Source organism: Oncorhynchus tshawytscha, linkage group LG03 (assembly GCF_018296145.1).
Source record: "Oncorhynchus tshawytscha isolate Ot180627B linkage group LG03, Otsh_v2.0, whole genome shotgun sequence".
Taxonomy (NCBI): Eukaryota; Metazoa; Chordata; class Actinopteri; order Salmoniformes; family Salmonidae; genus Oncorhynchus; species Oncorhynchus tshawytscha.
The window spans coordinates 370,436-433,424 of record NC_056431.1 but is presented as its reverse complement, the minus strand read 5'-3'; the positions used below and the strand labels follow the sequence as shown (position 1 = coordinate 433,424).

General features: G+C 49.8%; 1 protein-coding gene across 11 annotated transcripts; it reads left to right on the top strand.

Moving 5' to 3' along the window:
* Nucleotides 1-2,309: 2,309 nt before the first annotated feature.
* LOC112236413 (tyrosine-protein phosphatase non-receptor type 3) lies at nucleotides 2,310-56,587 on the top strand. 11 transcript variants are annotated; one of them, XM_042306869.1, is made up of 48 exons: nucleotides 2,313-2,538; nucleotides 3,604-3,906; nucleotides 4,081-4,173; nucleotides 4,406-4,531; nucleotides 4,672-4,714; nucleotides 26,125-26,206; nucleotides 26,466-26,510; nucleotides 26,615-26,667; nucleotides 26,992-27,109; nucleotides 27,223-27,310; nucleotides 27,396-27,484; nucleotides 27,567-27,630; nucleotides 27,753-27,955; nucleotides 28,058-28,183; nucleotides 28,285-28,446; nucleotides 28,567-28,648; nucleotides 28,745-28,822; nucleotides 28,906-28,962; nucleotides 29,060-29,216; nucleotides 29,303-29,478; nucleotides 29,633-29,723; nucleotides 29,926-29,987; nucleotides 30,120-30,266; nucleotides 30,702-30,830; nucleotides 31,379-31,524; nucleotides 31,608-31,743; nucleotides 36,136-36,240; nucleotides 37,638-37,680; nucleotides 38,138-38,216; nucleotides 38,531-38,575; nucleotides 40,557-40,609; nucleotides 40,803-40,923; nucleotides 41,955-42,042; nucleotides 42,122-42,210; nucleotides 42,317-42,386; nucleotides 43,163-43,332; nucleotides 44,173-44,285; nucleotides 44,417-44,447; nucleotides 46,153-46,186; nucleotides 46,325-46,446; nucleotides 48,276-48,424; nucleotides 52,424-52,539; nucleotides 52,623-52,733; nucleotides 54,942-54,994; nucleotides 55,074-55,232; nucleotides 55,417-55,552; nucleotides 55,686-55,813; nucleotides 55,924-56,587. In XM_042306869.1, the coding sequence occupies exons 3-48, from the start codon at nucleotides 4,105-4,107 to the stop codon at nucleotides 55,985-55,987; spliced, it is 4,608 nt and encodes a 1,535-aa protein (XP_042162803.1). In that variant the 5' UTR covers nucleotides 2,313-2,538; nucleotides 3,604-3,906; nucleotides 4,081-4,104; the 3' UTR covers nucleotides 55,988-56,587. The 11 variants fall into 11 exon arrangements, with proteins under 11 accessions (XP_042162815.1, XP_042162803.1, XP_042162797.1 ...); XM_042306863.1 differs by having other exon boundaries at nucleotides 2,315-2,538; nucleotides 3,604-3,796; nucleotides 28,549-28,648; XM_042306857.1 differs by having other exon boundaries at nucleotides 2,315-2,538; nucleotides 28,549-28,648.
* Nucleotides 56,588-62,989: the final 6,402 nt, after the last annotated feature.

Here is a 62,989-nt window from a genome sequence, read left to right as displayed (position 1 = left end):
CTTTAACTCTGGTGGCTGCGGTTTGAAGAGTTCAGCACCACTGACAGCGCGCGCTCGGCAGGCAGGCTATTTACAACAATCCCACACGCGCTCCTGTCAAAAGACCTCTCTGACGTAGGCCTAATTGAGTCCAAGGCACCTCTGTAGGCAACATTATTGTGTGGGCATTGGGCTCAAGTCACTCATCCACATAATCCTGACAGGGGCTCCCGCGCTCCCCGGGTGTACTGTCGAATCAACGCTCCTATCAATGGAAAACCTTCTAAAACGCTGTAAGAGCTATGCATGGACAGACAATGCTACTGCTTTGGGGAATGTGTGTGTGTGTGTGTGTGTGTGTGTGAGAGACCAGTCACATGCTCCCCACGGTAAGCACGGGGAGTTGGCTCAGGTCTAAACCCTACCTCCGCCAATCTCCCCGTGTGCCCCCTCCAAAAAGAAATTGCGGGGGCTGCCTCTCGTGCTTCCGTCGTTGAGCTAACTCTTCGTATAGTCGACGTTCCGATCTCGCTGCCTCCATCTGCTCCCTTGAACGGCGATACTCCCCGGCCCGTGTCCAGGGTCCTTCCCCCTCCAGTATTTCCTCCCATGTCCAGCCCTCCTGGCCACGCTGCTTGGTCCTTCTTTGGTGGGGTGTTCTGTAACGCTCGTCGTCGGTGGAAGGAAGAGTGGACCAAAGCGCAGCGTGGAAAGTGTTCATGATATTTATTTACAAGAAACACTCAAACAAAAAAATAACAAATCCGAAAACGAACAGTTCCGTCAGGCACAGACACTAAACAGAAAATAACACCCCACAAAAACTAAACGGAAAATCACAATTTATATATGATCCCCAATCAGAGACAACGATAGACAGCTGCCTCTGATTGGGAACCACACTAGGCAAAACAATTTTAAAAAAAATAGAAAACATAGATTTTCCCACCCGAGTCACACCCTGCCCTAACCAAACATAGAGAATAAATGTGGATCTCTAAGGTCAGGACGTGATAGTCAGACCATGCTGTTTTCCAAACTACCCCAGGAAGATACAAAGGTCAAGGTCAGACTTCATCTGCTTTGGCCCAGATACAGGTACACTCTGTTCAGAGTCACTACAGACTGTAGGCTACATAGACCTGTCTGAGGAGGAATGACTACAGGTCAATGTTGAGTATGGTAAATCGACAGATCTATGACCTCTGACATTCAACCTTCCTCTCATTGGCCATTTAGAAAACACATGCTTGCATTATAATGGACCTACACTATATATTTATATAAATTATAATGGATCAACAATATATATTTATATAAATTATAATGGACCTACACTATATATTTATATAAATTATAATGGATCAACAATATATATTTATATAAATTATAATGGACCTACACTATAACGAACCAAAACGTTTGCCCACCCTTGTCCTAGGTGGGCCAGAGTGTCAGTGGATTTTTTTCTCCTCCCTTGTACTTGATTGATCAATTAACGCCATTGATTAGTTAGGATCTCCCCTCACCTGGTTGTCTACACAAATTAATTCGCCACGAATTGCAAAAAAATAACGAACACCCACTTCAGCAGTACCTCGTTTTCCCTGTAGATGGCAGCAGGACCCCAGAGAGGTTCCATGGGAGTAAATTAAATCAAATCAAATCAAATAGTATTTGTCACATACACATGGTTAGCAGATGTTAATGCGAGTGTAGCGAAATGCTTGTGCAGGCTGTTTGACATTGGATTACAACATATTCTGTTTGGACACAGACCGGTACATTGATAGTAATGTGATTGTCTCGATCGGATAAGAAAATCACATTTTATTTGGGGATGTAATTAGACAGGTTTCATTCTTTTCATCTGCCCTGGAATGGAACAACTGGAGATATCTGACTTTAAGGATGAGTACAGATGAACGAGGAGAAGAGACAATGAGATGGAGTCATTTGACGATTGAGATATAGCAGAGGAGACTAGGAGATGACGCTGCGAGCCCCTGACTGGACCATGGATGAGCCTCCTCACGATAGGACATGTGGAAGCTATGCTGAGAAACCATTCATTTTCTCATATGAATAAGTAACATAGGCTACTTCAAGGAAGGAAGGAAAGAATGTTTCGTTCCCAAAGTAGTCCCAATGAACAAAACCGTAGGGACTCCACTCTTTTGCGGACCAGCCAAGAACCTAGACAGAGTTTCACTTTCACATCTCTGGAAGTTGAGATTTTTTTCAAAGTATATTCTACCCCTTGTTCTGGTGAATCAGAGTGTCACTCTACAGTTCTGTAGGGCTGCGTGAACAGATGCCATGATATCTTCTTCCTCTGATGAAAGAATATGATATGCTGTAGGCTACAGCGGGGGTGGTTGAGGACCAGAACACGCATCCATCAAGGCGGGAGCGCGCATTGTGAAGAGGCGGGGCAGCGGGAATATCTCTTTCCGGATATTTACCTCCACCTGCCCGCGCGACGCGCCCAGTTCCAAGGTTTTTAACAGCGGTAGTATCAACGGACATGACAAAGTTCCCAAATCCAGGACTACTGAGGTATTTTAACTGATCTTCTCGAGCTAGATTGTCTGTGTTCTCATAACAATCCTCCAGGATCAACTTGATATCTGAAGTGAAGTAACGTTAAAGTTGCTGAATGGCATGTTGAGCGTAGCAGCAGAAGAACCTACAACATTTACGTTTTTCGTTCATAGAGCCTACTTAGTTTAAAGTTCACGTCGAGGCTGTATGTTTCAAATTACGTCCAATATACTATATGGTAGGTTATCTTATTCTCCGTGTTAATCATTGCGATACACTAGTTTAATCGATAACCGAGATGACGTTGCTCATCTGAAAACAAGTTCGCCAATGCAACCAGGAGCAAATCTCAGGCCTAGTTGACACACTTTAAATAGGCAATGTTGTATACCAATACTGCCCACTCAACAGTCTAGACTTGGCAAAAAACTCTGTCCTAAAATAGTTTAGGCAGCTCAGTTCTAACTGGTGTGAATGTCATTATCATCATGGAAAATCAGGCGTGAGAGAGTGCTCTACTCACTGTAATGTATTCAGAGTGAGTCCAAACATTAACGTGTGTGTGTGAGAGAGAGGCCTACAAAAAGACCTGTCCCACTCCCCTCAGCCTACATTAACAAGCACACACAGGGCTGTTATTAAAAGCATGGGTTAGTGGGTTGATGCCCAGTAGAACTGGTGTGTAAAAAAAAAAAACTGCAGCTTGTGTGTGTGCATGTAGATCTGAGATCAGTTCCTAGGCCTGTGGATGGACCAGCTTGTCTCTGACAATGTTTAACATTCTTATCATTCAGCAGTCTGCACAGGGCGGAGGAGAGAACAGGGAAAAAAGGACATGTTCAGACTCTGGACAGATAATAATGTATTATCAACATACACACTGCATTACTCATTGTAGCATGATACTATTCCAGACACACAAATTACTCACTGGGCCTGTGTGTGTGAAGTACAAAAGGGGCTGTTCACTGCAGATGATGTCATCCTTAGGGAGGGGCTAAACTACATGAGCAGATATCATCACAGTTTCCAGAGTCTGGAGGTGTTTCATTAAGATGTGTGTGTGTTATCTCTCCCCAGGTTGTGGAGAGATGGACTGAGGGTTGTGTCAGTGTGTGTGAGTGAGTGAGTGAGTGAGTGAGTGAGTGAGTGAGTGAGTGACGCGTAATTCAGAGTGCAAAGACACAGAGACGTGACAGTCCCGCGTTCCATTGTGACATAGCTACGCTGCTCTGAGACCACTGTCTGCAGGGGGAACACACAGCCATAACGGGTACCTCCCCAACATTCCCAACCAACATGGCTCCACATACTCGTCCCTCTCTTGATTTGAATGTGTTGACAGTTGGGGAAATAGCTTGAGCCGCATTGAGAATTAGAAAAGTATGAAAGCCAATGGTCCAATATTCTAGAATACTGCTGTGCGTGCACATTGTGGACACTGATAGACGTGTGTGTGTGTGTGTGTGTGTGTGTGTGTGTGTGTGTGTGTGTGTGTGTGTGTGTGTGTGTGTGTGTGTGTGTGTGTGTGTGTGTGTGTGTGTGTGTGTGTGTAAGGTTGAGTAACCCGCGGTAACAGACATGCCCAAACCTGATCTACTGTGTTTGGTTCAACTACTGGACAACACTATCCAGACCTTTACAGTCAACGTGAGTACACACAGTCCTGAGTAGAGTGGGAATGATAGACTGGGAGACTCAGATCTCAGCTTCCTAATGATAGACCGGGAGACTCAGATCTCAGCTTCCCATTGCTCTCAATACACAACCTTGACCTGGAGAACACACTCACTAGAAAGGCTTTACCAAAACACACTGTACTGCAATATCACACATACACACTGACTGACTCCCGGTATAAGGTGTGTTTTGCGTCTCTCAGAAGCAGGATGCAGGTGAGGTTTTGCTGGAGCAGGTGTGTAACCAGCTGGGTCTGCAGGAGAGACACTTCTTCAGTCTGCAGCTACGAGACTCCAACACCACCATCGTCACTCAAACACACTCTCCTGTGAGTAGCTACACTAACACAGCTCAAAACACACTCTCCTGTGAGTAGCTACACACACACACTTAGTGAACACTCTAAAACGCACACAACAGATGGTGAATGTAGCATTATGTCTTTGATTAACATAGTTTGTCTTGCAGAGGTGGCTGGAGGCCAACAAACCACTGAAGAAGCAGCTGAAAGGTAAGAAACACTAAATGAGACCTTGGCCTGAACCCAGTGACGCCCTACTGTTTAGCCTGAGCCCAGTGACGCCCTACTGTTTAGCCTGAGCCCAGTGACGCCCTAATGTTTAGCCTGAGCCCAGTGACGCCCTACTGTTTAGCCTGAGCCCAGTGACGCCCTACTGTTTAGCCTGAGCCCAGTGACGCCCTACTGTTTAGCCTGAGCCCAGTGACGCCCTACTGTTTAGCCTGAGCCCAGTTACGTCCTACTGTTTAGCCTGAGCCCAGTGACGCCCAACTGTTTAGCCTGAGCCCAGTGACGCCCAACTGTTTAGCCTGAGCCCAGTGACCGCCCTACTGTTTAGCCTAGTGACGCCCAACTGTTTAGCCTGAGCCCAGTGACGCCCTACTGTTTAGCCTGAGCCCAGTTACGTCCTACTGTTTAGCCTGAGCCCAGTGACGCCCAACTGTTTAGCCTGAGCCCAGTGACGCCCAACTGTTTAGCCTGAGCCCAGTGACCGCCCTACTGTTTAGCCTAGTGACGCCCAACTGTTTAGCCTGAGCCCAGTGACGCCCTACTGTTCAGCCCGAGCCCAGTGACGCCCAACTGTTTAGCCTGAGCCCAGTGACGCCCTACTGTTCAGCCCGAGCCCAGTGACGCCCTACTGTTTAGCCTGAGCCCAGTGACGCCCTACTGTTCAGCCCGAGCCCAGTGACGCCCTACTGTTTAGCCCGAGCCCAGTGACGCCCTACTGTTTAGCCCGAGCCCAGTGACGCCCTACTGTTTAGCCCAGTGACGCCCTACTGTTTAGCCCAGTGACGCCCTACTGTTTAGCCCAGTGACGCCCTACTGTTTAGCCTGAGCCCAGTGACACCCAACTGTTTAGCCTGAGCCCAGTGACGCCCAACTGTTTAGCCCAGTGACGCCCTACTGTTTAGCCCAGTGACGCCCAACTGTTTAGCCTGAGCCCAGTGACGCCCTACTGTTTAGCCTGATCCCAGTGACGCCCTACTGTTTAGCCTGATCCCAGTGACGCCCTACTGTTTAGCCTGAGCCCAGTGACGCCCAACTGTTTAGCCTGAGCCCAGTGACGCCCAACTGTTTAGCCTGAGCCCAGTGACCGCCCTACTGTTTAGCCTAGTGACGCCCAACTGTTTAGCCTGAGCCCAGTGACCGCCCTACTGTTTAGCCCAGTGACGCCCAACTGTTTAGCCCGAGCCCAGTGACGCCATACTGTTTAGCCCGAGCCCAGTGACGCCCTACTGTTTAGCCCGAGCCCAGTGACGCCCTACTGTTTAGCCCGAGCCCAGTGACGCCCTACTGTTTAGCCCGAGCCCAGTGACGCCCAACTGTTTAGCCTGAGCCCAGTGACGCCCAACTGTTTATCCCAGTGACGCCCAACTGTTTAGCCTGAGCCCAGTGACGCCCAACTGTTTAGCCTGAGCCCAGTGACCGCCCTACTGTTTAGCCTAGTGACGCCCAACTGTTTAGCCTGAGCCCAGTGACCGCCCTACTGTTTAGCCCAGTGACGCCCTACTGTTTAGCCCGAGCCCAGTGACGCCCTACTGTTTAGCCCAGTGACGCCCTACTGTTTAGCCCAGTGACGCCCTACTGTTTAGCCTGAGCCCAGTGACACCCAACTGTTTAGCCTGAGCCCAGTGACGCCCAACTGTTTAGCCCAGTGACGCCCAACTGTTTAGCCTGAGCCCAGTGACACCCTACTGTTTAGCCCAGTGACGCCCAACTGTTTAGCCTGAGCCCAGTGCCACCCTACTGTTTAGCCTAGTGACGGCCAACTGTTTAGCCTGAGCCCAGTGACCGCCCTACTGTTTAGCCTAGTGACGCCCAACTGTTTAGCCTGAGCCCAGTGACGCCCTACTGTTTAGCCCGAGCCCAGTGACGCCCTACTGTTTAGCCCAGTGACACCCTACTGTTTAGCCCAGTGACACCCTACTGTTTAGCCCAGTGACGCCCTACTATTTAGCCCAGTGACGCCCTACTGTTTAGCCCAGTGACGCCCTACTGTTTAGCCCAGTGACGCCCTACTGTTTAGCCCAGTGACGCCCTACTGTTTAGCCCAGTGACACCCAACTGTTTAGTCTGAGCCCAGTGACCGCCCTACTGTTTAGCCTGAGCCCAGTGACCGCCCTACTGTTTAGCCTAGTGACGCCCAACTGTTTAGCCTGAGCCCAGTGACTGCCCTACTGTTTAGCCTAGTGACGCCCAACTGTTTAGCCTGAGCCCAGTGACGCCCTACTGTTTAGCCCGAGCCCAGTGACGCCCTACTGTTTAGCCCGAGCCCAGTGACGCCCTACTGTTTAGCCCAGTGACGCCCTACTGTTTAGCCCAGTGACGCCCAACTGTTTAGCCCAGTGACGCCGTACTGTTTAGCCCAGTGACGCCCAACTGTTTAGCCTGAGCCCAGTGACACCCTACTGTTTAGCCCAGTGACGCCCAACTGTTTATCCTGAGCCCAGTGACGCCCTACTGTTTAGCCTGATCCCAGTGACGCCCTACTGTTTAGCCTGATCCCAGTGACGCCCTACTGTTTAGCCTGAGCCCAGTGACGCCCAACTGTTTAGCCTGAGCCCAGTGACGCCCAACTGTTTAGCCTGAGCCCAGTGAACGCCCTACTGTTTAGCCTAGTGACGCCCAACTGTTTAGCCTGAGCCCAGTGACCGCCCTACTGTTTAGCCCAGTGACGCCCAACTGTTTAGCCCGAGCCCAGTGACGCCATACTGTTTAGCCCGAGCCCAGTGACGCCCTACTGTTTAGCCCGAGCCCAGTGACGCCCTACTGTTTAGCCCGAGCCCAGTGACGCCCTACTGTTTAGCCCGAGCCCAGTGACGCCCTACTGTTTAGCCTGAGCCCAGTGACACCCAACTGTTTAGCCTGAGCCCAGTGACGCCCAACTGTTTATCCCAGTGACGCCCAACTGTTTATCCCAGTGACGCCCAACTGTTTAGCCTAGTGACGCCCAACCGTTTAGCCCAGTGATGCCCTACTGTTTAGCCCAGTGACGCCCAACTGTTTAGCCTGAGCCCAGTGACGCCCTACTGTTTAGCCCAGTGACGCCCAACTGTTTAGCCTGAGCCCAGTGACGCCCTACTGTTTAGCCCAGTGACGCCCTACTGTTTAGCCCAGTGACGCCCTACTGTTTAGCCCAGTGACGCCCTACTGTTTAGCCCAGTGACGCCCTACTGTTTAGCCCAGTGACGCCCTACTGTTTAGCCCAGTGACGCCCTACTGTTTAGCCCAGTGACGCCCTACTGTTTAGCCTGAGCCCAGTGACGCCCAACTGTTTAGCCTGAGCCCAGTGATGCCCAACTGTTTAGCCCAGTGACGCCCAACTGTTTAGCCCAGTGACGTCCAACTGTTTAGCCTGAGCCCAGTGACACCCTACTGTTTAGCCCAGTGACGCCCAACTGTTTAGCCTGAGTCCAGTGCCACCCTACTGTTTAGCCTGAGCCCAGTGACGCCCTACTGTTTAGCCCAGTGACGCCCTACTGTTTAGCCCAGTGACGCCCTACTGTTTAGCCCAGTGACGCCCTACTGTTTAGCCCAGTGGCGCCCTACTGTTTAGCCCAGTGACGCCCTACTGTTTAGCCCAGTGACGCCCTACTGTTTAGCCCAGTGACGCCCTACTGTTTAGCCCAGTGACAACCAACTGTTTAGCCTGAGCCCAGTGACACCCTACTGTTTATCCCAGTGACGCCCAACTGTTTAGCCTGAGCCCAGTGACCGCCCTACTGTTTAGCCTAGTGACGCCCAACTGTTTAGCCTGAGCCCAGTGACCGCCCTACTGTTTAGCCCAGTGACGCCCAACTGTTTAGCCTGAGCCCAGTGACGCCCTACTGTTTAGCCCGAGCCCAGTGACGCCCTACTGTTTAGCCCAGTGACGCCCTACTGTTTAGCCTGAGCCCAGTGACACCCAACTGTTTAGCCTGAGCCCAGTGACGCCCAACTGTTTAGCCCAGTGACACCCTACTGTTTAGCCCAGTGACGCCCAACTGTTTAGCCCAGTGACGCCCAACTGTTTAGCCTGAGCCCAGTGACACCCTACTGTTTAGCCCAGTGACGCCCAACTGTTTAGCCTGAGCCCAGTGCCACCCTACTGTTTAGCCTAGTGACGGCCAACTGTTTAGCCTGAGCCCAGTGACCGCCCTACTGTTTAGCCTAGTGACGCCCAACTATTTAGCCTGAGCCCAGTGACCGCCCTACTGTTTAGCCCGAGCCCAGTGACGCCCTACTGTTTAGCCCAGTGACACCCTACTGTTTAGCCCAGTGACACCCTACTGTTTAGCCCAGTGACACCCTACTGTTTAGCCCAGTGACGCCCTACTGTTTAGCCCAGTGACGCCCTACTGTTTAGCCCAGTGACGCCCTACTGTTTAGCCCAGTGACGCCCTACTGTTTAGCCCAGTGACGCCCTACTGTTTAGCCCAGTGACGCCCTACTGTTTAGCCCAGTGATGCCCCACTGTTTAGCCCAGTGATGCCCTACTGTTTAGCCCAGTGACAACCAACTGTTTAGCCTGAGCCCAGTGACACCCTACTGTTTATCCCAGTGACGCCCAACTGTTTAGCCTGAGCCCAGTGACACCCTACTGTTTAGCCTAGTGACGCCCAACTGTTTAGCCTGAGCCCAGTGACCGCCCTACTGTTTAGCCCGAGCCCAGTGACGCCCTACTGTTTAGCCCAGTGACGCCCTACTGTTTAGCCCAGTGACGCCCTACTGTTTAGCCCAGTGACGCCCTACTGTTTAGCCCAGTGACGCCCTACTGTTTAGCCCAGTGACGCCCTACTGTTTAGCCCAGTGACGCCCTACTGTTTAGCCCAGTGACGCCCTACTGTTTAGCCCAGTGACGCCCTACTGTTTAGCCCAGTGACGCCCTACTGTTTAGCCCAGTGACGCCCTACTGTTTAGCCTGAGCCCAGTGACGCCCTACTGTTTAGCCCAGTGACGCCCTACTGTTTAGCCCAGTGACGTCCAACTGTTTAGCCTGAGCCCAGTGACACCCTACTGTTTAGCCCAGTGACGCCCAACTGTTTAGCCTGAGTCCAGTGCCACCCTACTGTTTAGCCTGAGCCCAGTGACGCCCTACTGTTTAGCCCAGTGACGCCCTACTGTTTAGCCCAGTGACGCCCTACTGTTTAGCCCAGTGACAACCAACTGTTTAGCCTGAGCCCAGTGACACCCTACTGTTTATCCCAGTGACACCCAACTGTTTAGCCTGAGCCCAGTGACCGCCCTACTGTTTAGCCTAGTGACGCCCAACTGTTTAGCCTGAGCCCAGTGACCGCCCTACTGTTTAGCCCAGTGACGCCCAACTGTTTAGCCTGAGCCCAGTGACGCCCTACTGTTTAGCCCGAGCCCAGTGACGCCCCTACTGTTTAGCCCAGTGACGCCCTACTGTTTAGCCCAGTGACGCCCTACTGTTTAGCCTGAGCCCAGTGACACCCAACTGTTTAGCCTGAGCCCAGTGACGCCCAACTGTTTAGCCCAGTGACACCCTACTGTTTAGCCCAGTGACGCCCAACTGTTTAGCCCAGTGACGCCCAACTGTTTAGCCTGAGCCCAGTGCCACCCTACTGTTTAGCCTAGTGACGGCCAACTGTTTAGCCTGAGCCCAGTGACCGCCCTACTGTTTAGCCTAGTGACGCCCAACTGTTTAGCCTGAGCCCAGTGACCGCCCTACTGTTTAGCCCGAGCCCAGTGACGCCCTACTGTTTAGCCCAGTGACACCCTACTGTTTAGCCCAGTGACACCCTACTGTTTAGCCCAGTGACGCCCTACTGTTTAGCCCAGTGACGCCCTACTGTTTAGCCCAGTGACGCCCTACTGTTTAGCCCAGTGACGCCCTACTGTTTAGCCCAGTGACGCCCTACTGTTTAGCCCAGTGACGCCCTACTGTTTAGCCCAGTGACGCCCTACTGTTTAGCCCAGTGACGCCCACTGTTTAGCCCAGTGATGCCCTACTGTTTAGCCCAGTGACAACCAACTGTTTAGCCTGAGCCCAGTGACCCCTACTGTTTATCCCAGTGACGCCCAACTGTTTAGCCTGAGCCCAGTGACACCCTACTGTTTAGCCTAGTGACGCCCAACTGTTTAGCCTGAGCCCAGTGACCGCCCTACTGTTTAGCCCGAGCCCAGTGACGCCCTACTGTTTAGCCCAGTGACGCCCTACTGTTTAGCCCAGCGACGCCCCACTGTTTAGCCCAGTGATGCCCTACTGTTTATCCCAGTGACGCCCAACTGTTTAGCCTGAGCCCAGTGACACCCTACTGTTTAGCCCAGTGACACCCTACTGTTTAGCCCAGTGACGCCCTACTGTTTAGCCCAGTGATGCCCTACTGTTTAGCCCAGTGATGCCCTACTGTTTAGCCCAGTGACACCCAACTGTTTAGCCTAGTGACGCCCAACTGTTTAGCCTGAGCCCAGTGACCGCCCTACTGTTTAGCCCAGTGACGCCCAACTGTTTAGCCTGAGCCCAGTGACGCCCTACTGTTTAGCCCGAGCCCAGTGACGCCCTACTGTTTAGCCCAGTGACGCCCTACTGTTTAGCCCAGTGACGCCCTACTGTTTAGCCTGAGCCCAGTGACACCCAACTGTTTAGCCTGAGCCCAGTGACGACCAACTGTTTAGCCCAGTGACACCCTACTGTTTAGCCCAGTGACGCCCAACTGTTTAGCCCAGTGACGCCCAACTGTTTAGCCTGAGCCCAGTGACACCCTACTGTTTAGCCCAGTGACGCCCAACTGTTTAGCCTGAGCCCAGTGCCACCCTACTGTTTAGCCTAGTGACGGCCAACTGTTTAGCCTGAGCCCAGTGACCGCCCTACTGTTTAGCCTAGTGACGGCCAACTGTTTAGCCTGAGCCCAGTGACCGCCCTACTGTTTAGCCCGAGCCCAGTGACGCCCTACTGTTTAGCCCAGTGACACCCTACTGTTTAGCCCAGTGACACCCTACTGTTTAGCCCAGTGACGCCCTACTGTTTAGCCCAGTGACGCCCTACTGTTTAGCCCAGTGACGCCCTACTGTTTAGCCCAGTGACGCCCTACTGTTTAGCCCAGTGACGCCCTACTGTTTAGCCCAGTGACGCCCTACTGTTTAGCCCAGTGACGCCCTACTGTTTAGCACAGTGACGCCCTACTGTTTAGCCCAGTGACGCCCTACTGTTTAGCCCAGTGACGCCCTACTGTTTAGCCCAGTGATGCCCTACTGTTTAGCCCAGTGACGCCCCACTGTTTAGCCCAGTGATGCCCTACTGTTTAGCCCAGTGACAACCAACTGTTTAGCCTGAGCCCAGTGACACCCTACTGTTTATCCCAGTGACGCCCAACTGTTTAGCCTGAGCCCAGTGACACCCTACTGTTTAGCCCAGTGACGCCCAACTGTTTAGCCCAGTGACGCCCAACTGTTTAGCCTGAGCCCAGTGACACCCTACTGTTTAGCCCAGTGACGCCCAACTGTTTAGCCTGAGCCCAGTGCCACCCTACTGTTTAGCCTAGTGACGGCCAACTGTTTAGCCTGAGCCCAGTGACCGCCCTACTGTTTAGCCTAGTGACGGCCAACTGTTTAGCCTGAGCCCAGTGACCGCCCTACTGTTTAGCCTAGTGACGCCCAACTGTTTAGCCTGAGCCCAGTGACCGCCCTACTGTTTAGCCTAGTGACGCCCAACTGTTTAGCCTGAGTCCAGTGCCACCCTACTATTTAGCCTGAGCCCAGTGACGCCCTACTGTTTAGCCCAGTGACGCCCTACTGTTTAGCCCAGTGACACCCTACTGTTTAGCCCAGTGACGCCCTACTGTTTGGCCCAGTGACGCCCTACTGTTTAGCCCAGTGACGTCCTACTGTTTAGCCCAGTGACGCCCTACTGTTTAGCCCAGTGACAACCAACTGTTTAGCCTGAGCCCAGTGACACCCTACTTTTTATCCCAGTGACACCCAACTGTTTAGCCTGAGCCCAGTGACCGCCCTACTGTTTAGCCTAGTGACGCCCAACTGTTTAGCCTGAGCCCAGTGACCGCCCTACTGTTTAGCCCAGTGACGCCCAACTGTTTAGCCTGAGCCCAGTGACGCCCTACTGTTTAGCCCGAGCCCAGTGACGCCCTACTGTTTAGCCCAGTGACGCCCTACTGTTTAGCCCAGTGACGCCCTACTGTTTAGCCTGAGCCCAGTGACACCCAACTGTTTAGCCTGAGCCCAGTGACGCCCAACTGTTTAGCCCAGTGACACCCTACTGTTTAGCCCAGTGACGCCCAACTGTTTAGCCCAGTGACGCCCAACTGTTTAGCCTGAGCCCAGTGACACCCTACTGTTTAGCCCAGTGACGCCCAACTGTTTAGCCTGAGCCCAGTGACCGCCCTACTGTTTAGCCTAGTGACGCCCAACTGTTTAGCCTGAGCCCAGTGACCGCCCTACTGTTTAGCCCGAGCCCAGTGACGCCCTACTGTTTAGCCCAGTGACACCCTACTGTTTAGCCCAGTGACACCCTACTGTTTAGCCCAGTGACGCCCTACTGTTTAGCCCAGTGACGCCCTACTGTTTAGCCCAGTGACGCCCTACTGTTTAGCCCAGTGACGCCCTACTGTTTAGCCCAGTGACGCCCTACTGTTTAGCCCAGTGACGCCCTACTGTTTAGCCCAGTGACGCCCTACTGTTTAGCCCAGTGACGCCCTACTGTTTAGCCCAGTGACGCCCACTGTTTAGCCCAGTGACAACCAACTGTTTAGCCCAGTGACAACCAACTGTTTAGCCTGAGCCCAGTGACACCCTACTGTTTATCCCAGTGACGCCCAACTGTTTAGCCTGAGCCCAGTGACACCCTACTGTTTAGCCTAGTGACGCCCAACTGTTTAGCCTGAGCCCAGTGACCGCCCTACTGTTTAGCCCGAGCCCAGTGACGCCCTACTGTTTAGCCCAGTGACGCCCTACTGTTTAGCCTAGTGACGGCCAACTGTTTAGCCTGAGCCCAGTGACCGCCCTACTGTTTAGCCCGAGCCCAGTGACGCCCTACTGTTTAGCCCAGTGACACCCTACTGTTTAGCCCAGTGACACCCTACTGTTTAGCCCAGTGACGCCCTACTGTTTAGCCCAGTGACGCCCTACTGTTTAGCCCAGTGACGCCCTACTGTTTAGCCCAGTGACGCCCTACTGTTTAGCCCAGTGACGCCCTACTGTTTAGCCCAGTGACGCCCTACTGTTTAGCACAGTGACGCCCTACTGTTTAGCCCAGTGACGCCCTACTGTTTAGCCCAGTGACGCCCTACTGTTTAGCCCAGTGATGCCCTACTGTTTAGCCCAGTGACGCCCCACTGTTTAGCCCAGTGATGCCCTACTGTTTAGCCCAGTGACAACCAACTGTTTAGCCTGAGCCCAGTGACACCCTACTGTTTATCCCAGTGACGCCCAACTGTTTAGCCTGAGCCCAGTGACACCCTACTGTTTAGCCCAGTGACGCCCAACTGTTTAGCCCAGTGACGCCCAACTGTTTAGCCTGAGCCCAGTGACACCCTACTGTTTAGCCCAGTGACGCCCAACTGTTTAGCCTGAGCCCAGTGCCACCCTACTGTTTAGCCTAGTGACGGCCAACTGTTTAGCCTGAGCCCAGTGACCGCCCTACTGTTTAGCCTAGTGACGGCCAACTGTTTAGCCTGAGCCCAGTGACCGCCCTACTGTTTAGCCTAGTGACGCCCAACTGTTTAGCCTGAGCCCAGTGACCGCCCTACTGTTTAGCCTAGTGACGCCCAACTGTTTAGCCTGAGTCCAGTGCCACCCTACTATTTAGCCTGAGCCCAGTGACGCCCTACTGTTTAGCCCAGTGACGCCCTACTGTTTAGCCCAGTGACACCCTACTGTTTAGCCCAGTGACGCCCTACTGTTTGGCCCAGTGACGCCCTACTGTTTAGCCCAGTGACGCCCTACTGTTTAGCCCAGTGACGCCCTACTGTTTAGCCCAGTGACAACCAACTGTTTAGCCTGAGCCCAGTGACACCCTACTTTTTATCCCAGTGACACCCAACTGTTTAGCCTGAGCCCAGTGACCGCCCTACTGTTTAGCCTAGTGACGCCCAACTGTTTAGCCTGAGCCCAGTGACCGCCCTACTGTTTAGCCCAGTGACGCCCAACTGTTTAGCCTGAGCCCAGTGACGCCCTACTGTTTAGCCCGAGCCCAGTGACGCCCTACTGTTTAGCCCAGTGACGCCCTACTGTTTAGCCCAGTGACGCCCTACTGTTTAGCCTGAGCCCAGTGACACCCAACTGTTTAGCCTGAGCCCAGTGACGCCCAACTGTTTAGCCCAGTGACACCCTACTGTTTAGCCCAGTGACGCCCAACTGTTTAGCCCAGTGACGCCCAACTGTTTAGCCTGAGCCCAGTGACACCCTACTGTTTAGCCCAGTGACGCCCAACTGTTTAGCCTGAGCCCAGTGACCGCCCTACTGTTTAGCCTAGTGACGCCCAACTGTTTAGCCTGAGCCCAGTGACCGCCCTACTGTTTAGCCCGAGCCCAGTGACGCCCTACTGTTTAGCCCAGTGACACCCTACTGTTTAGCCCAGTGACACCCTACTGTTTAGCCCAGTGACGCCCTACTGTTTAGCCCAGTGACGCCCTACTGTTTAGCCCAGTGACGCCCTACTGTTTAGCCCAGTGACGCCCTACTGTTTAGCCCAGTGACGCCCTACTGTTTAGCCCAGTGACGCCCTACTGTTTAGCCCAGTGACGCCCTACTGTTTAGCCCAGTGACGCCCCACTGTTTAGCCCAGTGATGCCCTACTGTTTAGCCCAGTGACAACCAACTGTTTAGCCTGAGCCCAGTGACACCCTACTGTTTATCCCAGTGACGCCCAACTGTTTAGCCTGAGCCCAGTGACACCCTACTGTTTAGCCTAGTGACGCCCAACTGTTTAGCCTGAGCCCAGTGACCACCCTACTGTTTAGCCCGAGCCCAGTGACGCCCTACTGTTTAGCCCAGTGACGCCCTACTGTTTAGCCCAGTGACACCCTACTGTTTAGCCCAGTGACACCCTACTGTTTAGCCCAGTGACGCCCTACTGTTTAGCCCAGTGACGCCCTACTGTTTAGCCCAGTGACGCCCTACTGTTTAGCCCAGTGACGCCCTACTGTTTAGCCCAGTGACGCCCTACTGTTTAGCCCAGTGACGCCCTACTGTTTAGCCCAGTGACGCCCACTGTTTAGCCCAGTGACGCCCTACTGTTTATCCCAGTGACGCCCAACTGTTTAGCCTGAGCCCAGTGACACCCTACTGTTTAGCCCAGTGACACCCTACTGTTTAGCCCAGTGACGCCCTACTGTTTAGCCCAGTGACGCCCTACTGTTTAGCCCAGTGACGCCCTACTGTTTAGCCCAGTGACACCCAACTGTTTAGCCTGAGCCCAGTGACGCCCTACTGTTTAGCCCAGTGACGCCCTACTGTTTAGCCCAGTGACGCCCTACTGTTTAGCCCAGTGACGCCCTACTGTTTAGCCCAGTGACGCCCTACTGTTTAGCCCAGTGACGCCCTACTGTTTAGCCCAGTGACGCCCTACTGTTTAGCCCAGTGACAACCAACTGTTTAGCCTGAGCCCAGTGACACCCTACTGTTTATCCCAGTGACGCCCAACTGTTTAGCCTGAGCCCAGTGACCGCCCTACTGTTTAGCCCAGTGACGCCCAACTGTTTAGCCTGAGCCCAGTGACGCCCTACTGTTTAGCCCGAGCCCAGTGACGCCCTACTGTTTAGCCCAGTGACGCCCTACTGTTTAGCCCAGTGACGCCCTACTGTTTAGCCTGAGCCCAGTGACACCCAACTGTTTAGCCTGAGCCCAGTGACGCCCAACTGTTTAGCCCAGTGACACCCTACTGTTTAGCCCAGTGACGCCCAACTGTTTAGCCCAGTGACGCCCAACTGTTTAGCCTGAGCCCAGTGACACCCTACTGTTTAGCCCAGTGACGCCCAACTGTTTAGCCTGAGCCCAGTGCCACCCTACTGTTTAGCCTAGTGACGGCCAACTGTTTAGCCTGAGCCCAGTGACCGCTCTACTGTTTAGCCTAGTGACGCCCAACTGTTTAGCCTGAGCCCAGTGACCGCCCTACTGTTTAGCCCGAGCCCAGTGACGCCCTACTGTTTAGCCCAGTGACACCCTACTGTTTAGCCCAGTGACACCCTACTGTTTAGCCCAGTGACGCCCTACTGTTTAGCCCAGTGACACCCTACTGTTTAGCCCAGTGACACCCTACTGTTTAGCCCAGTGACGCCCTACTGTTTAGCCCAGTGACGCCCTACTGTTTAGCCCAGTGACGCCCTACTGTTTAGCCCAGTGACGCCCTACTGTTTAGCCCAGTGACGCCCTACTGTTTAGCCCAGTGACGCCCTACTGTTTAGCCTGAGCCCAGTGACGCCCACTGTTTAGCCCAGTGACGCCCTACTGTTTAGCCCAGTGACAACCAACTGTTTAGCCTGAGCCCAGTGACACCCTACTGTTTATCCCAGTGACGCCCAACTGTTTAGCCTGAGCCCAGTGACACCCTACTGTTTAGCCCAGTGACGCCCAACTGTTTAGCCCAGTGACGCCCAACTGTTTAGCCTGAGCCCAGTGACACCCTACTGTTTAGCCCAGTGACGCCCAACTGTTTAGCCTGAGCCCAGTGCCACCCTACTGTTTAGCCTAGTGACGGCCAACTGTTTAGCCTGAGCCCAGTGACCGCCCTACTGTTTAGCCTAGTGACGGCCAACTGTTTAGCCTGAGCCCAGTGACCGCCCTACTGTTTAGCCTAGTGACGCCCAACTGTTTAGCCTGAGCCCAGTGACCGCCCTACTGTTTAGCCCGAGCCCAGTGACGCCCTACTGTTTAGCCCAGTGACACCCTACTGTTTAGCCCAGTGACACCCTACTGTTTAGCCCAGTGACACCCTACTGTTTAGCCCAGTGACACCCTACTGTTTAGCCCAGTGACACCCTACTGTTTAGCCCAGTGACGCCCTACTGTTTAGCCCAGTGACGCCCTACTGTTTAGCCCAGTGACGCCCTACTGTTTAGCCCAGTGACGCCCTACTGTTTAGCCCAGTGACGCCCTACTGTTTAGCCCAGTGACGCCCTACTGTTTAGCCCAGTGACGCCCTACTGTTTAGCCCAGTGACGCCCTACTGTTTAGCCCAGTGACGCCCTACTGTTTAGCCCAGTGACGCCCCACTGTTTAGCCCAGTGACGCCCACTGTTTAGCCCAGTGATGCCCCACTGTTTAGCCCAGTGACAACCAACTGTTTAGCCTGAGCCCAGTGACACCCTACTGTTTAGCCTGAGCCCAGTGACGCCCTACTGTTTAGCCCAGTGACGCCCTACTGTTTAGCCCAGTGACGCCCTACTGTTTAGCCCAGTGATGCCCTACTGTTTAGCCCAGTGATGCCCTACTGTTTAGCCCAGTGACACCCAACTGTTTAGCCTGAGCCCAGTGACGCCCTACTGTTTAGCCCAGTGACGCCCTACTGTTTAGCCCAGTGACGCCCTACTGTTTAGCCCAGTGACGCCCAACTGTTTAGCCTGAGCCCAGTGACACCCTACTGTTTAGCCCAGTGACACCCAACTGTTTAGCCTGAGCCCAGTGACACCCTACTGTTTAGCCCAGTGACACCCAACTGTTTAGCCTGAGCCCAGTGACGCCCAACTGTTTAGCCCAGTGACGCCCAACTGTTTAGCCCAGTGACACCCTACTGTTTAGCCCAGTGACACCCTACTGTTTAGCCCAGTGACACCCTACTGTTTAGCCCAGTGATGCCCAACTGTTTAGCCTGAGCCCAGTGACGCCCTACTGTTTAGCCCAGTGACACCCAACTGTTTAGCCTGAGCCCAGTGACGCCCTACTGTTTAGCCCAGTGACGCCCTACTGTTTAGCCCAGTGACGCCCTACTGTTTAGCCCAGTGACGCCCAACTGTTTAGCCTGAGCCCAGTGACACCCTACTGTTTAGCCCAGTGACACCCAACTGTTTAGCCTGAGCCCAGTGACACCCAACTGTTTAGCCTGAGCCCAGTGACGCCCAACTGTTTAGCCCAGTGACGCCCAACTGTTTAGCCCAGTGACACCCTACTGTTTAGCCCAGTGACACCCTACTGTTTAGCCCAGTGACACCCTACTGTTTAGCCCAGTGATGCCCAACTGTTTAGCCTGAGCCCAGTGACGCCCAACTGTTTAGCCCAGTGACGCCCAACTGTTTAGCCCAGTGACGCCCTACTGTTTAGCCCAGTGACGCGCTACTGTTTAGCCCAGTGACGCCCTACTGTTTAGCCCAGTGATGCCCTACTGTTTAGCCCAGTGACGCCCTACTGTTTAGCCCAGTGACGCCCTACTGTTTAGCCCAGTGACGCCCTACTGTTTAGCCCAGTGACGCCCTACTGTTTAGCCCAGTGACGCCCAACTGTTTAGCCCAGTGACGCCCAACTGTTTAGCCTGAGCCCAGTGACGCCCAACTGTTTAGCCTAGTGACGCCCAACTGTTTAGCCTGAGCCCAGTGACCAGCCTACTGTTTAGCCTAGTGACGCCCAACTGTTTAGCCTGAGCCCAGTGACCGCCCTACTGTTTAGCCTAGTGACGCCCAACTGTTTAGCCTGAGCCCAGTGACACCCAACTGTTTAGCCTGAGCCCAGTGACGCCCAACTGTTTAGCCCAGTGACACCCTACTGTTTAGCCCAGTGACACCCTACTGTTTAGCCCAGTGACACCCTACTGTTTAGCCCAGTGACACCCTACTGTTTAGCCCAGTGACACCCTACTGTTTAGCCCAGTGACGCCCTACTGTTTAGCCCAGTGACGCCCTACTGTTTAGCCCAGTGACGCCCTACTGTTTAGCCCAGTGACGCCCTACTGTTTAGCCCAGTGACGCCCTACTGTTTAGCCCAGTGACGCCCTACTGTTTAGCCCAGTGACGCCCTACTGTTTAGCCCAGTGACGCCCTACTGTTTAGCCCAGTGACGCCCCACTGTTTAGCCCAGTGACGCCCACTGTTTAGCCCAGTGATGCCCCACTGTTTAGCCCAGTGACAACCAACTGTTTAGCCTGAGCCCAGTGACACCCTACTGTTTAGCCTGAGCCCAGTGACACCCTACTGTTTAGCCCAGTGACGCCCTACTGTTTAGCCCAGTGACGCCCTACTGTTTAGCCCAGTGATGCCCTACTGTTTAGCCCAGTGATGCCCTACTGTTTAGCCCAGTGACACCCAACTGTTTAGCCTGAGCCCAGTGACGCCCTACTGTTTAGCCCAGTGACGCCCTACTGTTTAGCCCAGTGACGCCCTACTGTTTAGCCCAGTGACGCCCAACTGTTTAGCCTGAGCCCAGTGACACCCTACTGTTTAGCCCAGTGACACCCAACTGTTTAGCCTGAGCCCAGTGACACCCTACTGTTTAGCCCAGTGACACCCAACTGTTTAGCCTGAGCCCAGTGACGCCCAACTGTTTAGCCCAGTGACGCCCAACTGTTTAGCCCAGTGACACCCTACTGTTTAGCCCAGTGACACCCTACTGTTTAGCCCAGTGACACCCTACTGTTTAGCCCAGTGATGCCCAACTGTTTAGCCTGAGCCCAGTGACGCCCTACTGTTTAGCCCAGTGACACCCAACTGTTTAGCCTGAGCCCAGTGACGCCCTACTGTTTAGCCCAGTGACGCCCTACTGTTTAGCCCAGTGACGCCCTACTGTTTAGCCCAGTGACGCCCAACTGTTTAGCCTGAGCCCAGTGACACCCTACTGTTTAGCCCAGTGACACCCAACTGTTTAGCCTGAGCCCAGTGACACCCAACTGTTTAGCCTGAGCCCAGTGACGCCCAACTGTTTAGCCCAGTGACGCCCAACTGTTTAGCCCAGTGACACCCTACTGTTTAGCCCAGTGACACCCTACTGTTTAGCCCAGTGACACCCTACTGTTTAGCCCAGTGATGCCCAACTGTTTAGCCTGAGCCCAGTGACGCCCAACTGTTTAGCCCAGTGACGCCCAACTGTTTAGCCCAGTGACGCCCTACTGTTTAGCCCAGTGACGCGCTACTGTTTAGCCCAGTGACGCCCTACTGTTTAGCCCAGTGATGCCCTACTGTTTAGCCCAGTGACGCCCTACTGTTTAGCCCAGTGACGCCCTACTGTTTAGCCCAGTGACGCCCTACTGTTTAGCCCAGTGACGCCCTACTGTTTAGCCCAGTGACGCCCAACTGTTTAGCCCAGTGACGCCCAACTGTTTAGCCTGAGCCCAGTGACGCCCAACTGTTTAGCCTAGTGACGCCCAACTGTTTAGCCTGAGCCCAGTGACCAGCCTACTGTTTAGCCTAGTGACGCCCAACTGTTTAGCCTGAGCCCAGTGACCGCCCTACTGTTTAGCCTAGTGACGCCCAACTGTTTAGCCTGAGCCCAGTGACACCCAACTGTTTAGCCTGAGCCCAGTGACGCCCAACTGTTTAGCCCAGTGACACCCTACTGTTTAGCCCAGTGACGCCCAACTGTTTAGCCCAGTGACGCCCAACTGTTTAGCCCAGTGACGCCCAAATGTTTAGCCTGAGCCCAGTTACACCCTACTGTTTAGCCCAGTGACGCCCAACTGTTTAGCCTGAGCCCAGTGCCACCCTACTGTTTAGCCTGAGCCCAGTGACGCCCTACTGTTTAGCCCAGTGACGCCCTACTGTTTAGCCCAGTGACGCCCTACTGTTTAGCCCAGTGACGCCCTACTGTTTAGCCCAGTGACGCCCTACTGTTTAGCCCAGTGACGCCCTACTGTTTAGCCCAGTGACGCCCTACTGTTTAGCCTGAGCCCAGTGATGCCCTACTGTTTAGCCCAGTAACGCCCCACTGTTTAGCCCAGTGACGCCCTACTGTTTAGCCTGAGCCCAGTGACACCCTACTGTTTATCCCAGTGACGCCCAACTGTTTAGCCCAGTGACGCCCAACTGTTTAGTCTGAGCCCAGTGACGCCCAACTGTTTAGCCCAGTGACACCCTACTGTTTAGCCCAGTGACGCCCAACTGTTTAGCCCAGTGACGCCCAACTGTTTAGTCTGAGCCCAGTGACACCCTACTGTTTAGCCCAGTGACGCCCAACTGTTTAGCCTGAGCCCAGTGCCACCCTACTGTTTAGCCTGAGCCCAGTGACGCCCTACTGTTTAGCCCAGTGACGCCCTACTGTTTAGCCCAGTGACGCCCTACTGTTTAGCCCAGTGACGCCCTACTGTTTAGCCCAGTGACGCCCTACTGTTTAGCCCAGTGACGGCCTACTGTTTAGCCTGAGCCCAGTGACACCCAACTGTTTAGCCTGAGCCCAGTGACACCCAACGGTTTAGCCTGAGCCCAGTGACGCCCAACTGTTTAGCCCAGTGACGCCCAACTGTTTAGCCCAGTGACACCCTACTGTTTAGCCCAGTGACACCCTACTGTTTAGCCCAGTGATGCCCAACTGTTTAGCCTGAGCCCAGTGACGCCCTACTGTTTAGCCCAGTGACGCCCTACTGTTTAGCCCAGTGACGCCCTACTGTTTAGCCCAGTGACGCCCTACTGTTTAGCCCAGTGACGCCCTACTGTTTAGCCCAGTGACGCCCTACTGTTTAGCCCAGTGACGCCCTACTGTTTAGCCCAGTGACGCCCAACTGTTTAGCCCAGTGACGCCCAACTGTTTAGCCTGAGCCCAGTGACGCCCAACTGTTTAGTCTGAGCCCAGTGACCGCCCTACTGTTTAGCCTAGTGACGCCCAACTGTTTAGCCTGAGCCCAGTGACCGCCCTACTGTTTAGCCTAGTGACGCCCAACTGTTTAGCCTGAGCCCAGTGACGCCCTACTGTTTAGCCCGAGCCCAGTGACGCCCTACTGTTTAGCCCAGTGACGCCCTACTGTTTAGCCCAGTGACGCCCTACTGTTTAGCCTGAGCCCAGTGACACCCAACTGTTTAGCCTGAGCCCAGTGACGCCCAACTGTTTAGCCCAGTGACGCCCTACTGTTTAGCCCAGTGACGCCCAACTGTTTAGCCCAGTGACGCCCAACTGTTTAGCCCAGTGACGCCCAACTGTTTAGCCTGAGCCCAGTTACACCCTACTGTTTAGCCCAGTGACACCCAACTGTTTAGCCTGAGCCCAGTGACACCCAACTGTTTAGCCTGAGCCCAGTGACGCCCAACTGTTTAGCCCAGTGACGCCCAACTGTTTAGCCCAGTGACACCCTACTGTTTAGCCCAGTGACACCCTACTGTTTAGCCCAGTGACACCCTACTGTTTAGCCCAGTGATGCCCAACTGTTTAGCCTGAGCCCAGTGACGCCCTACTGTTTAGCCCAGTGACGCCCTACTGTTTAGCCCAGTGACGCGCTACTGTTTAGCCCAGTGACGCCCTACTGTTTAGCCCAGTGACGCCCTACTGTTTAGCCCAGTGACGCCCTACTGTTTAGCCCAGTGACGCCCTACTGTTTAGCCCAGTGACGCCCTACTGTTTAGCCCAGTGACGCCCTACTGTTTAGCCCAGTGACGCCCAACTGTTTAGCCCAGTGACGCCCAACTGTTTAGCCTGAGCCCAGTGACGCCCAACTGTTTAGCCTAGTGACGCCCAACTGTTTAGCCTGAGCCCAGTGACCAGCCTACTGTTTAGCCTAGTGACGCCCAACTGTTTAGCCTGAGCCCAGTGACCGCCCTACTGTTTAGCCTAGTGACGCCCAACTGTTTAGCCTGAGCCCAGTGACACCCAACTGTTTAGCCTGAGCCCAGTGACGCCCAACTGTTTAGCCCAGTGACACCCTACTGTTTAGCCCAGTGACGCCCAACTGTTTAGCCCAGTGACGCCCAACTGTTTAGCCCAGTGACGCCCAACTGTTTAGCCTGAGCCCAGTTACACCCTACTGTTTAGCCCAGTGACGCCCAACTGTTTAGCCTGAGCCCAGTGCCACCCTACTGTTTAGCCTGAGCCCAGTGACGCCCTACTGTTTAGCCCAGTGACGCCCTACTGTTTAGCCCAGTGACGCCCTACTGTTTAGCCCAGTGACGCCCTACTGTTTAGCCCAGTGACGCCCTACTGTTTAGCCCAGTGACGCCCTACTGTTTAGCCCAGTGACGCCCTACTGTTTAGCCCAGTGATGCCCTACTGTTTAGCCCAGTGACGCCCACTGTTTAGCCCAGTGACGCCCTACTGTTTAGCCTGAGCCCAGTGACACCCTACTGTTTATCCCAGTGACGCCCAACTGTTTAGTCTGAGCCCAGTGACGCCCAACTGTTTAGCCCAGTGACACCCTACTGTTTAGCCCAGTGACGCCCAACTGTTTAGCCCAGTGACGCCCAACTGTTTAGTCTGAGCCCAGTGACACCCTACTGTTTAGCCCAGTGACGCCCAACTGTTTAGCCTGAGCCCAGTGCCACCCTACTGTTTAGCCTGAGCCCAGTGACGCCCTACTGTTTAGCCCAGTGACGCCCTACTGTTTAGCCCAGTGACGCCCTACTGTTTAGCCCAGTGACGCCCTACTGTTTAGCCCAGTGACGCCCTACTGTTTAGCCTGAGCCCAGTGACACCCAACTGTTTAGCCTGAGCCCAGTGACACCCAACTGTTTAGCCTGAGCCCAGTGACGCCCAACTGTTTAGCCCAGTGACGCCCAACTGTTTAGCCCAGTGACACCCTACTGTTTAGCCCAGTGACACCCTACTGTTTAGCCCAGTGATGCCCAACTGTTTAGCCTGAGCCCAGTGACGCCCTACTGTTTAGCCCAGTGACGCCCTACTGTTTAGCCCAGTGACGCCCTACTGTTTAGCCCAGTGACGCCCTACTGTTTAGCCCAGTGACGCCCTACTGTTTAGCCCAGTGACGCCCTACTGTTTAGCCCAGTGACGCCCTACTGTTTAGCCCAGTGACGCCCTACTGTTTAGCCCAGTGACGCCCAACTGTTTAGCCCAGTGACGCCCAACTGTTTAGCCTGAGCCCAGTGACGCCCAACTGTTTAGTCTGAGCCCAGTGACCGCCCTACTGTTTAGCCTAGTGACGCCCTACTGTTTAGCCCGAGCCCAGTGACGCCCTACTGTTTAGCCCAGTGACGCCCTACTGTTTAGCCCAGTGACGCCCTACTGTTTAGCCTGAGCCCAGTGACACCCAACTGTTTAGCCTGAGCCCAGTGACGCCCAACTGTTTAGCCCAGTGACGCCCTACTGTTTAGCCCAGTGACGCCCAACTGTTTAGCCCAGTGACGCCCAACTGTTTAGCCCAGTGACGCCCAACTGTTTAGCCTGAGCCCAGTTACACCCTACTGTTTAGCCCAGTGACGCCCAACTGTTTAGCCTGAGCCCAGTGCCACCCTACTGTTTAGCCTGAGCCCAGTGACGCCCTACTGTTTAGCCCAGTGACGCCCTACTGTTTAGCCCAGTGACGCCCTACTGTTTAGCCCAGTGACGCCCTACTGTTTAGCCCAGTGACGCCCTACTGTTTAGCCCAGTGACGCCCACTGTTTAGCCCAGTGACGCCCTACTGTTTAGCCTGAGCCCAGTGACACCCTACTGTTTATCCCAGTGACGCCCAACTGTTTAGTCTGAGCCCAGTGACGCCCAACTGTTTAGCCCAGTGACACCCTACTGTTTAGCCCAGTGACGCCCAACTGTTTAGCCCAGTGACGCCCAACTGTTTAGTCTGAGCCCAGTGACACCCTACTGTTTAGCCCAGTGACGCCCAACTGTTTAGCCTGAGCCCAGTGCCACCCTACTGTTTAGCCTGAGCCCAGTGACGCCCTACTGTTTAGCCCAGTGACGCCCTACTGTTTAGCCCAGTGACGCCCTACTGTTTAGCCCAGTGACGCCCTACTGTTTAGCCCAGTGACGCCCTACTGTTTAGCCCAGTGACGCCCTACTGTTTAGCCCAGTGACGCCCTACTGTTTAGCCCAGTGACGCCCTACTGTTTAGCCCATTGACGCCCTACTGTTTAGCCCAGTGACGCCCTACTGTTTAGCCCAGTGACGCCCTACTGTTTAGCCTGAGCCCAGTGACACCCTACTGTTTATCCCAGTGACGCCCAACTGTTTAGTCTGAGCCCAGTGACGCCCTACTGTTTAGCCCAGTGACGCCCTACTGTTTAGCCCAGTGACGCCCTACTGTTTAGCCCAGTGACGCCCTACTGTTTAGCCCAGTGAGGCCCTACTGTTCAGCCCAGTGATGCCGTACTGTTTAGCATGAGCCCATTGACGCCCTACTGTTTAGCCCAGTGACGCCCAACTGTTTAGCCCAGTGACGCCCTACTGTTTAGCCCAGTGACGCCCTACTGTTTAGCCTGAGCCCAGTGACACCCTACTGTTTAGTCCAGTGTGCATTTTGATAAATTATAAATATAAGATTGTATTCTGTGGAAGGGATGAGGGGATTGTGGGGGTCATATTAAGGTCAGGGGTGATGGATTATTAAGGTCAGAGGTCATTGGGCTGTGTCTAACAGCATCTCTGTCCAACAGGAGTTGTCTCTCCATTCTACCTGACCCTCCGAGTCCGATTCTTCATCTCAGACCCCAACTCTCTACAGCATGACCAGACCAGGTATGGACATGAGAGATCATGGCCTCGTGATGAGGTAGCCCTGCCTGACACTTCAAATTCACTGGAACCTTTGGACCAATAGGGAATTTCCTCTTGGTCTAATGGTCAAGAGGTTGGGTTCTCCTATGGGAGACCTGGGTTCAGAGCCCCTGTGTGTGTGTGTACCTGTAGACTATGTTGAGAGAGTGTGTGTGTCATTAGCTTGTACTGTACATGTGTGACTCAGATCATAAGTCTCTACTGTCCTGTGTGTCTTCAGACATATGTACTTCCTCCAGATCAGGAGTGACATCAGAGAGGGCAGGTCAGACACTACGAGCTTCCACCTACACATGCATTCCCTCTTACTCCACCTAGTGGTGTAAACAATGTGACTTTACATTGAGAAAGTGTGTGTGTGTCCTGCAGGTTGAAGTGTCCTCTGAGTGCAGCTGTAGTACTGGCCTCCTATGCTGTGCAGTGTAAGTTACACTCTTCTTTGGTCTTTTTAGTGTGTTGTCTGTCTGGGGGTTTAACATAATCTGTTTCATCCCCCCTCTCTCTGATTCACCCCTTCTCTTGCTCCCTCTCTCTCACCCCCCCACTCTTGCTCTCTCTCACCCCCCACCCTCAATCTCTCACCCCTTCTCTTGCTCTCTCTCTCTCACCCCCCACTCTTGCTCTCTCTCACCCCCCACCCTCAATCTCTCACCCCTTCTCTTGCTCTCTCACCCCTTCTCTTGCTCTCTCACCCCTTCTCTTGCTCTCTCTCACCCCTTCTCTCTCTTTCTCTCTCTGTGTTGTAGCTGAGCTAGGTGACTACTCCCCAGACCTTCTCCCTGGTTACCTGTCCAAGAGCCACTTCCTCCCAGAGCAGGATGATGACTTCCTGTCTAGAGTAGAGGCTCTGTACCCAGGGCACAGGTACACACCCACACCAGGCATGTGTACAGCACCCCCCCTAGCCTACTAGAGGATGTGGTGGAGCTGTTAGCATAATGCTGATACCAACCTATCCTACTCATGGGCTGTTTCAGGGGGCTGAAGCAGAGTGAGGCAGAGCTGTGTTTTCTCAACACAGCAAGAACTCTGGAGATGTATGGAGTGGAGCTACACACTGCCATGGTAAGTACCGCCATATGTCTCCCTCTGACTCACCCTCGTCTTCCCTCTTCTCCCTCTTATGTTTCCATCTCTTTCTTTCTCTCAGGACTCCGACAGTTCCCCCCTATTGGTGGGATTGGCCTCAGGGGGCGTGGCTATCTTCTGTAACATGATTTGCTCCAGTTTCTTCCCCTGGTGAGCACCTGGACTTCTGATCAGACACACACACACACACCACACACACATACACACCCTGAGTGTGTATTGTCTCCTGCAGGGTGAACATCATCAAGATATCCTTCAAGAGGAAACGCTTCCTTATGCAGCTCAGACGCAAACATGTGAGTCCTGATTGGCTCAAAATTGCGTCCTGCTCTCCTATTGGCTGACCTTAGTGTTGTCTTCATAACCTGTGTGTGTGTGTGTGTGTGTGTGTGTGTGTGTGTGTGTGTGTGTGTTCCAGGGGGAGACGCAGGACTGTGTAGTGAGCCTGGTCCTGCCATGCCCCAGGGCCTGTAAGAACCTGTGGAGGTCATGTGTGGACCATCACTGCTTCTTCTACACCAACCTGGCAACCCGTAGCCCACACCACACCAACCTGGCAACCCAGATACACAACAAGCTGCTCCCACAACACTGGGCCTTGGGCAGCACTAAAACAGACAGGCAAGCACACACACACACACACACACACACACATCATACACACTATCTTTCTGTCTTTCTTTTACTCATCTGCACACACACACACTCTCGTCTCCTCTGCAGTGGTCCAGTGTGTAAGAAAGTGATGGGTGGGATGGAGTGGAACCCAGCTCTGAGGGGATCCACCTCGTCAGAACACCTGGAGACCAAGAGCCTACCGTCCCGATCCCCTCCGCTCACACCCAACTGGTACTACCGACACTACAGCCTCACACACTGCTACAGCAGGAGATACCATGTAAGGGGTAGCTGTGACTAGGGGTAACTTCATCGTACCTTCTCTCTGTTAGGCGGAGTCCTCGTGTACGTCATGGCGCCCGTAAACCCCGCCCCTCCTCAGTGGAGCTGAACAATGACCTGCGAGATGTGTCGGAGGGGGAGGATGTCTTTTACACCTACAGGGTCTCCCTCAGCAGCAGCAGGGGCAGCCAGGAGGGCACGCCTACACACAGGTCAGACACACACACACACACACACACTTTCATACCGTATGTGTATCAGTGTAAAGTACATTCTCATGTTGGAGTCAGTTCTGAACACAGTATCTATCTCAGTGTTTCTGGCACTCACAGCCAAGGAGGTGGATGGTCGCAGGTTGATGACATCAGCACAGGAGAGGAAGACATTAAGGCCACCTCTCACTACCGGGACAAGGTCAGTTACCCAGACAGACAAGGGAGTGATCCAGTATTTGTGATAAAGTATCTCATCTGTGTGTGCCAGACTCAGTAAACTCTGTGTGTGTTGCAGCGTGCTCTTGGTGATGGCGACCTGCTATTGGTGCGTCTCGCTCCTGATGACGATGGAAAGTTTGGTTTCAATGTCAAAGTGAGTCTCCCCTTCAATTAATCACACACCTACTCTCTTACATGCAGTACCATTCCTGTATCCCTGACTGTTCCTCTTCTCAGGGTGGCGTGGACCAGAAGATGTCCCTGGCCATATCCCAGGTCAACCCTGACTCCCCTGTAAGTGTGTTCTGGTTTGCCTGTGTAGATAATGAATTTGTTAACAGTACTTTAGATGAATCCAATGTGATTTGACTTGTTGATGAATTGATTGTAGGCGGGGCGGGTTGAGCCAAGGTTGTTGGAAGGTGACCAGGTCGTGCTGATCAACGGTCGCGACATCTCTGAACACACGCATGACCAGGTGGTCATGTTTATAAGAGCCAGCAGAGAGTCCCACTCCAGAGAACTGGCTCTGCTTATACGACGCAAAGGTAACACACACTAGAGAGAGCAAGAGAACGGGCCTGCTAATCAGACACTGATGCAGGTAACACACTGTGTGTGTGTGTGTGTTTAGGTCCAGGGCGTGTGGCCCCCCTGCTGCAGTTTCCCTCTGCCCTGTCTCTGACTGGCCAATCACACGGTGATCCACTGCTTCTGCCTGGCCAATCAGAACAAGGCCAGACACTTGAAGAGTCCATGAAACAACTGGAGAGGGGAATCCAGACAGGCACTCTCACCTTCCACTTCGAGGTGTGTTTTAGTTAGACAACGACACTATGAAAGGGACTTGCTTCTGTGTTAAATGTAACAGATGCACTTTGGGAATAACTTGTCAATAAGACCTGCTGTTGACCATCCAGACAGAAGAGCATGGTGAGTGATGGTGGTGATGTGTGTGTTGTAGAACCTGTACATGAGGAAGCCTGGCCTGTCGGTAGCCTGCGCTCGTCTCCCTGAGAACACAGACAAGAACAGATACAAGGACGTGCTGCCCTGTGAGTACACACACCATCTCACACACTGTGTGTCCTAGTAGGAGTGACTCGACATGCCAGTGTACCCATCTTCCCTAATGTCCTGAATCTGTGGAGATGGAGGACAGGACACTGGTGCTTTGTTTGTTGAGCTGGTACGGTGGTTTGGGTGGGTCTGGAGGGCCCTGGTTCTGACTCCATCTCTAATTCTTTGTTCTGTCAGATGACATCTCCAGAGTGGTACTTCAGGACCAAGAGGACTACATCAATGCAAGCCACATCACGGTCAGTACACACTGTGTTTAGTGTTGTCCTTGTTGGTTTGTGTATAGTGATGCTGTATTTGTGTAGTGTGTGTGTGTGTGTGTGTGTGTGTTGTCCTTGTTTGTGTATAGTCATGCTGTGTGTGTGTCTCAGGTGATGCCCCCAGGGTCTGGTGTGTGTCTGCGCTACATTGCAGCTCAAGGACCGCTGCCTCAGACCTGCACTCACTTCTGGCAGAGTGTGTGGGAGCAACACACACACACCATCATCATGCTCACCACACTCACCGAGAGAGGACGGGTATGCACACGGACCCCCCCTCTCTCTTTCAAAGAGTGAAACACATTTAGTGAATGAGAATGGGTACAGCACACACAGGTTTACCAAGGTCCCAGGCTCATTGTGAGTCGCTGTCTGCGTCTTTGCCTGCCTGTTGCTTGGTAACCTGAAGCTCTCACTGATTGATTGTCTTGCTGATATTCCACAAGTGCCCTGGTTTTTCTCACACACACACATTCATGCTGACAGTCAGTTTCCACTCATCTCCTGATGTAATATATGTACTGGCCCTGAGAATGTCCTGAGATGTTTGGGAGAACACAGTGAGTGAAGCACTGACTCAGAAATATGAAACACAGCTCAGTAAAATAACATTTCTCAGAGCTTAAAGATTACAGACTCTATAGTAAATCAATATTAATGAATATCAAAATCAATCATGTGTGTGTGTTTCAGACTAAGTGCCACCAGTACTGGCCACACCCTCCTGAAGTGAGGGATTATGGGTACCTGAGGGTCAGCTGCCACTCTGAGGAATGCAACCTGGCCTACGTCACACGCCAATTCACCCTCACACACACACAGGTAACACACAAACAAGACCTGCCTCACATAACAGGAGGTGTGCCATATATGTATCTGTGAGTTCTCCACAGGAAACATTGACCAAACTATCCCCATCCATCTCCATGCGTTTCTGCTTCCATTGGTATTGTGTTTATTTATCTTTACAACACAGAGGTTAATATAGAACATGTTCTCCTTTACAATTATAGCCTGCCAAAGAGTACACACACACACAACACTACACTGCTGTGCAGACCCATCTGTTCCTCTGGCTGTCAGTTAATCCCTGCATGAACCACAGGCTGGACAACACACTCCTCCATCTCTCCCTCTACTCTCCTCTATCCCTCCTCCATCTAACTCTACTCTCCTCCATCTCTCCCTCATCACAGTAACTAACGAGTTACCATACCCTACACGTTTCTCTCTCCTCCATCTCTCCCATTACAATCATCACATATCCAATTTAATTTATGAAAATATCTTTGATGAGAGACAGATAGGGAAAAAGTGTGTGTTCTCTCAACTGTTTTCCATCTGTTTTTCCTATACGTGTGTGTTTCCAGCTGAGAGAGGAGCGTTCGGTGACCCACCTGCAGTATGTAGCATGGCCAGATCATGGTGTACCTGACGACCCCTCAGACTTCCTGCTGTTTATCACCTCTGTTAGAGAGAGGAGGACAGGAGACACACCACTTATGGTGCACTGCAGGTACACACACACACACACACACACACACACACTAGGGTTACAAGATTTTTAACACCTCATGTATGTTGTTGATATAATTGCAGCGCAGGGATTGGGCGTACAGGTGTTCTCATTACCATGGAGACGGCGTTGTCGCTGTTGGAGAGCGGTCGACCTGTGGTCCCTCTGGACATCATCAGGACGCTCCGAGACCAGAGGGCCATGATGATCCAGACCACGGTACACACACGCCTATACTTCTAACCATTAGCTACTCTCCTCCCAAGATCAGCATTGAAACCCTCATGACTATGTCTGCAACTTCCTTTGGTATGTTTGTATGTGACTGGACTGTTTTTATGTTTGTGTTCAAGTGTCAGTTCCGGTTTATGTGTGAGGCCATCCTGCGTGTCTACAGAGAGAGAGAAGAGAGTATTCTGCAGCACAACCCTCAGCACTGCTAATGGACCATTAACAGGAGGATGGGGGGACAGCTAGCCACAGCACTAGGCTAACAGGAAGATGAGGGGACAGCTAGCCACAGCACTAGGCTAACAGGAGGATGGGGGGGACAGCTAGCCACAATGCTAGGCTAACAGGAGGTGGGGGGACAGCTATCCACAATGCTAGGCTAACAGAAGGATGGCTAGACACAGCACTAGGCTAACAGGTTAGGGGACAGCTATCCACAATGCTAGGCTAACAGGAGAAGAGGACTGCTAGCCCCAGCGCTAGGCTAACAGGAGAAGAGGACAGCTAGGCTGTAGCCATAGAAAGCCATAGCACTCCACTAGCCTTAAGTACTCGGCAACGGCTAGCCTTCTGTTGCTACAGCACATAACGAGCCATAGTGCCGAATGTGCTCAGCTAGTCCTATCCTTATGTTAGCCATAGAGCACCGCTAGCAGGAAGGACCATGTACTGCAAAGGTCTTTTTAAAATGTATTTAAAAAAATATATTTTAAAAATTCTCTGGGACCAAAGTGCTACTGTATGAGTGACTGAAGACTGTATCTCAGTTCCTCTTGAGTGGCGGCTATATAGCTTTCCTAATAGTGGGTTGAGGCAAGTTCCTCCTGAGCGGAGGGTATAGGATTGACTGGTCTGTCTGCATTGTTGGGAGAGTGTTGAGGCTTTCGGTGGATTCACAGTAGAGGTGAACACTGTCAGAGCCACCACACACTACCCCCGATGCCACCTTCCCTAAATTATTGACACACTGAATAAACACACTGACATCTACTTGGAGCTCTTTGTCTGTTTGTTGACGGGGTAAAAGTCAGTTGATCGTATCTTACATTCTCAGAGTGAATTTTACAGATGAAAGATGTCTGATATCAGTTCCAGGTCCATTTTTATGTATATTTGTGGTCTGTGGAGTCGCCTGCACATATCAAAACATTGTAGGAGTCGAGTCCTACAGGCTGCAGTGCAGTTAGACCCCATTTAAACACATTCCTGTGACCTGCCTTAGACGCACGCTCCAGTTCAGTGTCAACATAAGTCCCAGACCATGTTGTACATTCTACTGAAATCATAGAAAGATTTGAGGGGCAGAGTAGCCATTACTACTAAACAACCATAGCAGGCAGATATCCGGAGTTAGTCAAATTAATATATTTGTTTTAGGAGAGGTGAACTCTGCACTTTCACTGGTGTGTGTGTTTCTTTCTGCTTGAATCCCTCGGCTAAACCATAATCCTACCGGTTTGTACTGAAATTGCATTATTTCTTGCTTGTCCTCAACATTACATTGTCCCTCTTGTTGTTTGTCCTCCACCGCGCTGGCCGTGGTGTCGCCTCTGGCCGGCAGGGAGCGCTGCTTCGCTGACTGCTTCGCCCAGTATATATTTAAAAAAAAAAAAAAAGTTTGTTCTGCGTTGTTTTTACGCAGGCGCAAAGCATGCCGTTTGTCCAGTTTCTCTGGTTGACTTACCTGTGAGGTGGAGCAAGCTTCGGTTCTTCGTGAGAGGATTAAATAATATCGACCACGGATTTAGGTAAACGCGTCCCGGGAGACTGTAACCTCATTCCTCGGTATGTGAGACTATAGGGACGCCCGCTGCGGAGCTGCTCGAGATTTCTCCAGGATTTCAGAATCTGTGCAACAGCAGGTGCGCGAGCGAGGACAAACGGCGAGAGGAGGGAGGGAGGGAGGGGGGGTGTGTGCTTCCGTGAGTGAGTACACTATTGAAACAGAATAAATGATTGGGAAATTCAACTGGTTGCTTTTTTTAATGCCAAATTGTCGGGTCCTGCTTAATTATGCGGCTGGGTGCCCCCACGGCTGCCGAATTTCAGGATTCAGCGGCAGCCTGAAGCCTCCGTGCCTGCGGTGAGGGACTCTTCGCCCCGTGGCAGTGGGACAAACGCCACACACATTGTTTCCGTGTAGTAAGCCTCCCCGTGGACACCGAACACGGTGCTCGCGCTGTGGGTAGAATTAACAATTGGAAAGATGATGGGCTTCCTACGCCGGACGTTCAGCAACCGCTCGCGCAGGCGGTTTCAGACAGCGGACGGGAAAGGAAGAGGGGGAACCGCGAACCCCGCGCTCCTCGCGCACCAGCAGCAGGTCGTCCACGCGCCCGCCGTGGTGACCGGGGGAGCGGCCGTGCACATCCCAGCGGCTGGGACCGAGAAGGATGCAATCACCTGCCGCGTGCTGCTGCTGGATGGGTCGGACGTTAACGTGGATATACCAGTGAGTGTGTGGTGTCTTCATATTATTTTCAGGCATATTTCTCTCAGCAGAATATCAAGTGACTGTTCTTCTATGGTTTAGGTCATTCAGCACCATGGAGTTTTAACACCTGTCATTGTGTGTGTTCAAGCAGTTAGGGGTAGGGCTACAGATGGTGTTGTGATCAGCCAATTCACCACATTACTTCCCCATTCTGACTGTTGGCAGGAAGCTGCCTACCTCAGAGAAACCTCCACCTCCTGCCCTCTCTGCCCATCTCCCTTCCCTCTCTGCCTCCTTCCCGCCATCCTCAGTTTTCTATCTCTGTCTCTCGCTTGTCTGTGAGGGAGTGATGTGATTTATCTCGTGGCGCTGTGACAGAGTGTGTGTGTCCTGGGGAGACGTAGACATGTGTGCGTCATGTTGTCTTGGGAGTTTTATCTTAAAGGTTGAGTTTGTGCGTGTGTCATCGTGGTCAGTGAAGCCGTCTCATGCGTCACCTTTTGAATACATACAGGAAGTCAGACTGCTGAGGGAATCAAAGGTCATAGATGGAGAACCTATGACCTAATGTTACAGTAGACATGCTAGTAGTTTATCGTTATGATAATACGTTTGATTTGTATCAGGCAAAAAATGATCTGGCAAATAGACAATACATCAGAACATGAGAGCAATTCACTGTGTGTGAGGATGTAAATTGTTGAAGTTAAATTAATGTTCTGCAGGTGCGTGGAGCCATGGTGTAGTTAAAAGGCTTTATGAAGTTTGACTCCGGAGATGATTTCTTGCAGTGTGTGGAAAGCATCCTCTTCAGAACTAAACAGTACATTCAGTAATATCACATTAAATCTAAACAGTAGGCTGTAACTTTGCCTTAGAGAATACAGGCGTGTGTATGTAAGGACTATTTCCTTTGTTTTCTCTTGTTAATTAGAACTAGCTCATGCTAACGTCCACCAGACTTCAGCTGACTGAAACCAGAGTCTATATAGCACTATAACAGGAACAATCCTGATCATGACTGCTGAATCTTCCCTCAGGGATTCATCTACAGTTTAAATTAATTCAATTGAACTCTTGTCTTCATCCAAAATCGACCTGCTAGGGCCTGCTCCCTAGGGGAAGATGTTTAGGGGTGGGGGTGCTGACTTTTATTTGTCAAGGGTCTGCTCATACAGGAGTAGTAGAGGTCAAGGGCACTACTTTTGTGAAAAATATATTAGGTATTTCAAATGTTTTTCTTGTGATATATCAGGGGGTGCTGTAGCACCCATAACACCCCAGTGCTATGCCCCTAGGCACTTAAAGCTAGCCACTACCCCCTAAACACTCATCTTTTATTTGATGGTTACTAAAACTATGCTGTTCATTTTTTTCTGCCTTTCTTTAGGCTTGGTGGACTTTGTTCCATTTTACTTGCACCTGCTGTCTAATCCAGATCTACACAGGAGCTTTGGGGATAATATCTAGGGGGAAGGTCTGTCTAGGGAAAGGGCTTTGGGTAGGGGCTGGTTGGGGGTGTGTTGTGCTGTGCTTTGACGGGAGCTGAGGAACAGGAAGGGCAAGAGTTTATTTATTTATTTTTTGTGTGTGACCTCCCACTCCATAACCACACGCAGGTTGGCAGGTTCATACTTGTTATCAGGGAACAAAGTACAAGGTTATCCTCTCTCTTTTAAAAACACACTTTGAGGGGTGCAGCTTTTTAGTGGTTTAGGGCATTGCATCTTGGTGGGTGTTCAGCTCAAAAGCACTATGGATTGTGGGTGTTTCAAAGACAAATGCCTGAATTATGGCTTCTCCCTCAGGTCTTCTCCCTCTGATTCTGCCCCAGATGCAGTAATGACCCACACTCTGTCATTCTGCTCCATATCCACTCACAAGGTCTAGGCTGTTTATTCTCCAGCCTCCCTATTGTGACTATAATACATGTGTGTGTTTAATAGAAAAGGTCAAAGGGCCAGGAGCTGTTTGACCAGATCAGGTATCATCTGGACCTGGTGGAGGCTGACTACTTTGGACTGCAGTTCATGGACCCAGAACAAGTCTCAGTGAGTAGATATACATAAAGCCTCTGAACACACACACCACAACCTGCCATTGCTGAGGGGATTCCCTATGATGTAATGACACTAGTTAAATCAATCACAGTGTGGTGTTAAAATGATTGATCTGACGCTCCAGCTATCTGTCATATTCTCTCTCTCTCTCTCTGCCTGTTGCTGTCTCTCTGCCTGTTGCTGTCTCTCTGCCTGTCGCTGTCTCTCTGCCTGTTGCTGTCTCTCTGCCTGTTGCTGTCTCTCTCGCTACCTTTTATTCTTAGGGGTAGATCAGCTTTAGTATTGCACATAGATTGTGGGTTCTATCAATGTAATTGTCTGCATCATTTCCAATCCCCCATACACGTTTTCTATTTTCCTTTATTATTTTCCTCTACCACCCCTCCCTAATTGGAGTCAAGTAATGGACAACAACACGTAGGCTTCTACTTCCAGCTTATATTACAAAGTATTTTACAATAGTAATCTTTTGTTTGTTATTAGTCTCAGCCTTCAGCTCCACTCACCCCTCCCATCTATCTCTGAACCCCTCCCATCTGACCAGCAGCATAACACCCTGCATCCCACTGCTGGCCTGCTTCTGTAGCTAAGTAGGGTTGGTCCTGGATGGGAGACCAGATGCAGCTGGAAGTGGTGTTGGAGGGCCAGTAGGAGGCACCCTTTCTTCTGGTCTAAAAATAAATATATATATATATCCCTATTCCCCAGGGCAGTGATTGGGGACATTGCCCTGTGTAGGGTGTCCTGAGACGTTAAACGAGTGTCCTGACTCTCTGTGGTCACTAAAGATCCCATGGCACTTATTGTAAGAGTAGGCGCGTTAACCCCGGTGTCCTGGATAAATTCCCAGTCTGGCCCTCATACCATCATGGCCACCTAACCATCCCCATCTTACAATTGGCTCATTCATCCCCTCTCCTCTCCCCTGTAACTACTAACTTACCTGGTAAAATAAGGGTTAATAAATAAATACATTCTCTGAACCCATCCCATCTATTTCTGAACACAATCCTGTTTGGATTTCTATTTGCCATTTATTTTTCAACTGTGCTGTGATGTTTCACAAAAGTTCTGAACCTTTCTATTGTCATAGTTTCTACAGATTGTAAATTAAAGAAACAAGTTTGACAAAGTGTTATATTATTGATTGATTGACTATGACTTTTCAGATCACCCAGCAGTGCAATTTTGAAGTGTTAGCTGCAGGTAAATGTTGCAATTCTTGTGCCATTCCTGGACCTGCGACCAACAACAAGCTACATATGGACAGTACCAAAACAAATGCTCTAATGATTCTGTCTCTTCACAGCACAATCCGCAGAGCTGGGATGGTTATAACCCCTCGTATGTATAACATTCTGTTGTCTACTTCTTTGTGTCTCTTGCAGCACTGGCTGGATGTGTCCAAGCCAATAAAGAAACAGATCAGAGGTCAGTCCATTCACTCCCACTATCTAATATTCTTAGTGTTTGTGTGGTGTATATTAATAACAAGCGAAGGCCAGCTACTTTTGCCAGACTGTTGGTAGTGTCCTCTACTTAATGTGTGTACTGTATACAGTGGGTTTGTTTGTGTGTGTGTGTGTAGGTAAGTGGGAAGGCAGGTGGTTCATTACCAGCTGTTGACATGGTGATTAGTGAGTGGTGCAGGGTGACGCGAATGTTTACTTTGTCAGGAAACGCCCCTCTCACAGAGAGGGCTGCCTGGTTCTTACCCGAGTTTCCAGACAATTTTTAAATTAAGTGCCTGGTGTCCCCAGGGTTTTTATTTATATTTAAAAATACAAATAAATATTTTTTTATACAATATGTGGTAGTCAGGCCAATCTCTTCTTTCCCCTAATTTAATCCCCTTCTCTCTCGCTCGGTCTCTGTTTCTCTGTTTCAGATGGTCCTCCATACAGACTGTTTTTCAGGGTGAAGTTCTACTCCTCAGAGCCCAATAACCTACATGAGGAGTTCACCAGGTAACACCACCACTGGCTGCCTGTGCTCACACACTCACACTCTAGCACACACGAATACACACACACACACACACTCTCGTATACATACTGTCTCATTCACACAATCTCACCCCCTCCTCTGTGTAGTGTAGAGGTGTAAGGGGGCAGTGTAGCTAATTACTTTGGTCCAGTGGGGAAGAGACTAATTAAGGCAAAATGGACTGAGACCTCTTCAGAGAGAGAAAGACTGTCTGTCAGTCAGTGTGAAAGAGAGAGGGAGAAAGATTGATTCTACATCAGTGGTTTTATTCTCACTCCTTTTGTCTGTGTTCCAGGTACCTGTTTGTGCTGCAGCTTCGACAAGACATTCTGTCCGGCAAGTAAGCAGCTCCCAACACCCCCAACACACACTCACACACACACACACACACTAAACCTCTCTCACTCTCTCTGTCTCTCATTCTCTCTCTCCATCTGGGTCGTGTCTCCTGTGTGTAGCTCTATAATAAAGTACAGGATCAGAACATCAGAGGGCTGCTAATTTGAAGAAAAGGACCTCTCCTCCCCAACACACACACACACACACACACACATACAGTGCATTTGGAAAGTATTGAGGCCCTTTCCATTTTTTTCCACATTTTGTTACGTTACAGCCTTATTCTAAAATTAATTACATTGATGAAAAAATAATCTACACAAAATTCCTCTTAATGACAAAGCAAAAAACGTTTTTTAGAAAAGTTTGCAAATGTATAAAAAACTGAAATGCCTTAAGTATTCAGACCATTTGCTATGAGACCTTAAAATTGAGCTCCGGTGCATCCTGTTTTCATTGATCATCCTGTGGTAAATTCAATTGATTGAACATGATTTGGAAAGGCACACACCTGTCTATATAAGGTCCCACAGTTGACAGTGCATGTCAGAGCAAAAACCAAGCCATGAGGTTGAAGGAATTGTCCATAGAACTCAGAGACAGGATTGTGTTAAGGCACAGATCTGGAGAAGGGTACCAAAATATTTCTGCAGCGTTGAAGGTCCCCAACAACACAGTGGCCTCCATCATTCTTAAATGGAAGAAGTTTGGAACCACCAAGACTTTTCAGAGAGATGGCCGCACTGCCAAACTGAACAATCAGGGGAGATTTGGCCTTTGTCAAGGAGGTGACCAAGAACCTGATGGTCACCCTGACTGAGCTCCAGTTCCTCTGTGGAGATGGGAGAACCTTCCAGAAGGACAACCATCTCTGCAGCACTCCACCAGTCAGTTCTTTATGGTAGAGTGGCCAGACAGAAGCCACTCAGTAAAAGGCACATGCTTGGGGTTTGCCAAAAGGCACCTAAAGAACTCTCAAACCATGAGAAACAAGATCGAACTCTTGGCCTGAATACCAAGCATCACGTCTGGAGGAAACCTGGCACCATCCCTACAGTGAAGCATGGTGGTGGCAGAATCATGCTGTGGGGGTGTTTTTCAGTGGCAAGGACTGGGAGACAAGTCAGGATTGAGGGAAAGATGAACAGAGCAAAGATCCTTGATGAAATCCTGCTCCAGAGCGCTCAGAATTTCAGACTGGGGCGAAGGTTCACCTTCCAACAGGAGCACACAGCAAAGACAACGCAGGAGTGTCTTCGGGACAAGTCTCTGAATGTCCTTGAGTGGCCCAGCCTTTATTTAACTAGGCAAGTCAGTTAAGAACAAATTCTTATTTTCAATGACGGCCTAGGAACAGTGGTTTAACTGCCTGTTCAGGGGCAGAAAGACACATTTGTACCTTGTCAACTCGGGGATTTAAATTTGCGACCTTCTGGTTACTAGTCCAATGCTCTAACCACTAGGCTACCCTGAGCTCAATTGAACATCTCTGGAGAGACCTGAAAATAGCTGTGCAGCGACGCTCCCCATCCAACCTGGCAGAGCTTGAGAGGATCTGCAGGGAAGAATGGGAGAAACTCCCCAAATACAGGTGTGCCAAGCTTGTACCATCATACCCAAGAAGACCCAAGGCTGTAATCGCTGCCAAAGGTGCTTCAACAAAGTACTGAGTAAAGGGTGTGAATACTTGTGTAAATGTAATATTTCAGTTTATTTTTTAATACTACTTTAATACTTTTAATACTATTTCAAATCTGTTTTTGCTGTGTCATTATGGGGTATTGTGTGTGTGTGGATTGAGGACATAAAAATAAAGAATTTTAGAATGAGGCTGTAGCACAACAATGTGGAAAAGCTCAAGGGGTCTGAATACTTTCTGAATGCACTGTACGTACACACACACAGATAGTGTTGGAAGTAACGCTGCATGCGGTGTGTGTGGTGTGATCTGTCTGCTCTGGAACCTTCCTCTCTCCCTCCAGGTTGAAGTGTCCATATGATGTCTCAGTAGACCTGGGGGCCTACTGCTTACAGAGTAGGTGATGATTTACACACTACGGTATCTCTGGAATCAGAATTCATGTTTCTTTTACACCTGACTGTAACGCGCGTGTGTGTGTGTGTGTGTGTGTGTGTGTGTGTGTGTGTGTGTGTGTGTGTGTGTGTGTGTGTGTGTGTGTGTGTGTGTGTGTGTGTGTGTGTGTGTGTGTGTGTGTGTGTGTGTGTAGGTGAACTGGGGGACTGTGACCCTCTAGAGCATTCTCCTGAGCTGGTGTCAGAGTTTCGCTTCACACCCAAACAGAGTGAGACCATGGAGGCAGACATCTTTAACAAGTGGGTGGACCTAAGGTGAGTTAAAACGCCATCCAACAGGACATCTTCACTGGTGTCTGTCTGAACAGACTGTAGGTGTGTCTGGATAAGAACACAGGACATCTTCTCTGGTGTCTGTCTGAACAGACTGTAGGTGTGTCTGGATAAGAACACAGGACATCTTCTCTAGTGTCTGTAGGTGTGTCTGGATGAGAACACAGGACATCTTCTCTGGTGTCTGTCTGAACAGACTGTAGGTGTGTCTGGATAAGAACACAGGACATCTTCTCTGGTGTCTGTCTGAACAGACTGTACGTGTGTCTGGATAAGAACACAGGACATCTTCTCTGGTGTCTGTCTGAACAGACTGTAGGTGTGTCTGGATAAGAACACAGGACATCTTCTCTGGTGTCTGTCTGAACAGACTGTAGGTGTGTCTGGATAAGAACACAGGACATCTTCTCTAGTGTCTGTAGGTGTGTCTGGATGAGAACACAGGACATCTTCTCTGGTGTCTGTCTGAACAGACTAGGTGTGTCTGGATAAGAACACAGGACATCTTCACTGGTGTCTGTCTGAACAGTCTGTAGGTGTGTCTGGATAAGAACACAGGACATGTGATAACCGCATGAACAATGTCTGGTTCTTTAACATCACGCAGGTAGAGGAGTGTATCACTCAGGTTTGATACAGCACTAGAAAACACCAATGTAAATCACCCTCTCTCTATATCTTTCTGTTTGCCTCTGTCTGTGTGACGGATCAAGGGATTAATCCCTGGAGCGTCTTGATTAAATCCAGGCAGTATTTAACCCTGCTAGTGTATGATCGCTCCAATCTCAGATTAGATTACACACCCATACACTGGGGCTCACTGAGCTGACATGACACCAGTGCAAGCAAGAAACCAAAGAGAAACCCTACTGAGTTCCGCTCTCTCTCTCTCTCTATTGGCCAGATCTGTTGTGTACATCTGAACTGGATTACTTCAAGAAATATGGAGGACATTCCACCCAGAGGGCAGGGTATGTGTGTTAGAGACTGAGCATGTGGTTTTGTTTCCCCAGGGGTACGGATCCATCCCAGGCAGAGACCAGCTTCCTCAACAAGTGTAAATGGCTGGAGCTGTACGGAGTGGACATGCACTTTGTCAAGGTTGGTGCGTGTGCTGCTGTTGTCAGTGTTTGATGTTGTAGAGTAGCACTGAGCGTGTGTGACTGTGTGTTGTCCTCAGGGAAGGGACGGAGCAGAGTACGCTCTGGGTCTGACTCCCACTGGCATCCTGGTGTTTGAGGGCTCCACCAAGATAGGCCTCTTCTTCTGGTAAACACACACACACTTTGACATGAACACTCCAAAACACACAATGATATATTCTTGAAAACAGCTGCGTAGTCTGCAATGTCAACTATATGTGTGTGTGTTCCAGGCCCAAGATCACCCGCCTGGATTTCAAAAAAAGTCGACTCACCCTAGTGGTGACGGAGGACGATGATCAGGTGAGCAATACACAAATACCCCTGCCCATGACCCCACCCTCCGAGGGTGTCTCATATATGCATGCGGTGTGTGTGGATTGCCTTTCCTTCCAGTTCTCTGCTGCCACTGACTGAAACGAACTGCAAAAATCACTGAAGCTGAAGATTCCCATCTCCCTCACTAGCTTTAAGAACCAGCTGTCAGAGCAGCTCACAGATCACTGCACCTGTACATAGTCCATCTGTATACAGCCCATCTATCTACATCATCCCCATACTGTATTTATTTATTTTGCTCCTTTTGCACCACAGTATCTCTACTTGCACATCCATCTTTTGCACATCTACCATTCCAGTGTTTAATTGCCATATTGTAATTACTTCGCCACCATGGCCTATTTATTGCCTTAACTCCCTTATTTGACCTTATTTGCACTCACTGTATATAGATTTTGTTTTCTTTTTTCTACTGTATTATTGACTGTATGTTTTGTTCATTCCATGTGTAACTCTGTGTTGTTGTATGTGTCGAACTGCAATGCTTTATCTTGGCCAGGTCGCAGTTGCAAATGAGAAGTTGTTCTCAACTAGCTTACCTGGTTAAATAAAGGTGAAATAAAAAATACGCAAAGAGAACCATTTCCATTCAACACCACCACACATTTACAGGTTACACACTTGTATGTGATCGCCCCCTATTTCACCTTTTGACTTGACAGCAGAGACCATTTCATTGACATATTTGGACTGCTTTCGTCAGAGTGGTGTTTGATTGTGATTGGCTGTTGTGTGTTTAGGGGCGGGAGCAGGAGCACACCTTTGTGTTCCAGTTGGACAGTTCGAAGACGTGTAAACACTTGTGGAAATGTGCTGTGGAGAGCCACGCCTTCTTCCGGCTGCGCCAGCCCACAGCTGGGAAGGCCTCCAGCAGTGACTTCACACGCCTTGGATCACGTTTCAGGTTCAGGTGGGTGGGGCTCGCACCAATACTCAACTCTACAACAGAGGTTGTGCCCAAAATAGCACCCTATTCCCTATATAGTGCACCACTTTTGACCAGAGTTCTAGGGTGCACTATATAGTGAATAGAGTGCCATGTTTGATGCACTCTGAGACTAGGTAGGGTTCTGGTCAAAAGCAGTGCACTAACTGAGGACTAGTTCGCCATCTGAGATGCAAGTTCTGTCTCTATGGTTACATGATGGAAGCTATGGTTACAGGGAAATTCCATTTGTTTACATGTCAAACTGAAATAACCTCTTCAGATATACACACTATTCCATGCATCTATCACCAACATACAGGGACGCAGTATGTTGAGTCATGTAACTGTTCTGTACATCCTGACATGCCAAATACAGAGATGCCAGCTACTGTTCATCGTTGTTAAAGGGAATCTTGGGGGTTTTGGCAATGAAGCACTTTATCTACTTCCTCAGAGTCAGATTGACTCAACGATACCATTTTTATGTATCTGCATCCAGTGTTAAGGAAGTTATCAGCAGTTTCATGAGCCAATGCTAACCAGCATTAGCGCATGATTGGAAGTCTATATCTACTAGCATGCTAGTAGTTACCATAGACTTCCAGTTATTGTGCTAATGCCAGTTAGCAATTACGCTAACTCTAGTTAGCAAATTCTTTTAAACTGGGTTGGTATATTCTCCCCAGTACACTATAGCCTATACCCTACAGCTTTACATCCCTACAGCTCCCAGCAGGGACATAAAAATGGTATCAACGAGTTTATCTGACTCACTGCCAAAATCCTGAAGTATCCCTTTAAAGTGTTCTCTCTCCTACTCAGTGGAAAGACTGAGTACCAGGCGACCCACGGAGGGAGGCTGAGGAGGGCCAGTACGTTTGAGAGGCGACCCAGCAAGAGATACCCCTCTCGCACTCACTCTTTGGGTGGCAAGGGTCGGTATATTTTCCGCAGTACACACTATAGCCTATACCCAGGAAAACACCCATACAGGCAGTTTCCCATGTCAATTCTCCTGTGCTTGATTCACTGACCTGATGTAACCTGGCTTCCTCTCTCTCTACAGCCCTCTCTCCAGCCAAACCACCACATATCAGGTGGGTCCCTGAGAGCACAGGACAACCAAGCATGTACAGAGCCCTTAGAAAGTACTCACACCCCTTGACCTTTTTCTACATTTTGTTGTTACAAAGTGGGATTAAATGGATTGTAACTTTCTGTCAACGATCTACACAAAATATACTAATGTCAAGGTGGAAGAAACATGCTGACATTTGTAAAAAAATTAAACACCAATGTATCTTCATTAGATAAGTATTCAACCCCCTGAGTCAATACATTTTATAATCACCTTTCATTGTCTTTCTGGGTGAGTCTCTAAGACTTTCCACACCTGGATTGTGCAGCATTTGCCTATTTTTATTTTTTTTCTAAATTCTTCAAGCTCTGTCAAATTGGTTGTTGATCATTGCTAGTCAACTGTTTTCACTTTCAGGTCTTGCCATAGATTTTCATGCAGATTTAAGTAAAAACTATAACTCGGCCACTCAGGAACATTCACTGTCTTGGTAAGCAACTCCAGTATAGATTTGGCCTTGTGTTTTATGTTATTGTCCTGCTGAAAGGTGAATTCATCTCCCAGTGTTTGGTGGAAAGCAGACTGAACCAGGTTTTCCTTTAGGATTTTTCCTGTGCTTAGCTCCATTACATTTTCTTATTTTTCCTGAAAACTCCCCAGTCCTTAACAATTACAAGCATACCCATAACATGATGCAGCCACCACTATCCTTGAAAATACAGTGGTAATTGGTGATATGTTGCATATTTGATTTGCCCCAAACATAACACTTTGTAATCAGGACAAAAAGTGAATTGCTTTGCCACATTGCAGTATTACTGTAGTGCCTTGTTGCAAACAGGAGGAATATTTGTATTCTGTACAGGCATCCTCCTTTTTATGCCGTCAATTAGGTTTGTATTGTGGAGTAACTACAATGTTTTTCCATCCTCAGTTCTCTCCTATCACAGCCATTAAACTCTTAACTGTTTTAAAGTCACCATTGGCCTCATGGGGAGATTCCTGAGCAGTGTCCTTCCTCTCTGGCAGCTGAGTTAGGAATGACGCCTGTATCTTTGTAGTGATTGGGTGTATTGGTACACCATCCAAAGTGTAATTAATAACATCACCATGCTCAAAGGGATATTCCATGTGGGCTTTAAAAAAATAAAAGTAATACCAATAGGTGCCCTTCTTTGCGAGGCATTGGAAAACCTCCCTGGTCTTTGTGGTTGAATCTGATTGAAATTCACTGCTCGACTGAGTGACCTTACAATCATCTGTATGTGTGGGGTACAGAGATGAGGTAGTCATTAAAAAATATATTATTTCACACACAGTGAGTCCATGCAACTTATTTGACATGTTAAGCACATTTTTACTTCTGAATTTATTTAGGCTTGCCAAAACTAAGGGTTGAATACTTATTGACTCAAGACATTTCAGCTCTTGATTTGTAATTCATTTGTAAACATTTCTGAAAGCATAATTCCACTTGGACATTATGAGATGTTTTATGCAGGCCGGTGAGCATATTTAATCCATTTTCTAATTCCGGCTGTAACACAAGTGAAGAAAGTCCAGTGGTGTGAGTCCTTTCTGGGGGAGTTGAATGTTACGCCTCTATTCATGTTAAAGAGCAATATGTACATTTTATAACAATGTATGGAAATTACAGATATGTTTTGATTAATGATCTGTATGTAAATGTGATCTTATTGAGCAGTTATATTGTTATTTTTCAGCGCCCACACCAGCCCCGAACCTAGTCTACACCCAGTAAGACACACACACACACACACACACAATGGTTCCTCATGGATATGAAGGATAAAAAAGAAAACGTCAGTGGATACCTTTGTGACTGATTACCATGGCAATGCACCTGCAATATTCAACTGAATATTATTTTCTCAGTCTTTTTCTCCATCTATCTCTGTTCAGTACCAGCGTAACATCCCTATAGCCCATGAGCCTTGGCACCCAGCCCTCACACCCCCCATCTACCTACAACACTCAGGACACACATCCCCGCACAGGTGAGACAGACAGACAGACAGACAGACAGACAGACAGACAGACAGACAGACAGACAGACATAGGTAAGACAGTTGTCTTCTTAATGGTGTATAGTGAGTCCCCCTAGCCCCCAGAGTTCTCTCATTTCAGAGGTGCTCTCTCTCTCTCTCTGTCGGGTATCTCCGCTATCTTTTTCTTTTTGAATGTCTCTTTTACGTCATATCACTGTTACATCATTCATGTGTTGCATCATTTAGACAGGCTGTGTGTGTGCGTGTGTGTGTATGCTTACTGTGTCTGTGTATGCGTACCGTGTGTGTCATTTCCCATGTCCAGAGCGCCTGCTGCAGTAGCAGTGAGTCAAGAGCCCAGTCATCGGTCAGTACCAGAGAGGTCCAGCGGGTCTTTCCCAGGATCCATCAGTGTGGTGTACAGAGACAAGGTCATGACTGCACTCTGAACCCTCCACCCTAACCTCTACAGCGCTGACCGAGGACCTTGTCCCAAACCCACCTCTAAATCTAAACTCTAACACATACGCATATGCATACGAGACAACTGGAATACAGAAGACGGAGAGAGACTGGGAGACAGAGAAACACTCTGGTTGTGGACTCATGGACCAAAATACCTCACCATCCTCCTCATCACCATCATTACACACCAGCCTTGTCTACCATGTGTCTTCTCCATCAGATCACCACCATGCTGTGGAGACAGAGACTCCGAACAGAAAGAGAGAGACTTTAAACACAGACACCATAGAGAGATTTCTCTCCTAGTGGATTGGACTATGATGTTCAGTTAGTTCATGCAATTGTTGTTGATACTTTAGTGGCTGAATGCTACAAAGTCCTCAAATGTGACTGGGTAAGATTGAAATTCCGTTTATGCTTTACAAAACAGTCATACCGAGACATTATTTTTCTGCCCAGTTAGCGGGTAGATTTGCTTTCAGCCAAATCCTTTTAGAGCAAGCCAAATAATTTCATCTTTTGAAAAGTTATCCTAGCTCAGGATTTATTGTTTGAATGTAAGATGCCAATCATTTGAGTGTGTGTGAAGTAGTCTGTGTCATCATAAACTGCTTTAACTAGGGATCACATGGTTCTACATTACATCTGTAGGGGAATATGGCTACTTTGGAAATCTCAGCTAAACGATGAAGGAAAATGTTCTTGTTAAATCCTTATCAGCAATATATACATTATAATATATACATTACAATCTATACATTATAATATATACATTACAATATATACATTACAATGTCATGTTATGGAAGTCTTGCATATCTGCCTTTATTCTTCAGAGGCATGAACGTTGTGTGTGTGTGAGGGGTTCTGACTCAGCTTAATCAACCCCCATAGATCAATAGAATGGCTCTGATGGCCTTGTTTACCTGTGTTAATGCTGATTGTGTTTACATCCTCTCCATGCTCAACATTCCTTCCTGTTGCCTTAGAATTGTTACTCTTATCACAACCAGCCTTAGATTGGTCGCTACAGCATTGTTGAATAAACGCACTGCTTAAACTCCTTTACTGAAGTTGAATAATGTACACATGTACACACACACACACACTGAATGACTGTTAAAATTATGTGCTATACACACACAAACAAGACCACACACAGACTACCGAAACACAGGTGGCTGATTGTACCTTAATTGGAGAAGACGGGCTCATAGAATGTTATCAAATGTGGTTTCCAAGAGCTGCCCTCCCCTCAGCAGCCTGTGTACCAAAGAGGAGAGGTTTTAAAAACTGGTGTTACTGTGTGGTAAAGAAGGTGGAACAGGGTGCTGGTCTGTTTCTGGACTGTGAGTGTGATGTGCTGTCCCCAGTTTCCCTCGGCGTGGTCCTGTCCTGGGAGGGGAGCAGCAGTTCAGTGTTGAGGAGAACGAGACGCCGTACTCTGGAAGCATACACCATCGCCACCGCAGACACACACACTACGACAGCCAGGAGACTTACTGTCACACACACAAGAACAGTGAGTATACACACATGGGTATACACTACGGCAGCCAGGTTATAGACACCACGGCAACCAGGTTATAGACACCACAGGCAGCCAGGTTATACACACTACGGCAGCCAGGTTATAGACGCCACAGGCAACCAGGTTATAGACACCAGGTTATAGACCCCCACAGGCAGCCAGGTTATAGACCCCCACAGGCAGCCAGGTTATAGACCCCCACAGGCAGCCAGGTTATAGACACCCACAGGCATCCAGGTTATAGACACCAGGTTATAAATACCACGGCAGCCAGGTTATAGACACCACAGGCAGCCAGGTTATAGACACCACGGCAGCCAGGTTATAGACACCACAGGCAGCTAGGTTATAGACACCAGGTTATACACGCCACGGCAGCCAGGTTATAGACGCCATGGCAGCCAGGTTATAGACACCAGGTTATACACACCACGGCAGCCAGGTTATACACACCATGGCAGCCAGGTTATACACACCACGGCAGCCAGGTTATAGACAGCAGGTTATACACACCACAGGCAGCCAGGTTATAGACACCACGGCAGCCAGGTTATAGACACCACAGGCAGCCAGGTTATATACACCAGGTTATAGACGCCACGGCAGCCAGGTTATAGACACCAGGTTATACACACCACGGCAGCCAGGTTATACACACCATGGCAGCCAGGTTATAGACACCAGGTTATACACACCACGGCAGCCAGGTTATAGATACCAGGTTATACACACCACGGCAGCCAGGTTATAGACACCAGGTTATACACACCACGGGAGCCAGGTTATACACACCACGGCAGCCAGGTTATACACGCCTCGGCAGCCAGGTTATACACGCCTCGGCAGCCAGGTTATACACACCATGGCAGCCAGGTTATACACACCACGGGAGCCAGGTTATACACACCACGGGAGCCAGGTTATACACACCACGGGAGCCAGGTTATACACACCACGGCAGCCAGGTTATAGACACCACAGGCAGCTAGGTTATAGACGCCACAGGCAACCAGGTTATAGACACCAGGTTATAGACCCCCACAGGCAGCCAGGTTATAGACCCCCACAGGCAGCCAGGTTATAGACCCCCACAGGCAGCCAGGTTATAGACACCCACAGGCATCCAGGTTATAGACACCAGGTTATAAATACCACGGCAGCCAGGTTATAGACACCACAGGCAGCCAGGTTATAGACACCACGGCAGCCAGGTTATAGACACCACAGGCAGCTAGGTTATAGACACCAGGTTATACACGCCACGGCAGCCAGGTTATAGACGCCATGGCAGCCAGGTTATAGACACCAGGTTATACACACCACGGCAGCCAGGTTATACACACCATGGCAGCCAGGTTATACACACCACGGCAGCCAGGTTATAGACAGCAGGTTATACACACCACAGGCAGCCAGGTTATAGACACCACGGCAGCCAGGTTATAGACACCACAGGCAGCCAGGTTATATACACCAGGTTATAGACGCCACGGCAGCCAGGTTATAGACACCAGGTTATACACACCACGGCAGCCAGGTTATACACACCATGGCAGCCAGGTTATAGACACCAGGTTATACACACCACGGCAGCCAGGTTATAGATACCAGGTTATACACACCACGGCAGCCAGGTTATAGACACCAGGTTATACACACCACGGGAGCCAGGTTATACACACCACGGCAGCCAGGTTATACACGCCTCGGCAGCCAGGTTATACACACCATGGCAGCCAGGTTATAGACACCAGGTTATACACACCACGGGAGCCAGGTTATACACACCACGGGAGCCAGGTTATACACACCACGGGAGCCAGGTTATACACACCACGGCAGCCAGGTTATAGACACCACAGGCAGCTAGGTTATAGACACCACAGGCAGCTAGGTTATAGACACCACAGGCAGCTAGGTTATAGACACCAGGTTATACACGCCACGGCAGCCAGGTTATAGACACCAGGTTATACACACCACGGCAGCCAGGTTATACACACCATGGCAGCCAGGTTATACACACCACGGCAGCCAGGTTATAGACACCAGGTTATACACACCACAGGCAGCCAGGTTATACACACCACAGGCAGCCAGGTTATAGACACCACGGCAGCCAGGTTATAGACACCACAGGCAGCTAGGTTATATACACCAGGTTATAGACACCAGGTTATACACACCACGGCAGCCAGGTTATACACACCATGGCAGCCAGGTTATAGACACCAGGTTATACACACCACGGCAGCCAGGTTATAGATGCCAGGTTATACACACCACGGCAGCCAGGTTATACACACCACGGCAGCCAGGTTATAGACACCAGGTTATACACACCACGGCAGCCAGGTTATACACGCCTCGGCAGCCAGGTTATACACACCATGGCAGCCAGGTTATAGACACCAGGTTATACACACCACGGGAGCCAGGTTATACACACCACGGGAGCCAGGTTATACACACCACGGGAGCCAGGTTATACACGCCTCGGCAGCCAGGTTATACACACTACAGGCAGCCAGGTTATACACACCACAGGCAGCCAGGTTATAGACACCACGGCAGCCAGGTTATAGACACCACAGGCAGCCAGGTTATAGACACCAGGTTATACACACCACGGCAGCCAGGTTATAGACACCACGGCAGCCAGGTTATACACGCCTCGGCAGCCAGGATATACACACCACAGGCAGCCAGGTTATAGACACCAGGTTATACACACCACGGCAGCCAGGTTATACACACCAGGTTGGTTATACACGCCACGGCAGCCAGGTTATACACACCAGGTTATACACACCACGGCAGCCAGGTTATAGATGCCATGGCAGCCAGGTTATAGACACCACGGCAGCCAGATTACAGATGCCACGGCAGCCAGGTTATAGACACCAGGTTATACACGCCACGGCAGCCAGGTTATACACACCACGGCAGCCAGGTTATAGATGCCACGGCAGCCAGGTTATAGATGCCACGGCAGCCAGGTTATAGACACCACGGCAGCCAGGTTATAGACACCACGGCAGCCAGGTTACAGATGCCACGGCAGCCAGGTTATAGACACCAGGTTATACACGCCACGGCAGCCAGGTTACAGATGCCACGGCAGCCAGGTTATACACACCAGGTTATACACACCACGGCAGCCAGGTTACAGATGCCACGGCAGCCAGGTTATAGACACCAGGTTATACACGCCACGGCAGCCAGGTGATAGACACCAGGTTATACACACCAGGTTATACACACCAGGTTATACACACCACGGCAGCCAGGTTATACACACCAGGTTATACACACCACGGCAGCCAGGTTACAGACGCCACGGCAGCCAGGTTACAGACACCACGGCAGCCAGGTTATACACACCACGGCAGCCAGGTTATAGACACCACAGGCAGCCAGGTTACAGACGCCACGTTATACACACCACGGCAGCCAGGTTATAGACACCAGGTTATACACACCACGGCAGCCAGGTTATAGATACCAGGTTATACACACCACGGCAGCCAGGTTACAGACGCCACGGCAGCCAGGTTATACACACCACGGCAGCCAGGTTAGACGCCACGGCAGCCAGGTTATAGACACCAGGTTATACGCACCACGGCAGCCAGGTTACAGTCGCCACAGCAGCCAGGTTATACACACCACGGCAGCCAGGTTATAGACACCAGGTTATACACACCACGGCAGCCAGGTTACAGACGCCACGGCAGCCAGGTTATACACACCACGGCAGCCAGGTTACAGACGCCACGGCAGCCAGGTTATACACACCACGGCAGCCAGGTTAAACAACACCATGGCAGCCAGGTTATAGACACCAGGTTATACACACCACGGCAGCCAGGTTATAGACACCAGGTTTTTCACACCACGGCAGCCAGGTTACAGACGCCACGGCAGCCAGGTTATACACACCACGGCAGCCAGGTTATATGTTAACACTGTGTGTGTGTGTGTGTTTAGAACACAGAGCCCCTCCCTGTCCTGTAGATGAGTTGGAGGTCTGTCTGCTCAACCCCCTGGAGACAGACAGCAACACCTCTCCCTGGCCTTCACTACATGTCAACATGGACAACAAGGTACGGTTCTACACCAGGTCAGACATATTTTAGCAGTTGTTTTAATACACATTTGGACTCCATCTCTCTCTCTCATCTCTTAGGCAGAGGAGAAGCAGTTGTCTGAGAAGTCTCTCCAGCCCTCCTCTCCCTGCAGCCCTCCAGACCATCTAAAGTGTAACATCTACAAAGCTCAGATGGAGGCTGTCTATAGAGTGAGTACTGACCCCTAGTGATGGAGGCTGTCTATAGAATGAGGACTGACCCCTATTGAGTGACGGAGACTGTCTATAGAGTGAGTTCTGACCCCTAGTGATTGATGGAGGCTGTCTATAGAGTGAGTACTGACCCCTTGTGATGGAGGCTGTCTAGAGAGTGAGGACTGACCCCTAGTGATGGAGGCTGTCTATAGAGTGAGGACTGACCCCTAGTGAGTGACGGAGGTTGTCTATAGAGTGAGGACTGACCCCTAGTGATGGAGGCTGTCTATAGAGTGAGGACTGACCCCTAGTGAGTGATGGAGGATGCTATCTATAGAGTGAGTACTGACCCGTAGTGAGTGACGGAGGCTGTCTATAGAGTGAGGACTGACCCCTAGTGATGGAGGATGCCTATAGAGTGAGGACTGACACCTAGTAATGGAGGCAGTCTATAGAGTGAATTCTGACCCCTAGTGAGTGACAGGCTGTCTATAAAGTGAGTACTGACACCTAGTGAGTGACAGATGCTGTCTATAGAGTGAGGACTTACCTCTAGTGATACAGGCTGTCTAAAGATGGAGCTCTGATACCTAGTGATGGAGGCTGTCTATAGAGTGAGGACTGACCTGTATTGGTGGAGGCTGTCTATAGAGTGAGTTCTGATCCCTAGTGAGTGACGGAGGCTGTCGATAGAGTGAGGACTGACCCCTAGTGAGTAACGGAGGCTGTCTAAAGAGTGAGCCCTGACCCAAAGTGAGTGACGGAGGCTGTCTATAGAGGGAGGACTGACCCCTCGTGATGGAGGCTGTCTATAGAGTGAGGACTGACCCCTAGTGATGGAGGCTGTCTATAGAGTGAGGACTGACCCCTAGTGATGGAGGCTGTCAATAGAATGGGTTCTGACCCCTAGTGAGTGAAGGATTCTGTCTATAGAGTGAGTTCTGACCCCTATTGAGTGACGGAGGCTGTCTATAGAGTGAGTTCTGACCCCCATTGAGTGACGGAGGCTGTCCATAAAGTGAGTTCTGACCACTAGTGAGTGAAGGATGCTGTCTATAGAGTGAGTTCTGACCCCTAGTAAGTGACGGAGGCTATCTTTACAGTTAGTACTGATTCTTTGTGATGGAGGCTGTCTATAGAGTGAGTTCTGACCCCTCGTGACGGAGATGTCTAAAGAGTGGGTTCTGACCCCTAATGAGTAACGGAGGCTGTCTATAGAGTGAGTTCTGACCCCTAGTGATGGAGGCTGTCTATAGAGTGAGTTCTGACCCCTAGTGAGTGACGGATGCTGTATTTACAGTTAGTACTGACCCTTAGTGATGGAGGCTGTCTATAGAGTGAGTGACGGAGGCTGTCTACAGAGTGAGGACTGACCCCTAGTGAGTGACGGATGCTGTATTTACAGTTAGTACTGACCCTTAGTGATGGAGGCTGTCTATAGAGTGAGTACTGACCCCTAGTGAGTGACGGAGGCTGTCTACAGAGTGAGGACTGACCCCTAGTGAGTGACGGATGCTGTATTTACAGTTAGTACTGACCCTTAGTGATGGAGGCTGTCTATAGAGTGAGTGACGGAGGCTGTCTACAGAGTGAGGACTGCCCCCTAGTGAGTGACGGATGCTGTATTTACAGTTAGTACTGACCCTTAGTGATGGAGGCTGTCTATAGAGTGAGTACTGACCCCTAGTGAGTGACGGATGCTGTATTTACAGTTAGTACTGACCCTTAGTGATGGAGACTGTCTATAGAGTGAGTACTGACCCCTAGTGAGTGATGGAGGCTGTCTATAGAGTTAGCCTCAGTACTGACCCTCAGTGATGATCTTTAGTGAGTTCTGACCCCTAGTGACGGAGGCTGTCTATATAGTGAGTTCTGACCCCTAGTGACGGATCCGGTCTATAGAGTGAGGACTGAACCGTAGTGATGGAGGCTGTCTATAAAGTGAATACTGACCCCTAGTGAGTGACGGAGGCTGTTTATAGACTGATCCCTAGTGATGGAGGCTGTCTTTAAAGTGAGTTCTGACCCCTAGTGAGTGACGGATGCTGTCTATAGAGTGAGTACTGACCCTCAGTGATGGAGGCTGTCTATAGAGTGAGGACTAACCCCTAGTGAGTGTGTGTTTACAGTAGCCGTGTAAAAGCTAACATCCTCTCTCATCCTCCTGTCCTCTCCTCCTCTGTCATCCTCCTGTCCTCTCCTCTTCTTCCTCTCTCGATGAAGGATGCTCCGCTGACGCCTAGAGGGAAGACCTGTAGTCTGGAGATCAACGACAGGCCAGTACTAGCAGTGATACAATACTCCTCCCAGAGTGTGTGTTTGATGGTGGATGATAATGGTATGTGTGTATCTCAGGTATCAGAGCTCCTGTCAGGACTCTCGAGACTCTGCCACTTCCAGTCTGACCACAGAGAAAACCTCCCTCCGCCCCGACCACAACTCAACCACAGACAGACACGCCAAGTCTAACCCTAACACCAACCGCAGGAAAAGACTGGTCAGGCAGTTCAGCTTGTAAGTATGGCAGGGTATTCACAACCTGCTCTGGGATTCCATACGATGCTCACAGCTGTGTCCTGTACTCAAAGTACTGTCATAACCTAGCCACTACACAAAAACCTATGATGTTAGTTATTCACTACTCATGTGATACATTTAGAATGCTGTGGCTGAACACTGTCCTGTAATTGATCCTTAGTAACCATGAGGACGAGGATAATCTCCCAGAGGCACTTGCAGCGATCTCTTCCCGGAGCACTGGGAAGTGTGGATCTAACAACTCACTGGACAACCAGACACAACCCTCCATATACCCTCAGGAAACAAACACACAGGTTATCATACCCCAGAGCACTCAGCAACACACACTTTTCATAGCAGAGCATTTATCCATTTGGATCAGAGCCTTGTCATTTCTAAGCAAAATAATAGTGTATTGTGAACTAAACTGTTTTGTGTGTGTTGCAGATGGACATGCCGATACTGGAGCTGAGGAGTCCATGCCGTGAGCGTTCTCACTCTCCCCACCTCTCCCCTTCCTTCTACCACACCTCCATCCCTCCCCTGGTACCCTGCCTTGCCTCTCACACCAACAGGTAACACACATTCAGGTTACACACACACAACACACAAATCCCAGTCATGTAACATTCCTCATGATGATCTGCGTGTGTGTGTCCCTGTCTGTGTGTGTGTCTGTGTTTAGCGAGGAGGAGATGAGGTTGGGCAGAGAGAAGATTCTCAGGGCTCTCCTGATGACGGAGCTCTGAGTCCGTGACCCCTGTGACATCATGAATGCCTCATGGACCTGGTGTGAGACGACCTTCAGGAGTCCCACGTCCACTGGCTGCACTCAGCAGTCAGCATTTACTGTACATAATACAGTCAACCTTTCTAGATTTGCATACAAAATCATTTGCTTAACTGTTATTTTAAAAGGAACATGTTTTATGTATACCTACACTACACACCCTGTAATAACATGCTCCAACACTACACACGCTGCAATAACATTGACCCACACTACACACCCTGCAATAACATGCTCCCACACCACACGCCCTGTAATAACATGCTCCCACACTACACGCCCTGTAATAACATGCTCCCACACTACACGCCCTGTAATAACATGTTCCCACACTACACACCCTGTAATAACATGCTCCCACACTACACGCCCTGTAATAACGTGCTCCCGCACTACACGCCCTGTAATAACATGCTCCCACACTATACACCCTGCAATAACATGCTCCCACACTATACACCCTGCAATAACATGCTCCCACACTACACGCCCTGTAATAACATGCTCCTACACTACACACCCTGTAATAACATACTCCCACACTACACACCCTAGATAACATGTTCCCACACTACACACCCTGTAATAACATGCTCCCACACTACACGCCCTGTAATAACATGCTCCCACACTACACACCCTGTAATAACGTGCTCCCACACTATACGCCCTGTAATAACACGCCCTGTAATAACATGCTACCACACTACACACCCTGTAATAACATGTTCCCACACTATACGCCCTGTAATAACACGCCCTGTAATAACATGCTACCACACTACACACCCTGTAATAACATGTTCCCACACTACACACCCTGTAATAATATATTCCCACACTATACGCCCTGTAATAACACACCCTGCAATAACATGCTCCCACACTACACACCCTGCGATAACATGCTCCCACACTACACACCCTGCGATAACATGCTCCCACACTACACACCCTGCAATAACATGCTCCCACACTACACGCCCTGAAATAACATGCTCCCACACTACACACCCTGTAATAACATGCTCCCACACTACACGCCCTGTAATAACATGCTCCCACACTACACGCCCTGTAATAACATGCTCCCGCACTACACACCCTGTAATAATATGCTCCCGCACTACACACCCTGTAATAACATGCTCCCACACTACACACCCCGTAATAACGTGTTCCCACACTACACACCCTGTAATAACGTGTTCCCACACTACACACCCTGTAATAACGTGCTCCCACACTACACACCCTGTAATAACACACCCTGTAATAACATGCTCCCACACTATACGCCCTGTAATAACACACCCTGTAATAACATGCTCCCACACTATACGCCCTGTAATAACACACCCTGTAATAACATGCTCCCACACTATACGCCCTGTAATAACACACCCTGTAATAACATGCTACCACACTACACACCCTGTAATAACATGTTCCCACACTATACGCCCTGTAATAACACGCCCTGTAATAACATGCTACCACACTACACACCCTGTAATAACATGTTCCCACACTATACGCCCTGTAATAACACGCCCTGTAATAACGTGCTCCCACACTACACACCCTGCGATAACGTGCTCCCACACTACACACCCTGCGATAACGTGCTCCCACACTACACACCCTGCGATAACGTGCTCCCACACTACACACCCTGCGATAACGTGCTCCCACACTACACACCCTGTGATAACACACCCTGTAATAACATGCCCCCGAGAGAATCACATATCCCTGCAGACAAGACAGACAGACAGGCAGGCAGACAGAGGGACAGGTGATGATGAAAGATGAATGTTATAGTAAGGTTACTGCTGCTACACAATCAAAGCCCTAACTGTTTAAATGATGACACAAGCAATTTGTCATGACTTATTGTATTGTCATGTTGATCTGCTCTGATGAAACTGCTACATGCTGGTAACTGTTCCCAGGTGAAAAGCTGCAGTCCCGGTCTTGTCCTGTAGATGGAGACAGACCCAAACAGACTGCAGCTTGGATCAGTTGTAGTTGCCCATAACCACTACCTGGATCAGGCATTTTTACATCCTCCTTATGGTTAATCTTAGAACTAATCTGATCCTAGGCCTGTGGTTACATGGAACTAACTGGAGAGTTTGGGTCAGAGCTCAGGTTACAGCTCTGCCATGTTTCTGTGTAGTTCCTTATTGCTGTTCTTGTCTGTTCTATACCCCTGTGTTTAACCTTAATAAAGACAACATGTTAACTTTAACAAACATTCTGCTCTCTGCTCGGGAAGTGTGTTACTGTGTGTGTGTGTGTATCAGGTGAATCAAGAGAAACCGGTGCATTAACAGGATCAGGTAGTGTGTTGTGAGTGAGAATGTGGGTGGGGTCGTAGTGTTATACAAAGCTAGTTCTACCCTCGGGGTTCTAGTGCTTCTTGTTTTCTCTCTTCCTCTACCCTCATCTCCCTCTCTCTCCCTCCATTTTTTACTGCTAAAATTATCTGTTTCAGGATGACAATAGTACTGTTATAGTGTGAGAAAAGGTGTGTGAGGTACTGAGTCAGTACACCGTGGCAGGGAGTTCTCAGTCTTCCTCGTCCAGCCACATTCTGTCAACAGCGGCCTCACCTTAGTAGTACGAGAGAGGTGTGGGAGTGTGTGAACGCAGCAAATCACAGACCCACTCATCATAGGCTCTTCACTCCAATTTGGTCACTTGATTATTGTAATGAATAATGAATTCGCAGACAGTGCATTTGATTTGTAAACAATGAGTTTCCCAGACAGGCTTGTTTCACATGTTCTATTTATTAGTGTCAGTGTGGTCACAGGAGAGTTCCCTGGACAGCCAGGGACCCACAGTCACAGCAGACATCAATGTATTACATCATTATGGGCCATTTATAGCTCTACTGTCTAATCTGGCCTTCATGGGAGTAAAACACACTGGTTGAGTTTCAATAGTCTGAAGCGCGGTCCTCTCCTTGCCTCATCTCCTTGCCTCCTCTCCTTAGTCTGCACTGATCTGAAAACTCATGATAGATGAGAACAATTCCTTTTATGTCAGTGAAGTAGACTGTTGAGATGCAGGCACAGTGACATTACAGTAAAGAATCAGAGAGCACAGTGGTACATCTCCATCACAGTGAGTTGGGACCGAGCTGGGTAAGGCAATAGACAGTGGTGGAAAAAGTACTCAATTGATTGTCATACTTGAGTAAAAGTGAAGATGACTTAATAGAAAATGATTTTAGTAAAAGTCTAAAAGTATCTGGTTTTACATGTCCTTAAGTACAGTGGTGGAAAAAGTACTCAACTGTCATAAAAAAAGTAAATTTATTTACAAATGCAGTATTTTATTTTCGTGAGTCCGCCAGATCAGAGGCAGTAGGGATTACAACGCGTTATATTGATAGGTGTGTGAATTGGACCACATTTACTGTCCTGCCTGAGCATTCCAAATGTATGGAGTAGAAAGTACATACTTTCATTTTGGAACGTAGTGGAGTAAATGTAAAATTTGTCAAAAATATAAATAGTAAAGTACAGATACCCCCCAAAAACTACTTAAGTATTTTAAAGTATTTTTACTTAAGTACTTTACACCACCGGCAACAGGAATAGTAATCTCCTGGCTCTGGGCTCAGCTTGGCATCACATACAAAAGGCAAGGGTGGAGTGGAACTAGGCAAACATAAACAGGTTAGATGGGAGGGGTGTGGGAGTGATTCAGCATTTGACTAACTACATGTAACTTATGTCAGACACTATGCTGTTGATATACAGTATAATCTGTATAGTAATCTGATTGGTTAGCAGTGCTTTATATTTTCCATAACATGTAAACATCTGAGTGTAGCTAGCACTACTAACTTCTTCATGCAGGAGGCTTCCTAATACAACGTTCTAGTATTGGATTGTACAATTATAGAAAGTATAAAGAAATAAAATGTAATATGTTTTTAGACAGTATAAAATAAAATATATACATATAGCATCTAGAGAGAGTAGTGCACTATACACATTCCTCTCTCTCTCTCTCTCACACACGCACTTATGCACATATCCACACACACTTATACACACACACACGCATTCACAAGCACTTACACACATACACACACTTATACACACACACATTCACAAGCACTTACACACATCCACAAATGCATGCAAGTCATGAAGAAAGGTTGAGATGAATAATTAGTACTAAACGCAGCTCTACTTCTAACAGACGTCTCCTGAAGTGGTTGTAACATCTTAGAGCGCCTCTAGAAAAGCTTTTTTTAAATACTATGTGCAATATAAGACAGAGCTGCTGTTTGGCTGAGGCAAAGCTCTGATATAAAATACATTTCTGCTCTCATGCATTTACACTGTATATACCACAAAACTCAGACAGGGAACACACATCAGAGCTGGAGGCCAGGACATTCCCCCACATGTCCTTTGGGGGGGGGGGTGCGTGCATGTGTGTGATATTGTGGTGAAGGAGTGTCAAACTTTCGGCACAGTTTAATATAGAGAGCCATGTCTTATATTTAAAAAAAGGAAATATAACCACTTTTCACTGTGGCCCTCCAGATCTGGGTGAAACCCCACTGTGGCCCTCCAGATCTGGGTGAAACCCCACTGTGGCCCTCCAGATCTGGGTGAAACCCCAATGTGGCCCTCCAGATCTGGGTGAAACCCCAATGTGGCCCTCCAGATCTGGGTGAAACCCCAATGTGGCCCTCCAGATCTGGGTGAAACCCCAATGTGGCCCTTGGGGTAAAATGAGTTTGACACCCCTGGTATAGTGTGTGGGTAGTGAGTGTCAGTGTGTGGATCTTTGAGCCTTCTACAGCATGTTTAGGTCCAGGTAGTGCCCTCCCTGCTTGGTCAGGAGAGGGGGGAAGGGCATCAGAGCATCACCGCTGCTGGACTGACCAATCATACTGCTCAGTACAGGCAATGCCTCCATAGGACTCTACAGAGAGAGGGAGAGAGGCAGGGAGAGAGGGTGAGGAAGATAGAGAGGAAGTGAAAAGAGAAAGGAAAGGAATCTATGTGGTTTGAAGGTTTCCTTGTCCCAGCACCAGAGGATTCCATCACCTAGTCCACCACCTCCCCACCTGACACTAGTACAGCAGTGATAACACTATCTAGCACACTACAGCGCCCCAGGGAGGAAACGGGAACACACCTTGGAAGGGCTGAGTCAGACAGCACCAGGTAGAAATATAGGTAGACCATATAGAACAGGTACGGTTCTAGGTTCCACCAGAGAATGTGGTTAGAGTGTTGGGCCAGTAACCAAAATGGTTGCTAGGTCGAATCCCTGAGCTGACAAGGTAAAAATCTGTCGTTCTGCCCCTGAACAAGGTGGTTAACCCACTGTTCCTTGGCCATCATTGTAAATAAGAATTTGTTCTTAACTGACTTACCTAGTTAAATTAAATAAACATCTGGTGTATTCTGATCCTAGAGGTTAGGATTGGGTTTGTGGGGTAATCTGATCCTAGATCTGAAGTTAGGATTTGATGTGTGGGATAGTCTGATCCTTGGGTTTGTGGGGTAATCTGATCTGCACTGTAAAAATATAGATGTCAAGAAGGAAATCAGCTGGAATAGGATTGTGATTTTTCTCAACAAATATGTTGTTTAACAAACTCACAATCCTATTGCAGCTGGTTGCCACAGATCTAGGATCAGGTTACCCCCCCACACACACACACACAATCCAAATGTGAACCATCAGGGGGTAGAAGACATCTGATCCTGGACCAGTGGTTGAGGGAGGAACATCTACTCCTGTGTCCCGATCATCCCTGATTCTCTGGTGGAACCATCATCTTTTTTTACAGTGTGGTTTGGGGCATTGCAATCCCCCCTAGCTAGACTCTACCCCGTGACCCCATAGTAACCCGGAATCTCAAACCACACCCACAACCACGTCGTCCCGGAGACGAAGGAAAGGAGAAACACGCCCCATGACCCTAGTCTAGTCAGCCAATCCTTACCTTCCGCCTGCCTAGGACACACCCCTTAAAAACACACCCACTCTTTGGGCTGCGTGAGCAGGGTCCGGGAGGGATCGTGATCGTGCATGTTAGCATGAGCATGCACAAGGCCATCCTCAGTAGCGTACTATAGTGTTGAGGGGGACAGAGACACAGGGGACTGAGACAGAGACAGGCTGGGCTGTGTGTTCAGAAGAGTCAGCCTTTACAAGATGATTACTGCTGATTTATCTACAGTATATAGTATCACCTCAACTTCCAAACTAGTGTTCATTAGCACAGGCTGAACTCACTGGCTATTTTCTAGTGTATCAGTGAGGAGCAGCCTCTTGTAAATCAAGTCCAAGCAGGCAGTGGAGATCCACCCAACAGAATGCCTGTGGGTGTTTGTGAGGGAGGGAACAGAACAGGGAGGGTAGACCTGACTAACTTGTTTGATAGCCTCCAGGCAAACACAGTGGATACCTGACAGTATAGTACACTCCTCCCTTAGCAGATTTGAATACTTCCTTTGGATCGACCGTGAGACATGAGAGGACACGGCAACACATACTATACCGGTCACATTGCACACACACTTTCTCTAACACACATGAACGTACACACAGTCTTGTATATCTAACCGTGTGGGGACACACAATTCAGTCTCATTCAAAATCCTATTTTTCCTAACCCCTAAACCTATCCTATCCTAACCTTAACGCCAAAACCTAACCCCTAACCCTAAAACTAAACCTAGCCCCTAAACCTAAACCTAATTCTAACCTTAACCATAAACCTCCTAGAAATAGCGTTTCCCCTTGTGGTGACTAACAACATGTTTGTGTACTATTCTTGTGGGGACTTCTCTTCCCCACAAGTATAGTTAAACACATCCAAGTGCACACACACACACACAAACACACACACACACACACACACACACACACACACACACACACACACACACACACACACACACACACACAC

Excerpts from the sequence above, each read along its gene's own strand:
- LOC112236413 (XM_042306868.1), top strand. The coding sequence starts at position 4,105 with ATGCCCAAACCTGATCTACTGTGTTTGGTTCAACTACTGGACAACACT. Across the intron at positions 26,207-26,465 it reads CTACAGCATGACCAGACCAG|ACATATGTACTTCCTCCAGA; the intron begins GTATGGACATGA and ends GTGTGTCTTCAG. Across the intron at positions 40,610-40,802 it reads GGGGGCCTACTGCTTACAGA|GTGAACTGGGGGACTGTGAC; the intron begins GTAGGTGATGAT and ends GTGTGTGTGTAG.